Source organism: Rutilus rutilus (genome assembly GCF_951802725.1).
Source record: "Rutilus rutilus genome assembly, chromosome: 2".
Taxonomy (NCBI): Eukaryota; Metazoa; Chordata; class Actinopteri; order Cypriniformes; family Leuciscidae; genus Rutilus; species Rutilus rutilus.
In genome coordinates this window covers 54024514-54096602 of record NC_140210.1, presented here as the reverse complement: position 1 = coordinate 54096602, position 72089 = coordinate 54024514, and the positions used below count along the sequence as shown (strand labels likewise).

The 72089-nt window shown below is 38.4% G+C and overlaps 3 protein-coding genes and 1 long non-coding RNA gene across 4 annotated transcripts in view; all 4 read right to left on the bottom strand.

Annotated features, from left to right (window-relative positions):
• LOC311279732 (polymeric immunoglobulin receptor-like) overlaps positions 1–10843 on the bottom strand; it is a gene marked incomplete at its 5' end in the record, with an annotated part of 32730 nt that extends 21887 nt beyond the window's left edge. The window contains 6 exons of the mRNA XM_084391428.1: positions 6119–6394; positions 6471–6788; positions 6871–7176; positions 7252–7566; positions 9591–9684; positions 10772–10843. Of these exons, the coding sequence (XP_084247554.1) occupies positions 6119–6394; positions 6471–6788; positions 6871–7176; positions 7252–7566; positions 9591–9684; positions 10772–10843 (1381 nt within the window). The remainder of the gene's footprint in view (positions 1–6118; positions 6395–6470; positions 6789–6870; positions 7177–7251; positions 7567–9590; positions 9685–10771) is intronic.
• A 16766-nt stretch (positions 10844–27609) lies between these two features.
• Positions 27610–28323, bottom strand: LOC311286692. The gene is made up of 3 exons (XR_014626620.1): positions 28235–28323; positions 28021–28076; positions 27610–27918 (listed from the first exon to the last, which is right to left on the bottom strand). It is a non-coding gene; the product is annotated as an uncharacterized lncRNA (long non-coding RNA).
• A 629-nt stretch (positions 28324–28952) lies between these two features.
• Positions 28953–30514, bottom strand: LOC311279726 (polymeric immunoglobulin receptor-like; the record flags this gene model as incomplete). The annotated part of the gene is made up of 3 exons (XM_084391415.1): positions 30425–30514; positions 29990–30322; positions 28953–29314 (listed from the first exon to the last, which is right to left on the bottom strand). Exons 1-3 carry the CDS (start codon positions 30477–30479, stop codon positions 28953–28955), a joined length of 750 nt encoding a protein of 249 aa, XP_084247541.1. The 5' UTR covers positions 30480–30514.
• Positions 30515–39092: 8578 nt separating this feature from the next.
• LOC311286030 (B-cell receptor CD22-like) lies at positions 39093–51054 on the bottom strand. Its single transcript, XM_084402035.1, has 13 exons — positions 50722–51054; positions 50375–50623; positions 49261–49512; positions 48913–49167; positions 48562–48819; positions 48239–48475; positions 48075–48156; positions 40481–40526; positions 40248–40328; positions 40029–40088; positions 39789–39848; positions 39543–39606; positions 39093–39398 (listed from the first exon to the last, which is right to left on the bottom strand). The coding sequence occupies exons 1-13, from the start codon at positions 50984–50986 to the stop codon at positions 39394–39396; spliced, it is 1914 nt and encodes a 637-aa protein (XP_084258161.1). The 5' UTR covers positions 50987–51054; the 3' UTR covers positions 39093–39393.
• Between the last annotated feature and the right edge of the window lie 21035 nt (positions 51055–72089).

The window sequence follows — 72089 nt, the reverse complement described above, 5'->3', positions numbered from 1 at the left end:
GCAGTCACACCTTTTCCATTAAGGGACAATATTTGCCCCCTTAAATAGATTTTTGACAGTGAATTTTTTACCTTTATTAATACCTTTATAAAATAAATGATGCTTTAAGTAAAAAATGTTCAACAGAGAAATATGCAATGGTGGTAAAAACGAAGTGATCCTTTAAAATACTACATTAAAACCGCCAGTTGGTGGTCTTTATGAGTGAGTCATCGAGTCATTCGTTCATTCAGTAATGAAGCAAGTGGCTGTATTTATGAATAAGTCATTGAATCATTGATTCTCACGATTTGTTCAAAGCCACAGATGAATGCAGTCAGTTTTGATCGCGAAAGATGAGGTAATTTGATTAGATGTCATGTATTTACGGCATTTTACCAGCTAGAAATATGTACCCGGTATTAAAGTTATTTTAAGGTGGGGTTCGCCTATCCTCTGAGTCACCTCACGTACCCCCAGTGGAACACATACCCCAGTTTGAGAACCATTGCAGTAGAGCACAGGTGCCCAATCCTGCTCCTGCCGATCGACTGTCCTGCACAGTTCATCTCCAACCCTAATCAAACACACCTGCCTTTAATTTTCAAGTGATCCTGAAGACCTTAATTGGTTGCTTCAGGTGTGTTTGATTAGGGTTGGAGATGAACTGTGCAGGACAGTCGATCGGCAGGAGCAGGGTTGGGCACCCCTGCAGTAGAGTATAGTGGCAGGTGTAGATCAGAGGGGATTATGGGTAAGTGTGCAGTACAGTGGCAGGTGTAGATCAGAGGGGATTGTGGGTAAGTGTGCAGTAGAGTATAGTGGCAGGTGTAGATCAGAGGGGATTGTGGGTAAGTGTGCAGTAGAGTATAGTGGCTGGTGTAGATCAGAGGGGATTGTGGGTAAGTGTGCAGTAGAGTATAGTGGTTGGTGTAGATCAGAGGGGATTGTGGGTAAGTGTGCAGTACAGTATAGTGGTTGGTGTAGATCAGAGGGGATTGTGGGTAAGTGTGCAGTAGAGTATAGTGTCAGGTGTAGATCAGAGGGGATTATGGGTAAGTGTGCAGTAGAGTATAGTCATTTGGATCTGCTCAAGAATGTGCGATCTGAGATTAAACAAGAGAAAAACATGATGTGCAGAATTAAATTTACAGACAAAAACACAATAACTTCAGTGAATGAAGGGTCTGAATCAACTTTATTGACCAAGTATGCAAAATACACAAGGAATGAGGAGTCCCACACATATATGCAATGTATTATAAGTTGCAGATACCAAATACAGTGCTTAGCAGACAACAACTATAACTAAACTAAAATATAACAACAGTGCTCTTAATTACATTAATACAAAATAGAGAAAAATAAAGATAACATGAGAAGTCAGATAGTATTTAAAATCTTTAAAGCTTCTGGAGGAAAAAAGCTATTCTGGAATCTTGCAGTAATCGTTTTAATCATTCCCCCCGTTTTTTTATTTTTATTTTATAGAAAGATAAAGAAATACAGGAGAAATACGGGAAAATATTTTAACGGGATAGCAACCCAGCGGGCACCTTGACGTCAATATGACTTTCATTTTTGACCTATTTCGTGACGTAATTTTGACATCAATGTTGATGTCATATTGATGTTAAATTGACATCAGATGCCCACTGGGAAGGTAAAATACGGGAGAATCCCGCGAAAAATGGGAGGGTTGACAGGTATGCTGTTGGGTGGCAGAGCTGTAGCAAACAGTAAATGATGAACACAGGACAGATTCAGTCGAAGCCCTGTAGAATTTGCATAGAATTTCCCTTGACAGGTTATACTTCCTTAATTGATGGAGGAAAAACATCATCTGCTGTGCTATTTTTTTTATGATTTGGACAATGTGCACTCCCACTACAGATCCCTGCAGTGGTAGTGCAAAGGAACTTGTAGAATTCACTCCTAGCCACTATACAACCATTAATTATGAGTGGAGACAAACATGAAGGGTTTTTCTTAAAGTCAACACTCATCTCTCTTGCTGATGTGTAATTGGAGGTTATTGCGTCTACACCACAAGGAGAGCTGTTCCACCTCCTGCCTATATACGGATTCATCTCCATACTGAAAAAGGCCAATGATTTTAGTGTCTTCAGAAAATTTGAAGAACTTGACAGTAGAATCTGAGGAAGCGCTGTCGTTCGTGTATATGGAAAATAATAGCAGGGAGATCAACATCAGAAATTAACGCAAGTAGCTGCATTTGAAAAAAACATCCCTTTGAAGACATTTTAAAATGTCTCGAAGAAAATTTTCAGAAACAGTTCTTGGTTTAATCTGTAGCAATTATGAGCATCATATTAAACAATAGGGGTCGGTGGCATAAACTGCTAATGTAGAACATAAAATGTAGATTGGTCTAATTTAATAGTGAACAGTAAGACCTACCAAACTGCTAGTTGGTCATATTAACATAATGGGTATTTTTATGCAACTGGCCCCAGTAGCCTATGATATGTTCTCGTGTGACTGTGTGTGTGTGTGTGTGTGTGTGTGTGTGTGTGTGTATGCTTATGAAGGACAGCATCACCTCATCTTAATAAACACTCAGTCACAGTGAATCCTCCAATCAGCAGCAGAGTCAAACACAAAGAAATAATGTTGATCAAAGAGAAATCTGAAAATACATAAACACACACAGTGACGATTAGAGAGAAATGGGGATGTACAAATGTATAGTTAAACACATAGTAAACAAACATTCAGAATTCATAGAATTCAAATACACACAGTTGTGAATAAATGAAAAGTGTAGTATTTTTATGAAGCTGCTCTGATGTTGCTGTTCTGATTACAGCCACAACTAATAGATAAAATCATTAATATTAATCAATAATAAAAAAATTAATTCCTCAATTTTGATGACTAACTTGTAAGACTAGTCTTAACAGTTTATGCCACCGTTCCCTATTGTTTAATATTATTCTGATATTTATCTGCTGTTCCACAGGACCACTGGGAAAGCATACCTTTCGTTAGAAGGTCTACGCTGCGGAAGCCACATTCTGCCCGAAGGAGGTAACGTGGAGAAACACATATTGACTGAGCGAACTTAGCGGCAGTACAACATATGGCATGTCACTGAGGTGGCTCCAGCCAATAACTGGGTTCGGAAGAGGGAACTCAACTGGAGCAAAAAGGCGCACTTATCCAGTCCATAGGAGGGGAATGGCGCAGCAAGCCGAAACTACAAACCGCTAAGGTGAAGCTGGATTTGTGTGAAGGGAGCCCACAAAGCAACCGGCTCGACACATAGGCTAATTTCTTAGCAAATGTGCTGGTGTCGCCCAGCCCACAACTCTTAATCTGTCAGCGAGGCACTCATGTCAAGGCCCAGGAAGGAGCTACACTCTCTTTATGGATGAGTTTACTACCCAGGTGGGCACGGTGCACCTTGGGATTTCACCAAGATTATGGCCACACTAATTTATCTGTTAGTAGGCTAACCTCTGCATGGAAACCGCCTTCCCTTCTGCTGGTTTCCATAACAGACAAGAGCTGGAGAGATCCTGAGACTTTGCATTCTGTCCTATATAACCACACTCGCGGGAGGAACAGAGAAAAGTCAGGGCTGGGTCTGCCTCCTCTGGGGCAGTGCTTGCAGGCTGTTTTAAGGGAGAGGTAGGAACCTTGGGCACAAATCCAGGCCGGGGTCTCAATTAATGAGAGTTAGCCGGCCCGAAACCAGGCACAATTCGTTGACCAAAAATGTGTGCAGGTCCTCTACCTTCTCAAGAGAGCAAGTTGGAGAACTGTTTCTTTAAAAACAGATTTTTAACTCAACTACCTGTAGTACTCATGGGAGGTCTCAGAGTGCAATAGCACTGGAGATAGGTCCCTAGAAGGTATAGAGGGTGTGCAAGGAAGATTTCATCTCCTTGCACCGGTCAGGAACCTGACGATCAAGTCGTACTTCCCATATCAAATGCATCCTGATGTGCTTTAAGGGCAACATCATTTTGAGGGTTAAGCGGAACAGCCACACTCTGACCCATCTTCTGCAGGAAGGAAGTACAGAAGTGATCGAACACCCTCGGGGTAGCAGTCGCCGGACAAAGCTACATCACGACAGACCGCTCCACTGGAGGGATAGCCTTGTAATCCTCAGCTGCACCTCCATCAAGGGTAGTGAGGGAGGAGGAACTACTAAGGCAGTTTCTGGCAGAGAAGGGTGCCGTCCACAACCTAGTAAGCTCATGCACTTCAGGGAAGAAAGGGCCTGAGGCGGCGGGTCCGCCCCGAGAAACCAATCATCCAACCGAGATGGTTCGGGACACGGTGGAGAATTCCAGACGAGCCCTACCGCATCGGCGGCCCTTTTCTTTGTAGAATTGAAAATAATCCAATATATTTTAAATGAACAAAGATATTTGCTTGACTGTTTTTCTACCCCCCTCTTCCTACCACAATGACCATTTGGAGTTCCTAAGGCACAGAGGGGCTGATAGTGATCTAGGCCTGCAAGCCAAATGTTTGTACTTTGGGGATCGATGAATTGTCACACCTTTAGTACAGTGGTGGAAGTGTAATTATCTGACCGGTCAGTTTGAATGTCTCACATTTGGGTTTTAGTCACATGGTCAAGGAAAGGATAAAACAAGATTGAAACTGTTGCTCTGTCTCTTTGATGCTCTGGCTCTCTTCTTCTCTGGGTCCCTTTCTTGGGGGCTCTCTTCTTATTCTTGGGGCTCTCTCCTTTTGCCTTCTCTTTTCTCTCTCTCTCTCTCTCTCTCTCTCTCTCTCTCTCTCTCTCAGGTAACATTTTACATGCTGGGTAAGATTAATGGTATAAGTTATCATCATCTCATACATCTATTTTGTAAACTATTTTATTTTGTCATTAAACATTTTCAATTACAACTAATGTGCTAACTAGTTTTGATTTGGTATTGACTTTGAAGTATACCACAATATTAAACTATTGTAACTGCACTTATTTCCGTCGTTGGTATAAGTGGCAGTGGGTGGTATAGACAAGAAATGTGCAGTTTTCTACCATCTTGCTAATGACGTTTCTTTAGTCATTCGGCAGTTCTTGCAGATTGAATCACTGCAGGAATTCCACCCTTACATCTTCATAGCTGACATCTCAGGATCTTGCTTGGGCACCGCTGCTTTCCCAAGGGAGGCAACGGAGCCGAGTCGTCATTTCCAGAGCACAGCTCTCCCTGATGCTGCGATGGACATCCTGTCCTCTGGAGGGGCCCCGAATTAAACGGCTGGTTGGTCCACTAAAGAGGGACCAGCACCTTCCCTGGGCTGCGGGGTAAAAAAGGAGGGAGGGATCCACAGGACTTTGCCGGGCGGATTTCTCCTCACCGTAATCCTCAGATCACCCAAACCATGCGGCACTCCAGGCTTCCCCTGGGAAGTTGACCCAGAGGGCGCTCTAGAGCGGGGCATAGACGTGGGGACTCCACCTTCGCATTTTAACGAAGGCGAGTCTCGATCTTAACACAGAGATGACCATCATGGGGAACATGAGAACATGAATCATCCACGAGAGCTGCTTCAGCATGCTGTAAGCCCAAACACGTGATGCATCTATCGTGACCGTCAGAGGGGGACAGAGCCCTACCGCACCCAGAAATGAACGGATGGATGGCATCTTGAAAAAGACACAAACACACCTGTGTTGCTCTTTCAGGATATGGGACCCGTCACCAGTGCCGGAGCACACAGGTGAACAACCGCGGCAACACTTTACAATGAAGCACTCACTACTTCCTCCCTCAACCGGCCGACAACAAAACACTCTTTATAAAAATGCTGTTAAAACAACAGTTGAGAGCTTCCGTAGCCCGCGATCACCGCTGCAATTGCTGTAACCACCAGCACTGGGAGAGCCTTGCAGAAGAACACTGACACACTCGCTCGTTGTGAAACAACACTCTTCAGAGACATCAGATAACCGATCGGCTCTGAAGCGAAAGACAACTGGTGCGTGCATCCACTTCCGTATTTATACCTGCGGGGCGGGGCGTGTCATGCAATTCACGCACACCAATGTCCATTGGCTCGTTTTTACAATACTCGAAGATGACCTGGCGTGATTATGTTGAACGTGCCCGACTGAAAGGGAAAGGGATACAAAAATGTATCTTACCCTTTTTAACAGTAAGTGTGACTTTAGTGGTGATGTGAGATCCACACCAGTATATCCCAGAATCCTCTTCTCTCAGATCAGTGATGTTTACAGTAAAGACTCCAGTAGAAGCTTCATCGCTGAAAGAGAATCGATCATCTCTGATCGTCTCCAATGAAACTCCATCCTTCACACACATGGAGGGTTCATGTGCTTTGCAGAAGCATTTCTGATGTTCATCATGATGTTTGCACTGGATTGACACGTCGTCTCCTTCATACTTAGTCAAGTTCAGCTCTGGAAATATTAGAAATATAAGAACATCAATTCACAGTCATAGTTTCACATATTCAGATGTATAAACCTTCCTCACCCTCGTTCATGATGGCGATCAGATGAGTGTAAAGATAATTCACGTCTCTCTCTAATGTCACTGCACACCAGTATTTCCCAGCATCCTCTGCTGTCAGTCCAGTGATGGTCCCAGTGAAGACACTAGCAGTGACGTCATCATTCAGAGTTAATCTGTCAGTCTTGGTCTCTTTCTCTTCTCTCACAGTCTCATTGAGAGTATTTCTATCTCTAGTGGAGCACTTCCCCTTACAGAGAGACTTTGACTTTGATTTATAGATTGAATCATAAGGGCAGAAGATCTCAGCAGATTCTCCTTCACGTCTCACTACTGGAGCCACTGCAAACAAACACAGACATTTAACACACATGATTCTGAATATACTGTATTTACTACAATGAAATCATCTGAATTCACTCACTGAAGAGGTTGAGCTGAATTTTGGTGGTCAGGGAGATGAAAGTCAAATGTGTGTCTCTGGTTTCTGCTCCACACCAGTAAACTCCAGCATCTCTCATGCTCACATTACTGATGCTCACTGTAAAAACTCTCTCTTCATTTCTCTCAGATGAAGGACTCATTTCTGTCACTGCAGATGTGCTGATGTTTTGACAGATGTGATTATCATCCTCTTTGCAGAAATGAACTTTGAAATGTTCCTCTGGGATCTGACAGGTGATGTTGACTTTTTCACCAAGATGAGCAGATTCAATCACAAACGTTACATCTGTAATTAAAGACAAATTACATAAAAATCACTAATACTTCATGCATGCCAAATAGAGTATTTCTGGTTCCTCACCGTCTCTGACGTCCAGCTGAAGTTCAGTGAAGCTCTCAGTATAGTGAGACACATTCACTCCACATCTGTATGTTCCTGCATTTGCAGCTTTCAGCTCTCTAAAAAACACCATCAAGACTCCTGCTCTGGTGTCATCATATAAAGAAACATCTCCATTCTCAATCCATTCATCCTGAACTCCTGGATTCTTCCTCTCTGAACATCCATCTGATTCTTTACAGATGTATTTTGGCTTGGTTTTGTGTTGAGGATGTTCACACTTGATCAACATACGACCCCCTGAGTGACCAGTTGCTCTAGACACGCCCACTTTAACTGTCAATCACACATATCATTAAATCTCAAAGATAATTATATTATGTTTTTGCAAGATTTGATTTAGAGTTTGTCCTACTTACTAATAATATATAGATTAACAGTATTAATAATGGAGTAACTGTACGAATGGCTGTTGTTCCAAACTCCACATAAATAAACTCCTCCATCATCTGGTGTCACAGCAGTAATTCTCACACTGAAGAAATTTTTATGTCTGTCATCATAAATGCTCAATCTTTCTTTCCGATCCTGTGATTTAGTAGTGGAGATCATCTCATCAATGAAGTCGTTTCTTGTTTTGAATATGGTTTTCCCATCATACCTTTGATCCAAAGAATATTCACAGCTGAAAGCAGTTTCTGTACTGTTTTCATTCACTGTTTTTGACGCGCCGCAACACGAATCTGTCAACATTTAAAGTATTAATTTGTAAACTGGTAGAACTACATAAAAATATGAAAAAAGGAAAACATCTCGGGTTACTTGATTGTAACCCTGTTCCCTGAAAAGCGGGAATGAGATGCTGCACTTGATTTAAGCGTTATGGGAAAACCTCTTTGTTTCACTGGTTGTGAACATGTGTGTCATTTTGTCTGAAGAACGTCCTGAACATGCCCTCAGTGCGGCAATGAAGCGCAGCGTCTCGTTCCCGCTTTTTCAAGGAACAGGGTTACAGTCAAGCAACCAGAGACGTTCCATTTCAAAAGTTACTCTTAATGCTGCACTTGATTTAAGCGCTATGGGAACGAGAATACCAACGCCGCCAGACATGAACTTGGGATGTCGAGTCAAGGACATATGAGCCTGGAGTAACATGAGCCTCCAAACTATAAAATCTAATAAATGTGTGTGTAGAGGACCAGCCTGCCACATCACATACTTGCTGAAAGGGGGCACCTCTTGCTAAAGCCCTGGAGGATGCAACCCCCCAGTTGAATGAGCCCTAACGCTTAAAGGCGAAGCTTGACTGTGCGCCTCACATAGACAGTATATAAACTGGACACAGCGACCCCATTGGATTCAACGGAGGAAAGTGAAGTCAATTAGAAGCACTAACTTCCTGATGGTCGAGCGTACTGCGCAGACTCAAACTGAGTTTGACGACGTAGATGTGACGTGAGCAACCCGTCTGTCTTCTAGTAGCTGTGCCAAGAGAAATCTGAATCATTCCCTTCTGAAACTTGCAGAGACGGAGAGTGTGAGTAGGAGCTGTCCATGAGCTAGGAGCAGGAGAAACTTTTGCTAAGTATTCTGATTAATTACTTTGTCATTTTGCCTCCACGTCCCCCCGATTGCCCGCGAGCTTCTCCTCCTGTCCATACGGTAATCTCTCTAATGTGCGACAGAGAGTCGCGTGGGTATGACGCAATGGTTAGCCTATTTTTACAAAAACTGCTTCTACGGGGCCATAACGTAAGATACAAGGTAATGGAGCCTTTTATACATTTTCGTGTTTCTTTAGAAATAAATAATGGACAAATGGAGTCTTTAAACGCCTCGGATGTAAAGTTATTCGCTGTCAAAGTGACGCCAAAATGAATGGGAGTCAATGGGATGCTAACAGCAGGTGATGGTCTGCTAGCCAATGGCGGCGCCCGGGGAAGCTTCAACATAATATGAAACGCTGCCCCCCTGGCGCCTCATAGGCTATGGCAATGGCATCCCTCATCAAATGTGACATAGTCTGCTTTGTGGCCAAAAATCTTTCCCAGATCTAACTGACCACATCAGGATGGAGCTTCCAATCCCCTTGTGTGACCTCCTGTCTGGACAATAAATCTGCTCCCACATTCATGCTTCCGGGAATGTGAATTGCCCTGAGGGACAGGAACTTATCCTGAGCCCAAAACAGAAACTATTGCGCTAATTTGTCCAAACGGCGTTCGCACAGGCCGCCCTGGTGATATATACAAGTGACTACTTCAATGTTGTCCAACCGCACCAGGACAAGGTAGCATCTTAACTGGTGGAAGTTCTTCAGGGTCAGAAATACAGCCATCAATTTAAGGCAATTGATCTGCCAGTCAGGTTGACGGCCTCTCCAGATCCACTGGGCTGGACGTCAATCTCAGACAGCAACTCCAGCCCTTCAGGGAAGTGTCTGTCGTAAACAACCTGTGATGACAACACGCACCTAGAGTGGGATCCAAGGTGAGGAACCGGGGTCTAAGCCACATAGAAAGGCTAGAAGCCTTACCCTTATTTGCCTCTGTGGATTGGCCCTTGGACGAAATCCCCTGGCTTTTAGTCACAGCTGAAACTGTCTCATGTGCAGAAGGCCCGAGGACACAGCTGCCAAAAGACCTAGAACCCTTTGAAAGTGATGGAAAGTATTTTCCTGACCTGGCCTAATATCACTCAGGGTGTTTAAGATGGACTTGACATGTGCAGGGGACAGCTGTGCCCACATGGAGTCCCATACAACCCCTAAATACCTTGTCCTCAAACTTCCTGTATAGTGGCAGAATTTCTATATGAAAATATGCATCCTTGAGGTCGATTGTGATAAAGCAATCTTTGGGTTGAATGTGAGACACAATCAGCATTTGTCAACTGTCAACATTTTAAACTTGAATATTCTGAGAGAATGGTTCAGACCACGAAGGTAAATCTTGGCGCAGTTTTTTTGGGAACCACAAAATAGTGGCTGTGATAACCTGACTATCTGTCTGGGAGGGAAACATGTTCTATGGCCCCTTTGTCCAGCAGAGTTGCAGTTCTGGACTGTATCAGCAAGTTCCAGTAGTGGGGGAATGTTAAATATCCCGTGTCCTGGGGAACAGCAGGAAGCAACTGAATATTTAACATTTCGCTGGAAACCACTGCTCCCCGAAACACCAATGGTAGCGGGGATGGAACATGGGTGTCATGAGGGTGTTGGGAAGGATCTACTTAATATATTTTTAGGTGCCCCATTCCGCGGGGCTTTATTACCCCAGTAGGTCAGCCTGGTACGTCTGCCATAGTGTGAAGAGCAGCAGCAGCATGACCCGCTGACTGAAGCGCCTTCCCAACCAACGTGAATGTTGTTTAGCACAGCTTACTGGGGATTGCTCACTTTAAGATTACCATGTGCCATTGCACCCACGATAGTTGAATAAGTCAACGTCAAGGGCACAGAGACACATGAAGAAGGGAAGAGAGGCCACTGAGGCCCCTCCCCTGGTCAGTCTAGCTGTAATCTGGCCACTGCACGAGTGACCACCTCGAGTAACTCCTCATGCACTTTATCATCGCGGTAGGAGCGCTCAAAGGTGGCGTTCTCAAAGTCCATCTCCAGGTGGCTATTTTGCCATTTAATTCCTCAGAATAAAATATAGCCAAATAATAGCCAGACAAAATACTAAAACAAGCATCTAACTTTTCATTAGATGAATATTAAATCATTTCACAGAACTAAATGCAGCCAAATATCAACCAGACAAGTAAAAACGGTCTGGATGACAGGCTGAATATAGTCAGTTTGATATTAGAGCATTTTCAATGAAGAATCATAGCCTGCAAACGCACACCATTCGTTTGCACACGATCATAGGAACAGGAGAGAAAGGGAATCTCCTGTCTGCTCAGATCCCTCGCATTATATACGTATGTAGCAAACGCGTAATCTGTATTGACAAGAGAGTCTACGTGCTCAGCCCGCTCTGAAGAAGGGTGGTGCTTAGCAGAAGACAGGAGGACAATGCGATCTGAAGAGAGAACAAGAGAAAGGGTCTGCTCAGTTCCCCTGCATTTTCTACATTATATACAGACCCGTAATCTATATTGACGAGAATCTACATGCCGAGGCGCACTTCAGCAGCGTATGGGAGCACGACGCGTTCTGAAGAGAGAAAGGGGAATGATCCGTCTCCCGCTCCTTAACCAGATTGAGTCGCAATATACAAGACGAGCACCAAGCACTTAAATGTAGAGCAACTCACAATGCTTGCATTCACCATTCGACATGATTCTCTCTCAAAAAAAAAAAAAAGTGAGAAAGGCTTTATTCTTTCCTGACAAAACTAACTAAAAGAGTATAGTTTGAGAGGAAAGTGTTCCAGCACACACAGTACACAATGCGGTTCTTCAGACAAAATGACCTGATGAGCGCACCTGTCACACGCCTATTTATAGCCTCTGACCTGCACATTCCGATGACATCATCATCAGAGGTTATTTAAGCCAAATTCTTCCACGTGTTTCCGCACGTGTTCACAACCAGTCAAACAAAGAGGTTTTCCCATAGCGCTTAAATCAAGCACTTCATTGAGAGTAGCTTTTAAAAGGTAACAAAGACAAATTGATTTTATTGATAATTTTTTTCCTACTCACTCATTATGTGCAAATGAACTGTTTTAATAATGGAGTAACTGTATGACTGTCCTTTGATCCAAACTCCACATAAATAAACTCCTCCATCATCTGGAGTCACAGCAGAAATTGTCACATTGAATATATTTTTCTGTTTGTCATCAGAAACTCTGAATCTTTGTTTCTTATTCCATGTGCTATATATTGTCTCAATTGAGTCTTTTCCTTCTTTGAATATGATCTTGGGATCATTAATATGATTCTGTGAATATTCACAGCTGAAGGTTGCAGTTTCTCCAATATTCACCATCACTCTCTTTGACACTTTACAACATGAATCTGTATTTCACATAATAAAGAAATATATTACAGATATACAAAAGCTTTTAAATGATCAGTAGTTTTACTACACAAAGACTTTTGTCTTAAATTGACCAACCTTCTTCCACCTTCAAAGTCATATCAATGTACTGCTGGCCAACAACTCTAATCCAGTATCTTCCAGCATCATGTTGGTTCAGTTCTCTGATGTAGATCATGAGGTTTCCCTCATTGTTTCGAAACAGTGTGGATCGCCTTTCACTAATCCATTTATCATGTTTCTTATAATTTACTATTGTTCTCCACTCAGGTAATTTGGCCATATATTTAGCAGAGTTACTGAACCAAAGTTTCCCAGAATCAACAAGGAGACTTCCTCCAGAATATCCAGTGACACTGACGCATCTCACTGCACCTGTCAATCAGATTGATACTGTGATCAGAAACCTCATGAACAGAAAACAGCATCATTACTGCAGTGATGAAAGAGAAAAGCTCTGACCTGAGATCAGGGAGAAAGTGAAGAAGATGAGGAGGATCTTCATTGTGAGTTGAGTTCAGTCTTCTTTATGCTGAATGTTCTCTGTGTGAATCTCTCTGTCTCTACATCTGTCTGCTTTAGTTCCTTCCTCTTTCTTCAGCTCTTTATCAGTAATGATCAGCTTTACTGGCTCCTCCCACCATCAGCACTGACTGAATATTACATTAATCACACTGAAAGAGCGCCACCTAGTGGAGTTTACAGTGTCTGAGACTGAGAGCTCATACAGGCTTCATCTTCTAGGGTGACCAAACATCCTCTTTTGCCCGGACATGTCCACTTTTTACGTACTGTCCTGGGCGTTTGAAAATTGAATTTTTTTTTATATATATAAATTCATGAAAATGTCCTGTTTTCACTGTTTTTCATGGGACCATTAAGTGTGTACTTTAAATTGACTGGCGCTTGCCTTTGCACACAAAACATATGAAACCAGCTTCAGCTTCGCCCCGTCTTGTTATAATCAGCGCGTTCCTCAATCCGCTGCGGCTCCAAGCAGAGAGCACGTCAGAAAACAGAGGCCTGTGTGTGTGTTTCTGTGTGTGTTCATCTCAGCCTCATTGGTCTGTCACTGCTCGTCAATGTCAGAATATTTGAATGACCAATCAAATCAAAGTAGGCGGACTTTGTTCACAGAACTTTAGCAGCGTGACTCAAGTCGACGCTTCCGTTTACGGTCAAGTGCGAGATAAGATGTAAGTAGCTAATAGACGTGTGCCAGTATTCGGTAATGCGATAAATCGCGGTAATGAATATGCACGATATTGTTATCGCGGGCACTTCAAAATACCGTGAAAAATAATTGATCCGAATTTAGATTTTTAGAACACGCATTATAGCTTATTTTCCATCAACCGCTTAAACAAACAACGACACACGTGCGCGCCGCACTCTGATGTAAACAATCTCCACATGTATAAGCATGCAGCTGGTGCTCACTTCTAGTCTAATGTAAACAGTCCTCACATGGAGAAGCAGCATGGTGGAAGGAGGAACGCCGCTGCATACAGTCTATGGCCGCCGCCGATCTATCCGGATCCATCCCGCTTCTAAAAGCAGAGCTGCCAACTCGACGCATTCAGCGCGAGACTCTTCACACGCTCACGCCACACATCCGTTTTGTCACGCAGAGAAAAATCGCGGAGCAAAGAGGACACGAAGACCGTCAAACTAGACAGAGCAGGTTACTTTTGATATGAAACAGGAGAACAATTGTGTCACAGAACATTACATTTAAACCATTTAATGACCAGCAGCATGTTAGATGACTAAAACAAATAGATAAAGAGGAGTATTTTGCTGAATATGTGCACTGCACTTTTTTACATATTTATTATATTTTTACTTGTGTCATTACATAATTGTTATTATAATGAAAACCACATTATATTTGATTTAATTAGTTATTTGTAACCTTTAATAATACCAGCTGATAGGGCTCTATATGGTTACATAGCATTATGTGAGATATATTTTTTTCATGAGAAAAAAATAACATGTGGGCTATCTACTGTAGCCTTCCTTATATTTATCCAAAATTAGTCAATATTGAATCAAGATTTAAATCAAATCCCATATTAAGTTGAAATCGTTAAATTTGTGTTAAGCAATACAAACAGTAGCCTACCAGTCATTGTACCATGTAATCTGTTGTGTTTATGTACTTGTCAGGAGATGGCGCTGTAGTCCACATGTTGATACCTATAAAAGGTGTAGAGTAAGAATGGAGGTGTGACACCTGCTGCCTAATCATGTGAATGGCTGACTCTGTTATATTGCTTGTGGGTTTGAATAAACCTTGAAGAAATGAGAGTGAACTTTCTTGTCTTCACTATTACCTGGACCTAGACATAACAAATTGGCGACGAGGATTTTGCTGTTCTACATGAAAGATGTCTGCTGTTGCTTCTTTTCCTACGCCATTCTTACCATGTCCGGGTGAGCCGTCTATCCCTTTTGGCGTCTGGTTGAAAATGTTTGAGAATTACTTACTTGTCATAAATGCATCAGGAGATGACTGGCCAATTGCAAGAAAGCGAGCTTTGTTTCTTCATTGCCTGGGAACAGAAGGGCAGAGACTATTCTATACTTTACCAAACCCAGGAGAAACAATGGAGGATGCTATTGAGACTTTGAAATTACACTTTATTCCTCGACGTAATGTTGTGGCTGAGCGTCATGCATTCAGAAAACGAATTCAAGCACCAGGTGAAACAATCCTGCAGTATGTTGCTTCTCTTCGGGACTTAGCCACCACATGTGAGTTTGCATCTAATAATGATGAAATGCTGCGAGATCAATTAGTGGAGAATGTAAACAGTCATCGTATTAGAGAACGTCTGTTGTTAGAAATTGATTTGACGCTTAACAAGGCTATTACTATTGCTACACAAATGGAGGCTGCTGGTGAACAAGCTAAACTTTTTTCAAATCAGACTTCAGTACCTGTGCAAGCAATACAAGCAACAGGTGTGCCTGCTGTTGATCGTTATAAAAGACAATTACCTTTGAAACCTCTGCCTGTGCCTTCAAAGTCTTTTGCTACTTCCTTGGCTCGTGCATGTTATCGATGTGGATCTACAAAACATCTTGCAAATGATTCCAGATGTCCGGCAGTTTCTGTAAAGTGCAATAATTGTCAAAAGTTAGGACATTTTTCAAAGGGGGTGTCGTTCATAGCAAACACATTCTGTACATGAGATTGAACTTCCTGAGCTTCAGATTCTTTACATGCATGATTCAGTATCTAATAAGATAAAATGTACAACTACTATCATGACTGCATCAGTCTCTGTACCTGTGGAGTTGATTGTGGATTCTGGATCTTCCGTTTCCATTCTGCCTAAATCTGTGTATGAAAAACACTTTAACCAAGACTCTTTGCTGCCTCCTGCTGTTAAATTGGTGACATATTCACGAGATCCAATACCAGTGCTTGGTTGTCTACCTGTTACTGTTACCAGAGATAACATGACTTGTAATACTTCAATCTTTATAGTTGAATGTGGCACTGCTCTTCTTGGAATGGATTTAATTAATGGATTGCATCTCAAGTTTGAAGGTTCTTCCATACTTCCAGGACCGACTCAGTCTTCAGCCTCTGTAATGCGACTTTCTGTTTCTGTGCCTGTTACTAAGCTAGGATGTGCAAAATGATTTGTGCATAAGGTAAAAACTTCTTCAGTGGTGAAACCTGTACGTCAGAAACTTAGACGGTTGCCATTATCTGTTCGAAATGCTGTCAGTGATGAACTGCAACGCCTTCTTGACTTGGGTGTTATTGAACGAATGGATGCATCACCGTGGATTTCTCCAATTGTAGTTGTTCAGAAGAAGACCGGTGGTATTCGCATGTGTGTAGACCTGCGAGAACCAAATAAAGCTGTTGTTGCGGACAGTTATCCTTTGCCTCATATTGATGAGATGATGTCTATGCTGCGTGGAGCAACTGTCTTTTCTACAATTGATTTAGAGAATGCTTATTTCCAGCTTTTGTTACATGAAGAAAGTCGTGATCTGACTGCATTCATCACCCATGAAGGACTATTTAGATTCTGTCGAGTACCTTATGGTCTTGCTTCAGCTCCATCAGCATTTCAGAAAATGTTAGCAACTGTACTACAAGGATTGCCAAATGTAGCTAATTATCTGGATGATGTCATTGTCTGGGGACACACAAAAAGTGACCATGACCACATGCTTAAAGTGGTTCTTCAGCGCATACATGATGCTGGCTTACAGTTGAATGATTCAAAATGTCACTTTAATAAAAGCAGTTTGCGCTTCCTTGGTCATACTGTATCTGCACAGGGTATTCACCCAGATGAGGATCATCTTAGTGCAATGCTTCATGCTCCTGTTCCTAAAGATGCACATCAGCTCCGTTCCCTTCTTGGATTGTTGTCATGGTACAATAAATTCATTCCAAATTTCGCTACAGTTGTAGAACCATTGCGTGCTTGCATTAGACAAGGTTCTGAGTTCAGCTGGTCAGATGAGGCTCAGAAGAGTTTCAGTACTGTAAAGGAGTTGTTACTCCAAAGCCCTGCTTTAGCATTGTTTGACCCTAACTTGCCTACTGTCGTTTCAACGGATGCATCCGATTATGGACTAGGTGCTGTATTCTCTCAAATTCATGAAGACAACACAGAGCACATTGTTGCATTTGCTTCAAGAACATTGTCTACTGCGGAACGCAAATATTCAACGATTGAAAAGGAAGCTTTAGCATGTGTCTGGGGTGTTGAAAAATGGAGAACTTACCTCTGGGGCCGAAAATTTCTTCTACGTACGGATCATCAGGCCTTGACAGTGCTCCTCTCCTCTAAAGGCACAGATCGCGCTGGAATGAGGATCGCACGTTGGGCAGAGCGACTCTTGTGTTTTAACTATGAGGTGAATTTTTATCCTGGCTCTCAAAACCAAGTTGCTGATTATCTTTCACGCCTACCCTTGCCTGCTTCTGATGAGGATTTTTCCGATACTGAGCCAGAGTTTGTTGCATTTTTGTCTTCTGAAATGTGTGCTGTGTCTCCAACTGAATTTGCTCTTGCCTCTGCATCATGCTCAGAAATGACTGCATTACGTGCTCAGATTGTTCGTGGTTGGCCTTCTTCATCAGCTGCTGTGGGGGTTGTTCTACGTCCATATTTTCAAATACGTCATGAACTTGCTGTGCAAAAGGACTATGTGTTTAGAGGATCACGTCTTGTTGTTCCTGTTGCATTGCGACGTGTTTTGGTGAATCTTGCCCATGAAGGTCATCAAGGAATAGTGCGTACGAAACAGCGCATTCGTGAACTTTACTGGTGGCCTGGTATTGACTGCTTGGTTAAGGAACAGATCAAGAATTGTGAAGTTTGCTTGTCTTCTGATAAGGTTACAACTGTTCGTGCTGCACCTTTACAACCTGTACCTTTTCCAGCTATGCCATGGGAAAAAGTGGCTGTTGACATTGTTGGCCCATTTGAAACCGCTACCTGGGATTGTCGGTACATTATGACATTGATTGACTATCATAGTAAGTGGCCAGAAGTGGCATTCACTTCTTCAATCACAAGTAAAAATGTGATCAACTTCTTGACGTCAGTTTTCAGCAGATTTGGAAATCCTCATTATATTGTATCTGACAATGGATGTCAGTTCAAGTCAGTGGAGTTTGCTGCATTTCTGAAAGGTCGAGACATTCAACATATATATACGTCAGTGTATCATCCAGCTGCAAATGGAGCTATTGAGCGATTTCATAGAGTACTGAAGAGTTCTATTCAATCTGCTATTCTGTCTGGAAAGCCATGGAAATCAACAGTGACAGATTTTCTTCAAACTTACCGTGCTACTCCCCATGCTGTTACTGGACGGTCTCCTTCTGAGTTACTCTGTGGCAGAAAATTGCGTACTCGTCTAAATGTTCTCCCTCTTCCTATAACTTGTAAGGATCCTGCTGTGAGTCAGAAAGTGTCATTGTCTCAAATGAAGATGAAAACATACACAGACCTCAAACGAAGAGCTTGTACTCCTGAGTTCAAACCTGGAGACTGGGTGCGTATAAAAATTCCAGTTCATGTTCCAAAAGGACATCCTAGATTCTCAAAGCCTTTGAAAATTGTACATCAACTTGGTCCATGCACTTACCAGTTATCAGATGGGAAAAACTGGCATGCATCTCATCTTTCTCCAGCTTGTGCACCTGTGGAAAAGGCCATTGAGAGTGAACTGGTGTCCTTGCCCCTCCAGTCTGTTCCTTCCTCTACAGTGTTGCCTAAAAATGAACTTGTGAACTTGCCTAATCAAATTGCTTCTTCATCTGTTCCTGTAAGGTCTTCATCAAGAGTGAAACACCCTCCGCGTTGGTTGCATGATTATGTTACTTAGTACAAAAGACATTGATTATTTTGTGCTAAATGAGAAATTAATTCTAGTTCTAATATGTCTGGTTACAGAATGTAGAATATATTGTTAAATTAATTGAATTGGATGTACATTTTGTATAGGTTTTGCCTATTGCACCAACTATGTAATTTGGGTGGAATTTACAGTTTTGAGTAAAGGGGGAATGTTGTGTTTATGTACTTGTCAGGAGATGGCGCTGTAGTCCACATGTTGATACCTATAAAAGGTGTAGAGTAAGAATGGAGGTGTGACACCTGCTGCCTAATCATGTGAATGGCTGACTCTGTTATATTGCTTGTGGGTTTGAATAAACCTTGAAGAAATGAGAGTGAACTTTCTTGTCTTCACTATTACCTGGACCTAGACATAACATAATCATTGTAACATGTTGTCACTAAACTTAATAAAATTCAGTTTAGTTACCAAATGTTTTGACAATCACAATTACACCTTGTGATGCAAGTTTTATTTTATTTTGTCAACTAGTCAGACACCGCTAAGTCACAGCAAATTATTGCCGACTACATGCTTGTTCGTGCTGCAGAAGCTACTGAGCCTCTTTTATTTCTTTATTATTTACTTGAATGTATTTTTATTTCATTTATTTTTTTTACTTCTTTATTTAGGCCTATTTATATTTCCTTTCTTATGCTATGATGCTTGTCTGTTGTCTGATTAAAAGACATTTCGTATTTTGTAGGGATGGGCGTTTCAAGCAAAAATAATATTCGACAACCGCTGGGAATTATTTGATTATTATTCATAAAACGGTAAAATGGTGTTCGCTCAAATTCCACTCTGACATTAAATGTATCTGTACTGTAGGCCTACATGTTGTAGCCATTAAAGAAAATGTATTTAGTTTCATATTTATGTGTAAATAAAATGTTATTTTTAAATTTCATCTATGCTGATTATATGAAAGTGAACAGCATGAGTAATCATAAGATGCGCAATATATCGGGAGACATAATTTTGACCACATTAAGTTTTGTTTTGTATAAAGCCTTTCTTTAAAGTGAATTTCGTTTTGTATAAATTGTATCTTAATTTTAATAAATGTTTCATCAACCAATTGCCTGGATTTAATAAATAAGAAGCAAATATAGCAGACCATTTAATCAGGACATGGAGGCACAGGCGCGATATAACTTGCATTGCTCGTGAACTGGAGCTCGTCTCATAAATGAACCGAAACTCGGTTGTTTGTGTTACACACACACAAAAAAATATCTATAGAAAGCTTGAAATGTCTACTTTTAAACAAAACAATTCAAAACGAAAATAAACAGACAACTCTCTAATGTAATCCGTATGAAGTGTGCATTTCTCTCTATAGGCACGTTCACAATACTGCGAAGGTGGCGAGTCAGCATCGTCAACATCTTTAGCCGAGACTGACACAGAAAACACTAGTTTATTAATAAACAATTAAAATGTCTCCTTGATATATTTGACACATTCATAATCATTAGGCTACTTTTGCCGGTTCTTTGTGGCAAGCTTTATGCATCCGCTAACTATCGAATATCGTGACTCATATTTTGTACCAGGCCATTTATGGTTGTTCATATTGTTCAATAAAGTTCTTGGTAAAAAAAGAAAAAAAAGAAAAGAAAAAAAAACCTACTGTGCCTAAATATTATTGCATACAGCGCGCAAGGTTTATGCGCATAGTCCAACTCTTCTTCTCCGTTTTAGTGCATCTCTGTGGCAGAATTACAGCGCCACATACTGGTCTGGCATGTATACTACATCGTTTTGAGTCGGTTTCAGTGGTTTCGTGTGTACGCAGATATTTCTTGAGACAACGCCGTGTTTACGGAATTTTTCGGGTAGGGTAAGCTCTGGCTTCGTGTCCATGTGGCCTTAGTCTTAATGGCTGTTTACACTACACCATTTTCAACTAAAAACGTGAAACTTTTTGTGTGCTTTGGCCGTTCATTTACACGACAACAGCGTTTTGGGTGTCTGAAAACGCAAACTTATGACTGCACACCAGTCAATCTCACGAATCTCTAATGGTGGCCAAACATTTTCAACATCTAAACCTCTGTTAATTCTCAAAAAGAACTATATTTCTGTCATGATAACTCGGCATGGTATTGGATATGACAATGTTAATATGTTTGGCCTTAGCCGAATACGCCATCAACTAACATACAATAACCTACACAAAGATTATTTCACTAAAACCAAGAAATTGAACAGCTATTAACACATATTTACCACTAGATGGAGTCAGAGGATTCAACAAGGCGTTTGTGTTTACAGTCTCAGACATCAAGTTGAGCTTCTCAAGGATTTTTTTTTTCCTCACAGACTATTAGTTTACAGTCTTTGTTGTCTCTACTTAAATTATACTATACCTAAAGGAATTTTACAAAATGTACCTTTATTTTTTCTCAGAAATGTACATATAGTCTAGTTTGATATATGCCTACTTTTGGAGTAATTTTGATATTGAAGCAAATTTTAGAGTAAAATGTTAATATACTAATTTATATACTGTATGATGAGGCATTTCATAATCCATAATCAGTTGTTTGAATCTGTAAAGATATTGTGAGTTGTTTCTGAATGGATGTTTGCTATTTTGTGTTCATGTAGTTCATTACGCTGTGTGTTGAAGAGTGTTTTCTCAGGTTACTGATGCTCGAACACAGTTTTATGCACTATTGTAACACAATTTTCTTGCATGTACATTAAGGAAATTATATTTTATTTAAGAACAATTGTTTCAAAAGTTAATGCACTTTAAAAAGTGAATGTCATATCAATAGAAGATGCCATGCTTGATTTGTTTTATATTTGCTTATTGCGCTCGCTTGCGCCCTCTTGTGTTCATAGGAGACAATTATGGCACTTTTTCCCTCTAACATTAAGTATTGCCTCTGGTGTTACATCTCAAGGACTGCAAAAACACCTTAGACCCCAGAGGGTTAGTGTTGAAATTACTCTGAACAATCCCTTAAAGTTTTGCCTTTAGAATTCGAATGTAATTCGAATTTTGCCAATATTTAAGAAAGAAATTCGAATTTATCTTTTCAGCCATTTTGACAGCCCTACTGCGGTTGATTGGACTTGTTAGCAAAGAGCTTTACTTCCCAGATGACCAGACTAAATCCTTTTGAAGACAGAACTGAGATATATTATGAACAAGATGTTAATTTTTCATATAGGCTATTACACATATGTACAGCATCTGTTTTATGGAGTGGAAAGTCTGTGACCATTGTCATATTTAATATATACAGATTTTGTGGCTCAGATAAGGTCCAGTTGTGGTTTATTTCTTTGCTCTTGGCTGACATGTGGCATTGCTATGGCCTGCTTGTGGCCCAGATCTGGCAAACAGGAGCGGCCCACCCAAGTGCCGTAATTCCACGCTGAATTTGGGGGGGATCATCTTTCAACGTGTGTCAGATGTGTGCATTTAAGTTTTAAAATGTATCTAATATAATACTTGAATTGAATTAAATGTTTTGGATACCAGCATTAAATTACTGTTTTTATTATTATTTTACTGACTCGAAGTTGGCACTGTGCATGTAAAATTCCCCAGCAAGGTTTTATTTATGGGAGAAAAAAGGTATGTCTACTGGCGTCAAGTAACGTTAAGCCTATCTTTGTCTGTTTTTTAGACAATAACGAGTGAAAATAGTTAGGTTAAATACATTTGAGTAGATTTATTTTGTTAAAAATCGATAGCTGCATTAATGCTTCGATGAAGAAGGAAGCCCGTGAGCCAGAAGGTAAGTTTGCGTGCAGATTCGGCAAATTTCCGCCTTACCTCATCGTTTTTTGTTCTGCTTGACTTATAGCTCTTAAACCTTTAAAATGGAGTTTAGGAAGATGTATGTAACCACAGTCGTTAACTATTGAAGCCTTTTCTCTTGTCAAAAGGCTCAACGCGACCGCCGACTTTTTGCGTGCAGATTAATTTCCGCCTATTTTAGACAGCCTAATATTTTGGTATTGCATCACTCATATCTCTTAAACGTTTAAAATGGAGTTTAGGAAGGTGTATGTAATCACAATCATTAGATTTGAATAGTTCTTAAAGCCTTATCTCTTGTCAGAAAGCTCAACGCGACCGCAGACTTTGATGAACGTCCCGGGAAGAAGAATCTCTGATAATGTTTCTTTTATTAGAGACATCGTAAACTGTGGAAACATTTTTGACGTAGATTTTGGTATGATATAAATCGATCAAGAGAAGGCTTTCGACAGAGTTGAGCATATTTATTTATGGAACGTTTTAAAAGCCTTTGGTTTTAGTTCAGATTTTATTGCAATGATTACAATTATGCATTGTGGCGTTGAGAGTATGTTAAAGATTAATGGTGACTTATGCTCTCCGTTTAGGGTGTACAGGGGTGTCAGACAAGGCTGTGCACTGTCAGGCATGTTATACACCTTAGCCATAGAACCCCTGTTAAATAAACTAAGAACTGATGTGTGTGGATTGCGCATGCCAAATTGTGTTAATGTTTTTAAGTTATCAGCGTACGCTGATGATGTCGTTGTTATAATCAGTGAACCCAATGATGTCAATGTGATGTTGAAGGTTTTGGATGATTTTAAGACTCTTTCTTCTGCAAAGGTTAACTGGAAAAAAAGTGAAGCCATATTAGTTGGAAAATGGCAAAAAGGTGAACCAAGAGTTCCTGATGGTCTAAAATGGACAAGAGATGGTTTTAAATATCTAGGAGTATTTTAAGGAAATGAAAATGTTATAAAAAATAATTTTGAAGGCACTGTTGAAAAGGTCAAAGGGCAACTGGATAAGTGGAGGTTTTTACTCCCTAAAATTTCCTATAAAGGAATAATCTTGATCATCAACAATCTGGTTGCCTCTGCACTTCTGTAGCACCTGGCCTGTATCCCCCAGTAGATGTATTGATGAAAATCCAGTCAATGTTAATCGATTTTTTCTGGGACCGAATGCACTGGGTACCAAAAAGTGTTCTGTATTTATCAAAAGACGAAGGAGGACTTGGTTTGATACATTTGGAGAGCCGAACGGCTGCATTTCGTCTGCAATATGTGCAGAGACTCTTACAGTGCTCTTCAGAGTCGAGTTGGATGGAAGCTGCCAGTGCAATCCTTCGGAATATTGAAGGGCTTAGACTGGATCGTTCTGGTTGGACTCTCAAAGATTAAAACTATCTAATTCTCCAGTTTTTTATCGCAACTTATTTAAAGTCTGGTCTGGTCTCTAGAAAAATAGGGAAAGCAATGTTGCTTCTCTGTTTTGGTTACATCAAGAATCATTGGTCTGTGGCTCACGTTTGGACTTACCACGTGAGATTTCGTTCCTCATACCAGAAAGGACTTTGTGTAATGCCAAGTTGACAGTAGTTGATCATTTACATCAAATAGCGGGATCTGCTTTTAAGAATGTGACCGCGATTGCTGAGCATTTGGGACTCTAATCCTGCCGTATAGTAGCAAAAGCTCTTGTAAAATGGAGATCGGCTCTTACTGAGGAAGAGATAGAAATGTTGGATCAATACTCAAAGGGGTTAATAAATCCTGATTGTAAAGACCCTTTTCCGAAGTTGGGTATATCTCCCATTTTGGGAGAACACAACAGTATGTTTTTGGATTGTAAAGAAGTAATGATTGTGGGTTCACATGTTGCACTTGGAAAATAACTGTACAAGGTTTGTGTGAAAGCTTTTAATAAGAAATTTTCAGACAACAAGTGTGATACACCTTGGTGAAATATACTCAATCTAACTGTCAATGAAAAACCAGAATGGAGAGCCTTGTATAAGTCACCATTAGTCAAAAAAACTGGGGATTTACAGTTGAGAGTGTTACATGGCGCTATTGCAGTAAATGCATTTGTCTCCTTGATAAATTCTGAAGTGACTGAGGGTTGCCCTTTTAGCTTGGAAAAAGAGACTATCTTTCATGCGTTTATGCACTGTGTGAGGTTAAAACCCTTATTTGATATTTTGATATATATATTTTTTGCTTCTTTTGATGTGGTTTTCTCAATTAAAGTGTTTATTTGTGGGTTTAAACATGTGAAGAAAAATCGTAATTTGTATCAATTGTTAAATTTCTTGTTGGGTCAGTCAAAAATGTCGATTTATGCCACAAGAAAAGAAAAAAATTAGCAAAATGTTTGCAACAGTTTGGCAGCAGTTTTTGTAAAATTTGTCAAATCGATTTTGATTAATTATCATTATTATAGATTAATGCATGATCTTTTATCTTTTGAGGTAATATGGTGTTTAAATAAGATCCTTTGTGAAATTGTTGAAGAAGAGTTGTTGTTTTCTTTCTTTTAAGTCTTTTGTTTGTTTTTAATATCAGTGGTGTTGTTTGGCAGTTTGTAGTGGTTTTAGTGATGTAAATTGTAATAAAAAGGGTTTAAAAAAAAAACTCTCTCTCTCTCTCCCTCCCTCTCTCATTCTCTCTCTCCCCCTCTCTATGAAATACAGTGTTTGCAGCTACATTGGAGCTCCCTCTATTGACTTCTTCATTGAATAAACAATAAATTAAATCTTACATTTACATTTATTCATTTAGCAGACACAAATAAATTCGGTCTTGACCTTAGAAAAGATTTAGGACTTTTAAGTAGATATAAGACTGGAAATATATTTCATCACTGATCATAACTAAGATGCAACGCACCATTCAAAAATATTGTACTGTGTTTTACCGGAATATTCGACCATTTGGTGTCAGTATGATCTAATAATGACATTAGTGTGTCCATAATGAGAGGATTGCATTTTCAATATTACTTTGGTATTGTTCAATTAGCAAATTATGTCTTCATGTGGTGTTTGACTGAATGTTTTTGAAAATGCAAAAAACTGAAAATTACAAAGGCGGCAGCAAATACTAAATTGTTTTGCAGTTATTTCACATATACAGCACATGCTGCAGATTCATTTCAGTGCTGATAAAGTTGACAGAAACGCATAAATCTGAGGACGAGAACAACTCCTGGTAGAACATCACGGGTAGCCATCTCATTATTACAGTTAGGCCATGGCGAGCTGGTTGTTTTAGTTCTGGAGGAACTGTAAAGGCGGCTGGTGTTTCGTTTGTGCTGCTCTGAGACTGACGTCTGTCTACAGTGTGATGTCTGTGCGAGGTATGGAAACACATGTATTGACAGGCAGGTAGGACATCATATAGGACCAAATGCAATGATTGAAAGAAAATGTTTTGGTCCTGAGATTTCCACAGAAAATATATGTACATTTTTAAATATTAAGCCCACTTCTATTATTGATTGCTATCAGGATGTGAAGAGAGTTTAATCCAGAATAACAAATAGTGTTTATGATCAAAATTGCCGATCCTACCTTTAAACAAAATTATCCACAGCTGGAGGGTCAGGTCTTCAGGTAGAGGAATGAGTTATGAATGAAATTATTCAGTAAATATGATTACTTCACAATATGGCAAAGGAAATCAATAAAGATGCATCAGTATCGTTTTAATTTAAATAACATGGTAAAACTTCTAGTCACAGGTGTTTTTTATGTAGTCCACTGAGACAAGTTGTAGTTGAGATCCCATGTGCAGTTTATTCAAAGATCAACTAAAAGTGCCAAAAACATTGACTTGATATTAATGTGACACATAAACACTTGGGATAAATAAAAATACACTAACCAAAAAACGAGACAATGGCAACATGAGGGCTATATATACAGTACAAAAAAAAAACACTCATCACACCTGAAATCAATCAAATAATGAGCTAATGACAAACAGGACACATGACCAGAACAACCAATGAGAACATAACGCATGAGACTAGGGAAGCACATGACATGATCACATGACAAAACCAGGAACCTAAACTAAGTCATATCACGAAAAAAAAGACATGAAACATGAAAGTGTTAACACAACCCAAAACTAACTGTGACAAAGTAATTTGTTTGTATAAGCCATGATGGGTGCAGTTGTATAATAACTAATGACGAAATGACTCTTGTTTACTGGAGTAACATTTTATTAGTGTTTCTCTACTTCAGCTTAAGTACAGGGTTTGTGTACACCATCCACCACGAATAAACATTTCACAATTAAATTCTCTTGCCATTGTGGGATGTAGGCTAAAGTTGTATTTTCTGTGCATTATAGTGAAGACAACTCTGAACACATTTCCTATAATGCTTGCCTATGAAAGACGACTGAGACAATCAGAGTAAGAATGGGGCGGAGCCACACATCACATGAATCTAGGGGTGCTTCTCCTTTCTTATTTGTGCATCCTCGTTTCCTTTCCTCGCTTCCTTTTCTCTCATCTCAGCTCGACCCCTGTAGGATGCGGGGGAAGATTGCAAGGAAAGAAAAGGAGGACGGAGGAATCGAAAGAAAGCCTTTTTTATCCAGTGGAATACTTGATCACTCGAGAGTCACTTCACAGCGTCATCAGCTGCACTCAAAGGATCTGCCCTTATGTTGTATTAGTTTGGTTATTTAAGAAATTCATAATATATAATAATAAAGCAAGATACCCTGTTGATATATGTGGTTTATATAAACTGCAGAGGTAAAGTATAAATTAAGATTATTGTGAGAGATGTGAAGGGGGAGGAGAATTGATACGTGCGTCACGTTTATTCAGTAAAGCTCTTCTGTATAGGATACACCCGTGTATCCTCGCTCAAGACTCCTCAGGAAGCTCCTCACTCCTCGATCCTCGACTCCTCGCGGAGTAATTCGAGAATTGAGATGTCCTTCAAGATGGCTGAGCTCGATCGGTTTCCGGGTCATAGGACGGAGGATTGAGGAGCGAGGAGATGAGGAGGGATTTTGGGAAGCACTCTAGATCTGTTGGATGCATCACTTCAAGTATGATCAGATCTAACAGTTTTATTTACGTTACCATCTTTGATATTAATTTAGTCACTGTCACTATGGTTATAGTTGATCTGACATATAGTTTTCTTGTTCATACAGACCATGTTTTTCCATTCCACCGCGCGGTTTTTAATGTAAACACACTCGAGACAGACATCTTTAACCGATCTTGCTCGTGTCTCGCTTCATGGCACGGCATTCCAAAAACGTGGAGCTCAAATTAAAAGAAGTTGTTTTAAAAGAACTTTTTCTCTAGATCTTGCGTCTTGCGTTGTATTTATTTCCTGCCCTACTGAAGTCCTGTCTGAATGATCTGTAGTTTGAAATATGACCGTTGAATAGGTGAGAGAATCAGAGGCGTCGTGTTCACCAAACACTGGAAGGCCCAAACTGTAGCCAGCATGAGTGTTTGTGCACATGATCTCTTCATAATGACAGACAGTGTGTGTGTCCTGAAACAAGAGAAGAAAGAGATGAGCAAGGACATGGTCAACAGGAAAGATGATTAGCATCCACAAATTAACGGTTACAAACTCAAACATAATGAAACTCACTTCTTCATTAAGCAGTATTTCAGTCGAGAAATGATCGACATCTTTCATCCACACTCCTGTTTCAGGACACCAGATTGGGACAAAATGAATATAGGGACTTTAATTTGACAAGATGTGAAAGTCCAGTTATAAAAAAAATTATACATAGGGTGAAAAATAGCTATTCTATGCATGTAAAATGATGTGTTTTTGACAGAGAGAAAGACAGTTTTACCTTGTCTCTTTTGTCTCAAACCGAAATAAGCGAACAATGACAATCCAAACACCATCATTATCACCATAACCAATACCATAATGCTGACTGTTGAAAAACCATGAAAAACAGGTGAAAATAATCCCAAATGTCCTGTTTCTAAGGAAATCTGGAGAGTTGGATTGTTTTAAGTAACAGGATGTGTACCTAGTTGTAATTTTGGTGATGAAGAGTATGATGAAGGTGGTAAAGATGAAGATGAAGGTGGTAAAGATGATGCTAAAGGTGGTAAAGATGAAGATGAAGGTGGTAAAGAAGATGAGGTTGAAGATGTGACGGGTCTGATGGATTCACTATCTTCAGTCGCTGGTTTAGTCATGTGATCTGAAGCTGTTGTGGTTGGTTTACGTGACCTCCTCTCTGATGTGTCCGAAGCACAAATAAACATTGGGTTTAATTTATGAGACATAATATATAGATGAGGACATTAACAATCAAAATAACAGTCTGCAGTTTATGCAGTTATTGCAGAATAAAAACTATTTAAGATTGTTTGCTTGCATATATTGAGCATGCATTTAAGAAGAAGTCACATTGTGGCACAAAGTCATGTGACCACTTTGAACTTTCCCCTGACACAGCTGTTATTAACACTTCACTGATGTCAAGAGTGTGGTGGAAATATAGCGCTGTGTGTGTGACCAGCAAACAAATGATTTTTAGTGAACTCATTTTACAATCAGATTTTGATCTTAAAAATAATATCAAATGGCTGCATCTTACCGTTACTAATGTTCAGATGTGTCACTGAAATCCACTTGTTCTCGTACTTTTGTCCCGTCTCAACAGCTCCACACCAGTATATCCCAGAATCCTCTAGTGTCAGATCAGTGATGGTCACAGTAAAAACTCCTGCAGATTCATCATCCCTCAGAGAGAATCTGCCGGTACTGTTTGTTTCTGATGAAACTTTGATACCCGATGTCTCACATAGCGACGGGTCGCTTCCTTTGCACATGAACTTGATCTTGTTCTTCAAATCACTGTTATAATGGCAGGTGATGTTCAGATGCTCTCCAGTCACAGCAGACACGACAGACACTAAATCAGGGCATAAATGAGAGATTTAAGGATCTCCAAGTCTCTTTATGGCACAGCAGTACTGATGTCCTTCATTGAGTCTCAGATCTGTTATAGTAACAGTATGGGCTGTTTGATCAGATACTAGTGTAAATAATCTCAGCTGTTCTTTCACACTGTTTATCACGAGCTGCACCACTTACATACTTATATATATATTTTTTTTTTTCATTATTTGCACCTCTCTATATATATATATATATTTTTTTTTTTTTTCTACACAACTCAAATATAAAAAAAACCACAGTATGCCTTGAAAAAGCTTAAAGAAACAGTTTAAGATCTAATAATCTGAGTTGCACAGTTATACTTTGTGTTTTGATTGAGCGATTTCTCCATAACTGAGACAGTGATGTGTGTGAGGAAGTGATGTGTGTGAGGAAGTGTTGTGTGTGAGGAAGTGATGTGAGTCAGTGTATGTGGTGTGAACACTTGCTCATCATCATCATCATCTACAGAGGATACTGTGGTTTCTGCTATCTCGCCTCTTTATATCTTTACAACATGTGATACAGCGCTCTCTCAGACACACACAGATCTCTCTGATGTTACTGATATATTAGTTATGATTATATGTGTTTTACACCATATCTGTGTGCACTGTCCACTTCACTCATGCAGAATATTCTGACTTACCAGGTTTAATTTCCAGGTTAATCTCTGTGTAGACATCAGGTTTTCCCAGTCCTGTCCTGACAGAACACCAGTATTTGCCTTTATCCTCTGTTCTCAGATCAGTGATGGTGACGGTGAAGATGCGGGTCGTTCTGTCATCGGTCAGAGAGAATCTCCTGTCTTTAGCTGGAGATCCAGATTCAACAGGAATGTCTTTTTTGAGTTGTGGACACTCTCCTCTGCAGAGATACTTATTCTGATCTTTATATCCAGACTCATAGGGACAGCGTATTTCAACTTTTCCTCCTTCATAACCAGTGAAAGTCAAGATCTCCGTCGTCTCACACGCCAAGACTAAAAACATAAGAGAGAGAAACTCAGCTCAGAGCGAACATGGACCTGATTGAGAACAGGTTCTGTTTTAGAAAGACCCAGAAACACAGAATAAACTCTTACCTGACATGATGAGCAGGAGAAATATGAGAAGTTTATGATCACAGATCTGGATCATTTTCTGCTTTATCTGTGAGCTGCTGGTGGCCTGTGTTATGAGCTCTCTCTCTCTCACTCTTTCTCTCACTCACATGCATGAATGATGCATTTATATAGCGCTTTCATATGTCTACTGTAGGTTAAAAGCGCTTTACAATCATTTCAGGGAATCTTTCCTCAACCACCAGTGGTTATTATATTTGAGGAAATCACGGGATCCGGCCAAATGATTGGATACAGAAAATGTATCCAGAACGTACGGTGTCTATTATAGACGGCAGTTCGACTTCACAAGCGCATGTCTTTACACACACACACACACACACACACACACACACACACACACACACACACACACGCACGCACACGCATGAATGCCTGTGCGGCAATGTGAAATAACGGCAAGCACACACACGCAACTTCTACGGAAGACTTTATTCTCGAAACATTTCGACTTTAATCTCGAAATGATACCATTTTTTATATATAAATTTTTTTTTTACATTTTTTATTTTTTTTCCGTTGCGGTTCAGGGCTTCCGTAGCCTACAAAGTATATAAAAAAAAAAAAAAACATCTTTCCACTGGATTCGAACGCGCGCAGAAAAGATTTCGCTCCGTGAGAACTCCATGATAAACATGTTGAGCTATCTCACTATATTACCTGTTTTTCGCAGAATGTTGAAGTCAATTCACGATTTTATTCTCGGCGGGACTTTATGCAGCTGTCCGAATCAAAACAATGTGCCCGTTTTAACTTGTGACCTTTGTGTGTTTCCTATAACAACTCACCATGGCGTTATTTTAGAAAATGTATTACATGGTTTATGATTTCAAAGCACATTACATGGACTATGTAGTCAGACAATGGTACATAATTGCGGCTACAACAGTTGTATAACAACTGCTATGGTTAAACTGGTTATTAATGAAAACATGGGTCTGTGTCGTACTACTAGTCTCAGGTGATGAATATAATAACGTTATTTACATGTTGCTTTCGACGTTATTTTATCCTAAAATTAATTTAGAAACATATGTGACTTAATTTACTTTGTTGTTGTAATACTGAAATGTAAACGTCACATTGTAGATGCTTAAGGGGTTATTCAATGAAAATGTCAATTTTTCTGTCCCTACCCTGCTGGAAAAACCAGCATAGACCAGCATAATTCCCATGCTGGTCTATGCTGGTCTATGCTGGTTTAAGTTTAAAAAACAGTCAGTTAACAAGCAATGTACACCAATATAAGAGATTACATTAACATGTTCCTACAAGCATCCGGTGTCAATGTATTGTGGAGGATGTTTAATCAAAAATTAAACACTTACATTTAAAACAATAAAAACACTTTGAAATAAAATAAAAATTAAACACTGGGGGGTGTTTGATAGTAATGATAAGCCCTGTCTGTTTTTTCTTTACTGTTTTTTTTTTCAGGTCAAGGTCAAGGTCAAGGTCACTTTATTTATATAGCATGTTTACAACAGCCACTTGGCTGACCAAAGTGCTTTACAGTGCTTTGGTTGAACAACCAGATTAAAGATTAAAATAAAAATAAATAAATAGTAGCTACATAGCAACACATAAAACACAATAGAAACAGCAAAGCTGAGAACAATCATTAAAACAGGAGTAGCAAGGCAGTATCAGACTCAAATATAATATAGTCGAACAGAAATGTCGAAGCAGTATCAGACTCAAATATAAAATAGTCGAACAGAAGTGTTGAAGCAGTATCAGACTCAAATATAATATAGTCGAACAGAAGTGTTGAAGCAGTATCAGACTCAAATATAATATAGCTTAGTCGAACAGAAATGTCGAAGCAGTATCAGACTCAAAGATAATATAGTCGAACAGAAATGTCGAAGCAGTATCAGACTCAAAGATAATATAGTCGAACAGAAATGTCGAAGCAGTATCAGACTCAAATATAATATAGTCGAACAGAAATGTCGAAGCAGTATCAGACTCAAATATAATATAGTCGAACAGAAATGTCGAAGCAGTATCAGACTCAAATATAAAATAGTCGAACAGAAGTGTTGAAGCAGTATCAGACTCAAATATAATATAGCTTAGTCGAACAGAAATGTCGAAGCAGTATCAGACTCAAATATAATATAGCTTAGTCGAACAGAAATGTCGAAGCAGTATCAGACTCAAATATAATATAGTTGAACAGAAATGTCGAAGCAGTATCAGACTCAAAGATAATATAGTCGAACAGAAATGTCGAAGCAGTATCAGACTCAAATATAATATAGTCGAACAGAAATGTCGAAGCAGTATCAGACTCAAATATAATATAGCTTAGTCGAACAGAAATGTCGAAGCAGTATCAGACTCAAATATAATATAGTCGAACAGAAATGTCGAAGCAGTATCAGACTCAAATATAATATAGCTTAGTCGAACAGAAATGTCGAAGCAGTATCAGACTCAAATATAATATAGTCGAACAGAAATGTCGAAGTAGTATCAGACTCAAATATAATATAGTCGAACAGAAATGTCGAAGCAGTATCAGACTCAAATATAATATAGTTTAGTCGAACAGAAATGTCGAAGCAGTATCAGACTCAAATATAATATAGTCGAACAGAAATGTCGAAGCAGTATCAGACTCAAATATAATATAGCTTAGTCGAACAGAAATGTCGAAGCAGTATCAGACTCAAATATAATATAGCTTAGTCGAACAGAAATGTCGAAGCAGTATCAGACTCAAATATAATATAGTCGAACAGAAATGTCGAAGTAGTATCAGACTCAAATATAATATAGCTTAGTCGAACAGAAATGTCGAAGCAGTATCAGACTCAAAGATAATATAGTCGAACAGAAATGTCGAAGCAGTATCAGACTCAAATATAATATAGCTTAGTCGAACAGAAATGTCGAAGCAGTATCAGACTCAAAGATAATATAGTCGAACAGAAATGTCGAAGCAGTATCAGACTCAAATATAATATAGTCGAACAGAAATGTCGAAGCAGTATCAGACTCAAATATAATATAGTTGAACAGAAATGTCGAAGCAGTATCAGACTCAAAGATAATATAGTCGAACAGAAATGTCGAAGTAGTATCAGACTCAAATATAATATAGTCGAACAGAAATGTCGAAGCAGTATCAGACTCAAATATAATATAGCTTAGTCGAATAGAAATGTCGAAGCAGTATCAGACTCAAAGATAATATAGTCGAACAGAAATGTCGAAGCAGTATCAGACTCAAAGATAATATAGTCGAACAGAAATGTCGAAGCAGTATCAGACTCAAATATAATATAGTCGAACAGAAATGTCGAAGCAGTATCAGACTCAAATATAATATAGTCGAACAGAAATGTCGAAGTAGTATCAGACTCAAATATAATATAGTCGAACAGAAATGTCGAAGCAGTATCAGACTCAAATATAATATAGCTTAGTCGAACAGAAATGTCGAAGCAGTATCAGACTCAAATATAATATAGTCGAACAGAAATGTCGAAGCAGTATCAGACTCAAATATAATATAGTTGAACAGAAATGTCGAAGCAGTATCAGACTCAAATATAATATAGTCGAACAGAAATGTCGAAGCAGTATCAGACTCAAATATAATATAGTCGAACAGAAATGTCGAAGCAGTATCAGACTCAAATATAATATAGTCGAACAGAAATGTTGAAGCAGTATCAGACTCAAAGATGTAGGGGTGGTGTGGCGCAATGGATAAGACACATGCCTTTGGTGTGAGAGACCCGGGTTCGAATCCACTGTGAGACACCAATGTGTCCCTGAGCAAGACACTTAACCCCTAGTTGCTCCAGAGGCGTGCGACCTCTGACATATATAGCAATTGTAAGTCGCTTTGGATAAAAGCGTCAGCTAAATGAATAAATGTAAATGTAAAGATAATATAGTTAAACAGAAATGTCGAAGCAGTATCAGACTCAAAGATAATATAGTCGAACAGAAATGTCGAAGCAGTATCAGACTCAAAGATAATATAGTCGAACAGAAATGTCGAAGCAGTATCAGACTCAAATATAATATAGTCGAACAGAAATGTCGAAGCAGTATCAGACTCAAAGATAATATAGTCGAACAGAAATGTCGAAGCAGTATCAGACTCAAATATAATATAGTTGAACAGAAATGTTGAAGCAGTATCAGACTCAAAGATAATATAGTTGAACAGAAATGTCGAAGCAGTATCAGACTCAAATATAATAGTCGAACAGAAATGTCGAAGCAGTATCAGACTCAAATATAATATAGTTGAACAGAAATGTCGAAGCAGTATCAGACTCAAAGATAATATAGTCGAACAGAAATGTCGAAGTAGTATCAGACTCAAATATAATATAGTCGAACAGAAATGTCGAAGCAGTATCAGACTCAAATATAATATAGCTTAGTCGAATAGAAATGTCGAAGCAGTATCAGACTCAAAGATAATATAGTCGAACAGAAATGTCGAAGCAGTATCAGACTCAAAGATAATATAGTCGAACAGAAATGTCGAAGTAGTATCAGACTCAAATATAATATAGTCGAACAGAAATGTCGAAGCAGTATCAGACTCAAATATAATATAGTCGAACAGAAATGTCGAAGCAGTATCAGACTCAAAGATAATATAGTCGAACAGAAATGTCGAAGCAGTATCAGACTCAAAGATAATATAGTCGAACAGAAATGTCGAAGCAGTATCAGACTCAAAGATAATATAGTCGAACAGAAATGTCGAAGCAGTATCAGACTCAAATATAATATAGTCGAACAGAAATGTCGAAGCAGTATCAGACTCAAAGATAATATAGTCGAACAGAAATGTCGAAGCAGTATCAGACTCAAAGATAATATAGTCGAACAGAAATGTCGAAGCAGTATCAGACTCAAATATAATATAGCTTATGCCTAGTTCACACTACATGATTTTAAGCCCGATTTGCAAGTTAACGAGCTCGCCGACAGGTCAGGCTGTAATCGCGTGCAAATCTGCGGGTGATCCGCGCTCGCCAATCTTTGAGTGTGAAATACTTAACGACGCATCAAAACCCCTCGCTGACACATCGCCGACGCGTCGCCGACGCCAGAAAAATATCTAGCATGCCAAATATCTGGAATTGTCGGCCGACTCGATAGCCTGTGGTGTCACGTGTCGCGACGAGCAACAGCCAATGATCATCTTGTTATGATATTACAAAAGCCCTTTATATTTGTAACCATCGTTGCCAAACCACAACAGGCAGCTGCTTTTTCATTATAATGTTTTACTCACTTCCAAATCTCTATCTGACAGACAATCCCTGCTGCCCGCGTGTGCTTATCCATCCGTTCACCCATATTCTTTTTTTTTTTCTTTTTTTTTTTTCGGGGTTCTAAACAGATCATTGCACAAACAATATAGGCCTATATATATATATATATATATATATATATATATAGCCTATATATATATATATATGGGGTGTGCGTGTGCCGGTTTCAGAATTGGTGTGACGGTTATGACGTGAGTCAAATGACATAACTCATCGGTTATTATATTGCCTATTTCCTTTTTATTTTATAAATAGGCCTACATGCAATTGGTTGATGAAACATTTATTAAAATGAAGATACAATTTGTACAAAACGAAATTCGTTTTAAATAAATTATTTCTACAAAGCAAAGTGGTAAAAATCATGTCTCACGATTTACAAAACAAAACTTCATTAAGTGGTAAAAACCCAATATAGCATCTTATGATCCTATCTTTTATTACAATTGTTTTTGAGCTAAAATGTAATACACATCATATATACACACTGTATATGTTTCTTTTATCAAACATGTTTGGGGCCAGTCAAGGGGTAATTAAACTGCACGATCAGTTATCGGTAATGATATTGTTTATTATTGCAAATGTTTATTGCTAATGTTTATTATTGGAAATGTTTTTCATTTGTTTAATAAATCTCATAATGATGGCACATCACTATATCATAGTCATAGCTTTTATTTCTATCTCAAATGATTGAAAGAATCAATTACAGTTGGAAACGTATAGACCAATAATAACACAGACTGTCAACAATTGTTTTTAATTAGTATTTAAACATTCTCTATAATAGAAAAGATAGAAATTTAAAAATATTTTAATAACACGTTTTTTTGCGGTTATAGAGTTCTAATGACGGTGCTCAACTATATATATATATATATATATATATATATCAACAATTTTGTCCCGCCGTCCATTTGCCATTGGAATGCGCCAAGACTCTTTGTCAGCTCCTGTAGTGTGTAAGCCCCTGTTGCAGAAGATTTACGTAGTGTCACATAGTCTGAACACCACAACGACTTCAAGACTCCAGAGCAAGTCATGTAGTCTGAACAGCACAGCGATCTGCCGACGTTTAAAGTTGTGTAGTGTGAACTAGGCATTAGTCGAACAGAAATGTCGAAGCAGTATCAGACTCAAATATAATATAGTCGAACAGAAATGTCGAAGCAGTATCAGACTCAAATATAATATAGTCGAACAGAAATGTCGAAGCAGTATCAGACTCAAATATAATATAGCTTAGTCGAACAGAAATGTCGAAGCAGTATCAGACTCAAATATAATATAGTCGAACAGAAATGTCGAAGCAGTATCAGACTCAAATATAATATAGCTTAGTCGAACAGAAATGTCGAAGCAGTATCAGACTCAAATATAATATAGTCGAACAGAAATGTCGAAGCAGTATCAGACTCAAAGATAATATAGTCGAACAGAAATGTCGAAGCAGTATCAGACTCAAATATAATATAGTCGAACAGAAATGTCGAAGCAGTATCAGACTCAAATATAATATAGTCGAACAGAAATGTCGAAGCAGTATCAGACTCAAATATAATATAGTCGAACAGAAATGTCGAAGTAGTATCAGACTCAAATATAATATAGCTTAGTCGAACAGAAATGTCGAAGCAGTATCAGACTCAAATATAATATAGCTTAGTCGAACAGAAATGTCGAAGCAGTATCAGACTCAAATATAATATAGTCGAACAGAAATGTCGAAGCAGTATCAGACTCAAAGATAATATAGTCGAACAGAAATGTCGAAGCAGTATCAGACTCAAATATAATATAGTCGAACAGAAATGTCGAAGCAGTATCAGACTCAAATATAATATAGTCGAACAGAAATGTCGAAGCAGTATCAGACTCAAATATAATATAGTCGAACAGAAATGTCGAAGCAGTATCAGACTCAAATATAATATAGTCGAACAGAAATGTCGAAGCAGTATCAGACTCAAATATAATATAGCTTAGTCGAACAGAAATGTCGAAGCAGTATCAGACTCAAATATAATATAGTCGAACAGAAATGTCGAAGTAGTATCAGACTCAAATATAATATAGTCGAACAGAAATGTCGAAGCAGTATCAGACTCAAATATAATATAGTCGAACAGAAATGTCGAAGTAGTATCAGACTCAAATATAATATAGTCGAACAGAAATGTCGAAGCAGTATCAGACTCAAATATAATATAGCTTAGTCGAACAGAAATGTCGAAGCAGTATCAGACTCAAAGATAATATAGTCGAACAGAAATGTCGAAGCAGTATCAGACTCAAATATAATATAGCTTAGTCGAACAGAAATGTCGAAGCAGTATCAGACTCAAAGATAATATAGTCGAACAGAAATGTCGAAGCAGTATCAGACTCAAAGATAATATAGTCGAACAGAGGTGTCAATAAAGTATCAGACTCAAATAAAGAATGCAAAAAAGGAGTGGCAAAACAGTATCAGACAGATATGAAATAGTAAGTCACCCAGAGAAGGGAGATCAATAAGCTAGAGAAAAAGAGGCTTGAGTGTGAATGTCCTCCTAGATATTTCTTCGGACTTTAGATATTATTTCTCCCACCCCCTCCTGTTATCACATGACCCAAGACAGTTTTTTGGCCTGAAAATAGGTCTAATAGGTTAGACAAACTTAGTCCCGGTCACGTTGGAAGAAGTTACCGAGCTGGGGACTATTTTCAGGCGCTGCGTCATATCATTACGCCTGCTGCACTCATGGTACCGCCGCACAGTTCCTTGATTATTACGCCGGAATGAGAGTAGTTCCTAGCCATATAAGCTTAGAAAATCACAACTTTTCATTTTCCGTCGATCTTAGTACACGGTTTAACTACAGAAGAGTCAAGTTTTAAATAGGAAAAATATTGAAACTCTTTGGTCATTTTGAAAGAAATGCTACTGGACTCATCAGAATCAATGATCTGTGCTAAGCTATGCTAAAAGTGGTACCGTCAGACCCGGAGTTCGGCTGAATGGATTCTAAAACGGTAAAACTCATCTGTTTAACTCTGGGGGAGTTGTAAAATGAGCATATTTCCGAAAAAAGTGGAGTATCCCTTTAAGGACTTTTTTATAGGAATGTTGTTCCAAACAACAGCAAGTTTGCGCAATTTTGTGCAGTAATCCTTGTATTAATAATCTTATCTAGTTCAATCTATTTTTTCTCTCTCTAGCAATCTCTAAGTGTAATGGCCTTTAATATCTGTTATGCTGTTATTCTAATTTATTGAATGTCAGAAAAGTGTGGAATTTTACAACTAGAGCCTTATTGTTTTCTAACTTTTATTGGAAACATGAACAATATGGATACTCAAGTTTTTAAACATTAATAATCTCAATGAAGTAAGCTTCATACATCATACAAAAGCATAAAGAAAAACACACTATAGTGATTACACACTTTTACATAATTCATAAACCTTTTACTTTCATTATCACACATCCATCTATAAAATGATCGCCTGATTACTTCAGTCACACGTCATCATGACACTCCTGTCAATCATTCAGGGCTCCTCCCACAAAGAGATGCATAAAGGCTGTAATATTTACTGTGTCCAAAACACTACAGCCTCTTCTTGTTAGGCTGAAAAAAAAAGAAAGAGAAAGAAAGAAAGAAAGAAAAAGCAAACATTAATATTCAAATATTTAAATAAAAGCATCAACAACATGTGTCATTAAGGAAAGGCTAATAGATTGGGTTTTGTCTCTATCTAGTGGGTATTCTTACTTGCTCGAAGATTTTCATACAGACACGAGTCCAGTTCAGGTTTACAATCATCAAATTGAGCAGCCTTTATGAATGAAGACAAAGTAAAAACAGGAGTGTGTTATTTAAATCTCCATATACTTAGTCAATATAGATATGTTCACACTGTTCACACACTGCTTTTAAATAAAAGCATCAACAACATGTGTCAAGAGGAAAGGCTAATAGATTGGGTTTTGTCTCTATCTAGTGGGTATTCTTACTTACTGGAAGATTTTCATACAGACACGAGTCCAGTTCGGGTTTACAATCATCAAGTTGAGCAGCCTTTATGAATGAAGACAAAGTAAAAACAGGAGTGTGTTATTTAAATCTCCATACTTAGTCAATATAGATATGTTCACACTGTTCACACACTGCTTTTAAATAAAAGCATCAACAACATGTGTCATAAGGAAAGGCTAATAGATTGGGTTTTGTCTCTATCTAGTGGGTATTCTTACTTACTGGAAGATTTTCATACAGAGACGAGTCCAGTTCGGGTTTACAATCATCAAGTTGAGCAGCCTTTATGAATGAAGACAAAGTAAAAACAGGAGTGTGTTATTTAAATTCTCATATACTTTATCAATATAGATATTTTCACACTGACATGGAGCGTTTAATTCCTTTTGGCTAAAGGTGAAGAGAATTTAGTCTTCTGTAGGAAACACTTACAACACTTACCGTTACATTCTCATACACAAGATCACTCAATTCAACTTCATAAGCGTTGTGTCTGTCATGATCAGGTCTGGAATGATTCATCTTTGCCATTAAAGAAAAAAAACAGAATAAAGAGAAAATAAATAACGTCTATAAACAGCTCACTAGAATAAGTCTCTGCTACATTCAGACTTTCAATCATTTAGATACCAAATCATTTCCCTGATCAGTAAACTTCTGATAATTATTCTCACCTGAGACTCCTGTGTGTCATTTCTCTTTTTCATCCTCCTGGTTCCCCTTTAAAGACAGTGATTTGACACAATTACACCCAATCAGATTCAGAAATTATTTGATGTTTAATACACAGATATGATTTTGACTAAAGGTATTTCTCTATAGGACTTGGCACTGCCACTTTGAATGTGATGAAATCTGGTCTATCTTCAGGATTTACGGAGTAATGATGTGAGCATCAGATTTCATTATTCAATAACTAACTGAGTAGCTGTCAGTGTGGATAGAAAGAATGGGAAATTTTGCCTTAAGTTCATTTTCATCACGACCAGAAACGAACCTACATTAGAGGGGACCTATTATGTATTGACGTTTCACATGCTTTTTTATAATATCCAACAAAGCAGGAAAAACAACGAAGAAGAATGAATAACAGAACTGTAGTGATACACCAGATGGCAATACAACAGTGAGACCTATTGGCAAATTACTATATAACAACACTCCCACTTAATTTTACAATAGGACTAAGCCATGTCTTAGTAAATTATTTTAACACACACACACACACAGAAAAACATTTCTTAGTCCTTTTTTCCATGTTAATCGTTTTACACCCATAACATATTTAACACTAAACACAGTTTAGCCACTTAAGATCAGACTAAAGAGAATTAAATGAAACAGAGTCCAATCTCACTCCTAAGATACTCAAACTTCTGTCTCACCAATGGCTTGGTCAAGATATCTGCCTTCATGTCATCTGTGGGACAATACTGCAGTTGTATTTGTCCATTCTGCACACATACACGCATGTAATGGTAGTGAATGTCAATGAGCTTGGTTCTAGAATGATCAACTGGATTCTTTGCAATTGCAATAGCTCCTTGGATGTCCTCCAGGATCACCACAGGAGTAGCATCCATTCCAAGATCACTTAGTAGTCGTCTTAGCCAGACACATTCCTGAGCTGCTTGGCTAAGTGCAACATACTCAGCCTCTGCTGTTGAAAGAGCAACAGTTGACTGTTTCTTGCTGAGCCAACTCACTGCTCCTCCACCCAATAAGAACACATTACTGGTTGTGGAGCGACGATTGTCCTGGTCTCCAGCCCAGTCAGCATCTGAGAAACCGACCAAAGTTCCAGACTCTGACCGCTCATACTTGAGAGTGAGTTTCAGTGTTCCCTTCAAGTACCGTAGAATTCTCTTCACCGCAGTCAGATGTGCAACACTTGGATTTGCATTGAACTTTGACACAACGCTCACTGCTTGTGCTATGTCGGGTCGTGTGGCCATCACAGCATACAGTAGGCTACCTACCATAGACTGGTAAGTACTTGGTTCACAGGCTTGCTGACACCATCGTTCTTTTTTAGCTTTACATTTACATCAGCTGGAGTTGCAACGGGATATGCCTCATGCATACCATACTTTTGAAGAATGGCTTCAATGTAATGCTGCTGATGAAGGAACACACAGTTTTTTTTTTCTTTGTCTTGGATGACAGAGATCCCCAAGATATAGGACAGTTCTCTCATGTCCTTCATCTTGTAGCGCTTCTTAAGAGCGAGTTTCAGCTCTTCCATGGACTCTGTGATCAGAATAAGATCATCAACATACACAGCTAATATCTCCAGCTCCTGTCAAGATCTCACGAACACACACGGGTCTGATGTACTCTGTTTGAAGCCAATGTTCTTCATGAACTCAGCGAGGGGACTGCTTCAGTCCATATATTGACTTCTTCAGCTTGCACACCAAACTTTCCTCCCCTGGTCTTATGTATCCCTCTGGTTGCTCCATATACTGTATATTTCCTCATCCAGGTGTCCATTTAGAAATGCGGTTACCACGTCCATCTGATGCAAATGCATGTTATTCTGGACAGCGAAGGACAGCAACGTACGAATTGAGCTAAAACGTACCACAGGTGAAAAAGTTTCATCGTAGTCGGCACCATACTTCTGTGAGTAACTCTTAGCAACAAGTCTGCACTTGTATCTCTCCACTCGTCCGTCACTATGATGCTTGACTTTAAACACCCATCTCGATCCTATGGCCTTCCGATCCTTTGGCAATTTCACTAAATCCCACGTCTTATTTTCCAGCAGTGATTCATATTCCAAGTCAGCCGCCTCCTGCCATTCTTTTGCATTAGGACTTATCAATGCCTCTTTCAGTGTGCTTGATTATGCAACACAACAAACACTTGCATAATGATCCACAGTAACCAGGTCGGCAAACTCATCATAACCATATCTCTTAGGTGGTTTTCTGACTCTGCCACCTTCTCTAGCAGTTTCATCGACAGTAGCATCGACTGGTGTTCTCTCGTCAGTTTTCACAATAACTTCGTTCTCCGAACAAGAAATGTCAACTTCTTGTTTCAAGTCAAAGTCTGACTCGTTGAAGATCACATCCCAACGAATTAGAATCCTCTTTTTTTCTTCATCGAACAAGCGATAGCCCTTGGCATTGTTGACATATCCCACGAAATGAAGCTTCACAGCCTTCTTGTCCAGTTTTCTTCTTTCAGTGTCTGGGACATGTGCATAAGCTACGCAACCAAACACTTTCATGTGACTCACATTTGGCTGTTTGCCGCACCATCTCTGGTAGGGCATCACTTGTTTTAGTACAGATGTGGGGAGTCTGTTCTGTATGTAAGCTGCGGTCGCTAGTACAGCCTCTGCCCAGTACGACTTTGGTAATTTAGCGTGAGAAAGCATGGTTCTCGCTGCTTTAATTAATGTCCTATTTTTTCTTTCTGCAACACCATTTTGCTGAGGTGTGTGAGGTACAGTTGTCTCATGGTGGATACCTTGAGCCTTCAAGTATTCTTGAAATTCTTTGGATGTGTATTCCCCACCATCATCCGTTCTGAGTCTTGCCATTTTCAGTCCGCACTCATTGGATAATATTTTCTCAAATTCCTTGAATTTGCAAAGAACTTCACTCTTCTGTTTCATAAAGTATACCTTACAACATCTAGAATAGTCATCAATAAAAGTCACAAAGTACTTTGATCCACCTACAGATGCAGTCTGCATGGGACCACAGACGTCACTATGAACCAACTGTAGTTTATGTTTGGAACGGATCTCTCCCACTGGCTTATGTGGCTTCCTAGACAGCTTTCCTTCCACACATGCTTCACAGAAGGGAACTTCTTTCTCAGCAGGAAGGTCCACTCTATTCACCAGTTTTTTAAGTTCCTTCAACTTAGTGGTGTGACCCAGTCGCTGGTGCCACAAACTGGCTGCCATTAATGCACTTGACACACGGTGACAGATGGGCGAACTTCCCTCGTCATCCAGCTGATACAATCCATCAGATCTTTGTGTTCCCATTCCTCTGAGATTTCCATTTTTATCACGGATGTAACAGCGAGACTTCTTGAACTGCACCGTATTTCCATTTTTTTCAGCAGCTCCCACTGAGAAAAGATTCCCGGATAACTTGGGAACATACAGCACATCAAACATTGTGACATTTTTTACATCACTGATTTTTTGAAGTCCTAGAGCGTCAACCACTCTGCCATCACCGAGTTTCACAGACTGTGCTTTTGGAAATTGCTGGTAGTCTTGAAGAGTTTCTTCATGACATGTCATGTGCTTTGAGGCTCCAGAGTCGATTAACCACTCGACCTGTTGCGTCATCTTATCCTTATCCATCTTATCCTCTCTGGTGACGAAGGCACTTTCAGATGAGTTTTCATCATGTTCACATGTTACATTTTTGCGTGTTTTAGTCTGTTTTTTCTTATTTGGACAGTCACACTTGATATGTCCTTCTTTCCCACACTTGTAACATCTCCATGATCTGTCTGCTCTCACTGCCTTGCTGTTAGCCTGCATATCACTACGAACTTGTGTTGACATCGCTGACGCGCCACCGGACGCAGCACCACTGGACATAGCACCGCCATAGTTACCATCAGCAGACACTCGCTTTTGTTCTTCATTTATCAATGCTTGCTGAACAAACTGCAGCGTTAAACTGTCCAACTTATTTTCCAGTGCAGTGACAATTGTAGCATAGCTTGGTGGCAAGCTACCCAGTAGTGTTACAATCTGGTCCTCCGCTTCAATCACCGCACCTATTGCCCCTAGCTGGTCAGTTAACTCCTTCATTCGTTTCAAATGTTCAGTTATGTTTTCTCCTTCCTTCATTTCACATCTGAAGTATTTTTTCTTCAGAAACAGTTTGTTTGCAAGAGTGTCTCTCTCAAAATGTCCTTTTAGCGTGTCCCACGCTTCCTTAGGGGTCTTACAGCTTTTTATCAGGTACAACTGGGGCATACTCACATTCAGCACCAACACAGACAACGCCTTTTCTTTCTGTTTTTCAAATTCTGCTCTTGCCTGTGCATTTGCTCCTCCTGCCGCATTGTCAGTCTCCATCACCATGCCCCATAGTCCTTTAGCTTTCATCAAATGTTCCATTTGAAATTTCCACGTTGCCCAGTTCTCTGGCCCACTCAGCTTTTCAATAAACAGTTTATCCTCCATTGTGAGTTCCACAACACTGTCTATTTCACACACACACACAAAAATAACCAATGTAAAAGTACCTCTTCTTTGCTTTAGCGAAAATCTGGGCCCATAACGTATTGAAGTTTCACATGCTTTTTTATTATATCCAACAAAGCAGGAAAAACAACGAAGAAGAATGAATAACAGAACTGTAGTGACACACTAGATGGCAATACAACAGTGACACCTTTTGGCAAATTACTATAAAACAACATTATGCTCCTTTTCACAAGATGTAAAATAAGTCTCTGATGTCCCCAGAATCTGTATGTGAAGTTTTAGCTCAAAATACCCAACAGATTATTTTTTACAGCATGTTTAAATTGTCACTTTTTGGTGCTCAGAAAAATGCGCTGTTTTAGTGTGTGCCCTTTAAATGCAAATAAACTGCTGCTGCTGCATGACACAGGGGGGCGGAGCTTCATGCGCTCAGTCTCTCAGGACAATTTCATCTCACGGAATGATGATAATATCAGAAACTCTCAGTAACGGTGTTCATTTTGACCCAGAGTCGGAGAATAACGCCTACAGAGTCAGAGTGCTGTATGGAGATGGAACAGGTATAGTTTAGTCTAATTACGGTTAACATATTTGTCATCTGCTTGTATGTATCCACTATTGATAGCCTACAAAAGTCTGCTGTTTCGGACCACTTCGACTTGGCGCAGTAATATCTTCCATGTGAAAAATCCTCTCACCGGCCCCCGCTCCCTCTAGTGAAGATATTACTGCGCCAAGCCGAAGTGCTCACAAGCACTTGCTATGGTATTCCGCCATACAATATAGTTATTCATTTTACACGCTTAGAAAAGCGCAACGTTTTGTTTTGTGTCACCGTCCTAGGTCGAGTTACACTACGCGAGTAACTGTATTTAAATAGGGAAAACGTGGAGGTGTTTGGTAGCTTCTCTGCTTGGCCCATATTGAATGAACTGGGCTAAGCTAAGTGCTAACAAAGTTTCGCCGCAAGACAGAGCGATGTAGTGCACAGAAACCAGGGACACAAGTCGGCAGCACAACTTTCGAGCAAAATGAGAAAGAAGCGTTTTTTTTTCAAAAGTGGTGATTTTCATTTTTTTGCAGAATCTGTTAGTTGAGATCACGAAGAAGCCTCTCCATGTTTGAGATAGCAGTATTGGTATATTTAAAAGCGTACATTTTGAGGTTTAAATCGGCTTGTTTTTCGGAGATTCTAGCATGCAGTAGGGGCGTGTCATTGTCGGTGTGTATTTCCATACTGAATAAGCCGGCTTTTGTTTCTTTTGTTATTGCCCCCGCCCTCCAAGGGAACAGCGTGGCTACTTAGGCTATTATGCAGCGCTCTGGCCGGCTCTGTCTGATTTCAAAATTCAATGAAGATGGACGCCAATAACATTACGATGTACAGCAATCGATTTAAAAAGTAGGTTACATGGGGTTTAATTTGTCGTTTAATGAGATGTAAGCTAATACATGTTGTCAGTGCCAATACATAGATCCGCCTATTTAACCAATGTGTATCTTAATGGTCCAGTGGTAGAGCTTTCGCCAACTGTGTCAGAGGTTCTTGGTTCTAACCTGTCCTCGTATAGGTTTTTTTTTTCTCGTATAGTTTTTTTCTCTCATCAAAACGATAATGTTCATCAGTGGTTGTATATCAAGCAGGGACACGCAAACATTTGCATTATGTTTTGTGGTTTCACCAGAACGAATAGAGAGTATCCGCAACGCAACAGATTGAAGTGCGCGTCCGAGTGAAGACCGTCCGAGTGCGGTGTGTGCGCGAGCCACACGAGAAAACACTGCATCTGCGCCACTGATCGCAGCAGCAACGAGCACTTTGATCACTTGATTTAAAAAACACATTTCAGCGCTAGTCTCTTATTTAAAAAACGAACGAAATGAATGCTCTGCCAGTTAACTGGAGATGTTTTATTTATTTGTAGAATTGGTACATTCGTGCCGCGAGATGTTTTAAAAAGTGGTGGGGACAAAATCGACCCTGGCAAAAAGTGGTGGGAACATGTCCCATCCGCAAATTACACCTATGCCTATTTCCATAGTTTATTGCTTATTATTTATCATTAGCAAAAGTTTTTTTCATGTTGCACGAGTACACCGAAGAAAATTCCTTGTCTGTGAAACCTTTCATTGACAATGGCAATAAAATCTATTCTGATTCATACTTAGATTCATACTCATACTGTATATATATATAGCCTATATCACATAGCACATCCTGTTTTTGATTTGAACATTGTCTAGAGTTTATCTTATTTTATATTCAGTGTACATATAGAGTTGCCTATACAGTTTTATCGGTAGATGCAAAGAGACATTTATTTATATATTACCTGTTTGCAAACTTTTTTTTTTCTTTTTTTTTATGGCACATTTTCCTGACCTTTTTGCTCCCCCTGTGCTTTACAGCTTTACAGGGGGAGCTTTACTGGGGGTATGGCTTATCTAAATGATATGTAAATGAGCCCTATTGTCACTCCCAGCAGGAGAGAGAGGTGAGAACTGCACAATCTTTAGAGGCCGTTTTCTCCCCTTTGAGCTTTTTTGAGTGCCTACCTTCAAATGGCCACAACTTCTCCAAATATTATCAGATTTCCATGTGTTACACATCGTTGGAAAGCTTGGAGACTACACTTTCAGAATCTGTGAATAACTCAAAATGCCCCAGAACCGACTTGTGTCCCTACTTTCCGTGATCGGTCACATTTATGTTCAAACAGCATGCAAAAGTGAATTTTGCACAATAGGTCCCCTTTAAGTGTGTGGGTCCCAGGGAAAATGTGTTAATGAGGCCCTTCTAAAAGATGTTTTTCACATAAACATAAAGTGCTTATTTTTTTAATTAACAAAATGTCAATCTTCATCTTTATAGAAGAAGATACAATACATCTGCTAATCTTCATATTTATGATGGACTGTCACCATAAAAACTGTGCTTTGTGTGGTGGTGACAGGAACAAGCTGTTTAATCTCTATTTTATTATTGTCCATGACGTCTCACTGAATTCACAACTTTCTTATTCAGTCATTCATTCACACACACTGCAGAGTACCACAGACACACATCTTACCACATCACTAACATCGTAATGATCACTGCAGCTCCACAAACCCCTCCAATGGATATGTATAATATCACCAGACGTCCTGCAACTGAGACAAAAGAGTAAAACGTCTGAATAGATTAATTTGCTTCACTTTAGAAAGAGTAATGTAAGTATATGAGCCGCTCTACCTGTGACAGTTACAGCGTCTGATCTCTGAGATCCATGTTGATTGTGAGCCTGACAGTAGAAGCGTCCACTCTGTAGTGCACTGAAACTCTGTCCAGATCCAACAGCTGAGGTTTCATTCTCCTTAAACCAGCTGAAGTTCAGAGCAGGAGGGTTTGAGTCACTGCTGCAGTTCAGAGTCACTGAATCTCCCTCCACTATTACACCAGAGACAGACACTAAGACATTCTTTGGCGGGTCTAAAGCAGAAAACATAACAAATTTCACATCACAGAAAATGTTTAGAGGATTTAATGTCACAGTTACTGAACCATCATTAACTCACACATGACAATTAAAGGCACAGCAGCATCAGAGTATTTCTCTCCATGTTCATTGATGGACTTGCACTTGTATTCTCCACTGTCATCAGAGCTGATCTTTGAGATGCTGAAGATTCTTCCAGATCCTACAATCGTTCCTCCTTTAATCCAGCTGATTTCTGCAGGAGGGTTTGAGTCACTGATGCAGTTCAGAGTCACTGAATCTCCCTCCACTATTACACCAGATGGACTGATGGACACTGAGACGCTCCTGGGAGGGACTAAAAAGGACAAAAAAATAAAATTCATAATAAATATTACAAAATTATACATTTTGAAATTTTGAAAAAATATACTGGTGATCATTAACTCACACATGACGTTTAAAGTCACAGTATCAGAGTATTTCTCTCCATGTTCATTGATGGACTTGCACTTGTATTCTCCACTGTCATCAGAGCTGATCTTTGAGATTCTGTAGATTCTTCCAGATCCTATAATTGTTCTCCTTTTAATCCAGCTGATTTCTGCAGGAGGGTTTGAGTCACTGATGCAGTTCAGAGTCACTGAATCTCCCTCCACTATTACACCAGATCCACTCATCAACACTGAGACGCTCCTGGGAGGGACTAAAAAGGACAAAAAAATAAAATTCATAATAAATATTGCAAAATTGTACATTTTGAAATTTTGAAAAAATATACTGGTGATCATTAACTCACACATGACGTTTAAAGTCACAGCAGAGTATTTCTCTCCATGTTCATTGATGGACTTGCACTTGTATTCTCCACTGTCATCAGAGCTGATCTTTGAGATGCCGTAGATTCTTCCAGATCCTACAAACGTTCTTCCTTTAAACCAGCTGATTTCTGCAGGAGGGTTTGAGTCACTGATGCAGTTCAGAGTCACTGAATCTCCCTCCACTATTACACCAGATGGACTGATGGACACTGAGACACTCTTTGGAGGGTCTAAAAAGGATACAAATTAAAACCCTAAATCATCCAATTCAAACACAATCTCCTAGTTTTAAAAAGAACAAAAAGTCAATCTGTACTTGTCTCAGACTGGGTTGGTGAAAGGAGCAAGGACTCAAGTGCAGAAAACAAATGGGTATTTATTAACAAAAGAAATAAAACAACACTACAAACAAAAACTCCCCATGGGAGAAAACAGGCATCAGCAGGAACAGGAAACACAAGGGAACTGACCCCGGATTTCCACCAACTGCGGAACGGCTGCATGTCGGCTCCGTGCTCCGCTGTCCTTCAATACCCACCAGGTCCTGATTTGTTGCGGAACGGCTGCGGCCATGACTAACAGCTGAAGTCACGAGGACCCACGAGGTCTCGTGAATTCACGTATAATCGCGCGATATAATTGCTGAATTACTGCGGAGCTCTCCGACATCCGGAAAAAAATAGAAGCTCTGCGTATCTGCTCTGAACGCAGCCATTCCGCAGTCAGATTGGCTTTAATGGAAACCTATTGACTCCGCCGCCGTTCCGGAGCGGATCCGCAGCCGTTCCGCAGTTGGTGGAAATCAGGGGTTAGACAACAAACCAACACAGGACTGCAAACACAGGGAGACTAACTAGGAAGCAAACACAAGAGTGTAACGATAAAGGCAGGAGGGGCAAATGAATCAATAATCAGGTAACAAGATTGGAGGGGATAGACAATTGACAGGAGACACAAGGAAATACATGACAAGCCATGTGCTCACAACAAACCAGACTATACCCAACGCACGACAGACCGGGAATGCCAGAGCTCTGTCACCAATGCAAGATGTAACCCAAACAGAAGTGACAGAACTCTGACAGTACTCACACATGACATTGAGCTGAACAGCAGGAGAGATGTGAGTGTGTCTGTCTACAGCACAGCTATATCTGCCTGAATCCTCTCTTCTGACTGACTGCAGCAGGAGTTCATTGTTTCTGTCTCTTCTCTCAGTTAATGGCTGTGAGTTTCTGTACCAGATGAATGTTGCTCTGTCAGTCAGAGCGCAGCTGCTTTTACATCTCAGAGTGACTGAATCTCCCTCTGTCACTCTCTCAGGAGACTCCACCTGAAGATCTGAACACAACACACACATTATATCTAGTGCTGCTGTCATACACTGATTATTATTCAACATAATGCACAGAAGAAGAAATGAACCTAATCAAAGTCACCTGTGACAGTAAGAGTCACTCCTGGAATACCAATATATTTTCCACCAGGTTTATCAGTGATGAATCTGAAATAGTACATGCGTGAATCCTTCAGTGTCACATGATGTAGTCTGATGTTGCAGTACTTCTGTGTATCTCCCAGATACTGAAGCCTCTGACTGTATTCAGGGTCCTTAGACAGATCTGGAGGCTCTACACTATTTTTATTAGTCCAGAACACTTTCTTGATCTGACGTCCAGTAGGGTATGTATAAGTGCATCTCATTATCACTGTTGAGTCCTTTAGTGCACAGATGTGTGAAGGACTGTATCTCACACCCCAATCAGCACTAGAAACCCCTGAAACACAGAATTGATCCTGAACAATTTAGCTGCAGCTTGTGCATATAAAATTGCAGTATCAAATTTATCTTGAGTGTTTCTGAAGTGTTGCATTGACTAACCATGAATCATGAGAAGAACGATCAGAGGAAGAGGAGGAGCCATTCTGAGTGATGTCACTATCAACACCTACAACAAATGTACAGTGGCTTATTTTTCAACTTAATGTCTTGTCGTTTTGGTCTCACTGTTACACATTTAGTTTTTTCATATACTCACTGCATTAAAAGTTTTATCAGATATATGATATATGTGTCAGGGGGCCATGGTTCAGTGAAGTCTACAGTGGGAGAGATCTGCCTTGTCCAAATACCCACACTTGCGCTCTTTGCACTTGACCACTTGTCTACATGTCTGTTCAGCAGTCGCTATGTAACTAACAGAAGACACAAATTTAAAATTGTCGTGCTTCTACACTCTAAATAATAGTAAAGTACCGTACCATAATATTACAGTAATATTTAACTTTATTAACTTAATAAAAATCTCTGAATATCGTTTACTTGATTGTTTGAATTAAACATACTAAAATAACTGACTTAAAATCCAACCGTTAAGATAAGTTTACAGTTAAGTTTTTTTACTAAAAGAATTTAGTATTTGATTAACAAATTATTTATTTATAATACACTTAATATATTTGTGAAATTTATATCAAAAATATTTGAGGATGGAGAATTAAACTGATCTGTTTCAAGAAACAAAAATATTACTTAATTCAAATTAATATTATTAGTATATTTAACACACTTTTAATAAATTGAGTAAGTTTACTCAATTAAAACAATGCACCCCTCCCCCACCCTTGGTGCATTTCCTCTGAGAAATTCAGGTTTTATTTTATCTATAAAATCATTACTGTGCTTTAAATCATTTTATTTAATGCAAAACAACATAGAGGCGTAATGTGACACCTAAACGAGAGTCATGCCTGTCTTTACGCGTGATTGAAATGCCTTGCATAAAACACACAACTTTATTCCTAATGATAATGAATATAATTAATTTGGATGCTAAAATGTCCTCAGAACTGTGCACTGTTTGTTTATTGGCAGGTTATGGAGTCAGTCGCTTGCAGTCGCTTGGACTCGCCGAGCACGAGTCCGTCTCCGGCACGAGAACCAGCGCTGATCCGGTGGAGATTGGATAACAGACCGGTTGATTACACTTGAATTAGGCTACCTGAATGTTTAAATGTTTCATTTTTACTTCAAAAATGTTAGTTTGAGCTTAAATGTAGGCAATATTGTAAACATGTTAAAACACTGTAAAATGTGCTGTATTGCTGTATACTGGTTGTTGTATGGAATTCTATTTACAAAGGTTTAGAGGAAATAAAAAGTTAATATTACTTATAAATAAATTACTCATTGTTTTTTAAATGTTTAAATGTTAAATTATTTTTAATCAGTTTTATTTGTTAATATACCAGATGCAGTTACTCAGATTTACTTTTTTTTTTTTTTTACTTGCATTTATTCAATTCATACAGTATATTTCTTTGATTTCACAGCTTTAAAATTTACTCAATTTTTTTGAGTGTAAAAATGTTTCACCAAATTTTTTTTGTAAATCATAGTTAAACCTAGCCTGGGTTTCCCCCTGCTGCCTTGAGCTGCTAGGCAGCCTGGACACCATGGACCAGATTTTCCCCTCAAATAGGGAACCAATCACAGAACGGGGAGGGAGCAGCAAGACGATGACGACGTCTATGCGACACACCGAAGCAGTCTGTTTATATCTATGGATGCCAACATGGCATCAGACGCAAAGTTACCTTTCGATGCAGCCTTAGATAGTGTTCTAAGTAGTTTAGAACGCAAGTTTATTTCGTCTTCTTCCTCGTCAAATTTCTGTTGCTCTAAATATGTCATCTGGTATAATTGAAACGATTGGCTATGAGCTACGTACATGCGCATTTGATAGACATTCGTACACAGCAAAATCCCCAGTGTTAAATTAACACTCCTCAGTGTTTATGTGTCCACACTAGGGCTGGGCGATTTAAATCGCGATATTGTTATGCGCATCTCATCAGTAATGCCGGTTCCTTGATTAGTAGTAAATCGCCATCACCTGCTTTCAGATGAAGCGGCATTTACTACAAAGAGCCGTAGTTAACTGACAAGCTGAGCCAAATCACATCAATATCGCGGACGTATCGCCAGCGATATTTAATGCGATATGGCTCAGCTTGTCAGTTAACTACGGCTCTTTGTATACAGCAAAACCTCCAGTGTTAAATTAACACCCCTGGGAGAGTATGAGTCCACACTCAAGAGTGTTTACGTTAATGAGATAACTAAGTGATTAATTTAGTGATGATTGAGCATTATTGAAGACACCTGATGTTAACAAGTAGAATCGCTGAAGGAGAAAATCACAAATTGTAAGTTACCATTATTGTGATGGGTAGTTGCTTTAGTTGGGCTCTGACCCTTTCATGTGTACTTTAGATTTTGTTTGGCGGTTGTATCTGAGTTAAAACTGCCAGTTGAACAATGAAAAAAAAGTGATCTTTGTTGGTTATATTATGACAATCATCATTTGAACTTGATCACTGAACTCATAAAGATCCTTCTTTCTGACTTCGATTTATGTTGTTGGTTACAGCATAACTGTGAATCTGAATAAATGGCCAGAATTTTTGATATAAAGGATTTCTTAAAACTTGTTTAAGCAAAAAAATCATTCTTTTAGGCACACACAGATGTCAAGATTCAGTCTATGCATCTCAACAATGGTGAGGAGCAGAATATTCAATGAGGAAAAGTAAATTACATAGACAATTCAGATCATAATTTATTCATACCGCAATGCATGATGGGAGCCATTAATGAGTTGTGATTGGTGGCAGCCACTGCAACATGCTTTATTATTGTCACCACCATTGTTGAGATTCACAGGCTGATTATTGATGTCTGAACGTCTTTTTGATTAGAGCAATGTTTATTAAATATTTTGAATTATAAGTAAAGTACTGATAATCATAGGCTGAAGAATCACAAAACTGCTGCTAACAAGTTAAACCAAAGTATCTTAATACGTTTCACTTCTCAGATCACAGTATGATTATGTCAAAACATAACCAACACTATAAGATAACATTTTACTTTGTTCATTTAACTGTTATAAATCAATAACAGCAGACAAACAACAGTAAATATTAAAGTAAACGTATAATGGTTTAGAGCCCTACTAAAGCAAACACCCATCACCTTAATGGTAACTTACAATTTGTGCTTTTCTCCTTCAGTGATTCTGCTTGTTAACATCAGGTGTCTTCAATAATGCTCAATCATCACTAAATGAATCACTTAATTATCTTCTCAGCCCTAAATGCCGCTCCATCTGAAAGCAGGTGATGGTGATTTACTACTAAATCAAGGAACCGGCTTTACTGACGAGATGCGCATAACAATATCGCGATTTAAATCGCCCAGCCCTAAGTCCACACTACAGGGTGTTAAAAATTAACACCGAAGCAGTGACACCTGATGATAACAAGCAGACTCACTGAAGGAAAGAGAAAAAACAATAACAGAAAAAAGAGAAACACAAGAACTACTGACTTCGAGTCATTACACATTGTTGCACTTATTACCAGTTTGACTTTATTTCTGTCATACATCGACAAAAGTTATTGAGAGTCAACAGAAGTTTAGACGGTAATGTTTTATGGAATTTTTCTTTTCAAGTTACCATTATGGTGATCAGTGTTTGCTTTAGTTGAGCTCTTGACTCTTTTCATTTTTTATTATATGTTTTTCTTTGGATGCTACAACTCTGTGTTTATAAAGCACATTTGTTACTGCAAGAGAAAACATGACCTGCTCACAATATGTTTTGATGATAATGACATTATCATCATGTAATGTCCTGATTCACTGATGTCATTCAGAGTCTAAATTTTTGACTATATGCTTGATGTCTCGTTTTAGTATTGGTGATTATAGCTCTGAGATTCTATAGTTTGAGATCCAACAGCAATATCAAAAATTTTGAAAATACTTTGATCAAAGAAGTTATTGTGTTTAAACACACAGACATCAAGAATCAGCATATGAATCTCAACAATGGTGACAATAAACAAACTAGTGACAAACAGATCAACTCTGAACATCACAAAACAAGATACTAAAGTCAGAACAAAACAATAGCAAAATAAAAGCAAACAGAAAAAAACAATGAAAATTACAGGACAATTCAGCTGCATAATTTATTCATGCTGCAATGCATGATGTCAGCCATTGATGCGTTCTGATTGGTGGCTCCCATCATGCACTGCAACATTAAGCATTTGTTTGATTGTCACCATTGTTGAGATTCATATGTAGATTCTTGATGTATGTGTGTGATTTTAAATCCTTCAGATCTTTAAAACATTGCTGGAAGTAACTACTGTAGTGAAAAATTAATAAAACAATTAGATAATCAGTTTATAATGCTGGATGACATCATTGAATCAGGTCACTAGTAATTTCATCATTGAAACATAACCAGGGCTGAATTTCCAAAAGCATCTTAAACTTAACTTGATCGCAGACCAACTGCAACAAATGGTCTATACAACTGCAACAAATGGTCTGACCAACTGTGCTACAGTGTGGTATGGGAGCTGTTCTGTTGCAGAGCGCAAGGCACTGCAGCGGGTGGTGAAAACCGCCCAGCGCATCACTGGGACTCCACTACCTGCCATCGAGCACATCCAGAGGAAACGCTGTCTGCATCGAGCTCGCAGCATCCTTAAGGACTCCTCTCACCCAGCCCACAGACTGTTTTCTCTCCTGCCTTCCGGCAGGCGTTTCAGGTGCCTCCGGACCAGGACCAGCAGACTAAAGAACAGTTTTTTCCCCAGAGCTGTCTCTTTATTAAACTCTAACCCTCATTGATCCCACTCCCCTTATATACTGATTGACTCTCCTCTCCCTCCTCACACCTGCCTCCATTTTGTTATTTGCAATACTATAATGTTCATTTGCACTGCTGACTGTTATTACAGTAACAACTGTTTACATATGCATCTTGCACTACTACCTTGACTGGAATATGCTCATTTGCACTGCCAACTGTTTATTTACAGTACCGACTGTTATATATACATTGCAATATCGTACCTTAACTGTAATATGCAATTACTTTCCACTGCACTCACTCGGATAGCTTCTGTCCAAACTTTATTTGCACTACTTTAAATCCATTGTTATACTGCTCATTAGCCTAACTTATACATATATCTATTTGTAAAATTCTGTTTATAGTAATATCCATCTGTATATTATGCTCACATTCTGTTTATAGTAACAGCCATCTGTATATATATATTCATAGTACATATCTATCTGTAAAATTATGTTTATAGTAACAGCCATCTGTATATTATATTCAGTACATATCTATCTGTAAACATTCTGTTTATAGTAATAGCCATCTGTATATTATTATATTCAGTACATATCTAGCTGTAAATTCTGTTCACAGTAATAGTTATCTGTATATTATATTCATAGGACAATCTATCTGTAAATTTTTGTTTATAATAGTATTCAACTCTATATTTATTCAGTACATATCCATGTTCTGCACTTATGAACCACTGTATATCCTGCACTTGCTGCTATTGCACTTCTGGTTAGACCTAAACTGCATTTCGTTGCCTTGTACCTGTACTTGTGTAATGACAATAAAGTTGAATCTAATCTAATCTAATCTAATACGATCAAATTAGGCTTGCGATGTTTTCAGGAAACACAGCCCAAATCATAGTTTCTCTTGCCACAACACATATGCTTTATAAACACAGAGTTGGAGCAGCCAGATAAATCTTAATGTTAAATAATAAAGTGTCAAGAGCCCAACTAAAGCAAACACTGGTCACCATAATGGTGACATGAAACGAAACATTCCATAAAACATTACCATCTAAACTTCTGTTAAATCTGAATAAGACCGTGTGTAGATGTATGATAGAAATAAAGTCAAACTGGTAAAATAATAAGTGCAATAATGGCTCGAAGTCAGTAGTTCTTGTGTTTCTCTTTTCTGTTCTTGTTTCTCTTTCCTTCAGTGAGTCTGCTTGTTATCATCAGGTGTCACCACTAATGGCCAATCATCACTTAATTAATCACTTAATTATCGCATTAACTTCAACACTGCTTCAGTGTTAACTTAATTATCTCATTAACTTCAACACTGCTTCAGTGTTAATTTTTAACACCCTGTAGTGTGGACACATATAAATAGGGCTGGGCGATTTAAATCGCGATATTGTTATGCGCATCTCATCAGTAATGCCGGTTCCTTGATTAGTAGTAAATCGCCATCACCTGCTTTCAGATGAAGCGGCATTTACTACAAAGAGCCGTAGTTAACTGACAAGCTGAGCCAAATCACATCAATATCGCGGACGTATCGCCAGCGATATTTAATGCGATATGGCTCAGCTTGTCAGTTAACTACGGCTCTTTGTATACAGCAAAACCTCCAGTGTTAAATTAACACCCCTGGGAGAGTATGAGTCCACACTCAAGAGTGTTTACGTTAATGAGATAACTAAGTGATTAATTTAGTGATGATTGAGCATTATTGAAGACACCTGATGTTAACAAGTAGAATCGCTGAAGGAGAAAATCACAAATTGTAAGTTACCATTATTGTGATGGGTAGTTGCTTTAGTTGGGCTCTGACCCTTTCATGTGTACTTTAGATTTTGTTTGGCGGTTGTATCTGAGTTAAAACTGCCAGTTGAACAATGAAAAAAAAGTGATCTTTGTTGGTTATATTATGACAATCATCATTTGAACTTGATCACTGAACTCATAAAGATCCTTCTTTCTGACTTCGATTTATGTTGTTGGTTACAGCATAACTGTGAATCTGAATAAATGGCCAGAATTTTTGATATAAAGGATTTCTTAAAACTTGTTTAAGCAAAAAAATCATTCTTTTAGGCACACACAGATGTCAAGATTCAGTCTATGCATCTCAACAATGGTGAGGAGCAGAATATTCAATGAGGAAAAGTAAATTACATAGACAATTCAGATCATAATTTATTCATACCGCAATGCATGATGGGAGCCATTAATGAGTTGTGATTGGTGGCAGCCACTGCAACATGCTTTATTATTGTCACCACCATTGTTGAGATTCACAGGCTGATTATTGATGTCTGAACGTCTTTTTGATTAGAGCAATGTTTATTAAATATTTTGAATTATAAGTAAAGTACTGATAATCATAGGCTGAAGAATCACAAAACTGCTGCTAACAAGTTAAACCAAAGTATCTTAATACGTTTCACTTCTCAGATCACAGTATGATTATGTCAAAACATAACCAACACTATAAGATAACATTTTACTTTGTTCATTTAACTGTTATAAATCAATAACAGCAGACAAACAACAGTAAATATTAAAGTAAACGTATAATGGTTTAGAGCCCTACTAAAGCAAACACCCATCACCTTAATGGTAACTTACAATTTGTGCTTTTCTCCTTCAGTGATTCTGCTTGTTAACATCAGGTGTCTTCAATAATGCTCAATCATCACTAAATGAATCACTTAATTATCTTCTCAGCCCTAAATGCCGCTCCATCTGAAAGCAGGTGATGGTGATTTACTACTAAATCAAGGAACCGGCTTTACTGACGAGATGCGCATAACAATATCGCGATTTAAATCGCCCAGCCCTACATATAAACACTGAGGAGTGTTAATTTAACACTGGGGATTTTGCTGTGTAGCGCCCAATAAACGGCTCTGGGCATTCGTAAACCACGCCTCAAATACGAGAAAATGAACATGTGGTTCCCAGACCACGTCTCAATGAGAAGAGGTCTGACGTTAGCCAGGCTAAGTTAAACCTTTAATTAAGTGATAAAAACAGTTGCAAATGTTGTACAAAATAGGCCTACACATACCATACTCATCTTTAGACCAATAAAATGTGCAACACTTTATGTTTTTACTACCAAATTATATGTATCTAATTAATTTAAATTACAGTGGAAGGTTTTCCTCGACATCTCACGATTTCGGGGCACATGAGTTCCCGAACATAATGCATGATGGGATACACTTAGCCTTGAATACTCCAAAGTGGTATTCGAGATAGTGTGGGTTTAGTGTGCATTAAGGGCACTGCACTTTGGCATTCTTAAGTCATGGGACAGTATTACGTACTTACTTTCTGTCGCGTGCACGCGCTCTCAAGTGGCCAAGACCACAAGTGTGGGTATTTGGACAAGGCAAGAGACTGGAGACGAGCGGTGAGTAAGTAAGTGCATAATGATAAACATCTGTGTCTTGTTGCAGTAATTGGCATGAAGAGACCGGATAAAAGCCACTGTGAAACTGATTATGAGAGAGATTATGAGAGAGACTGGGCTGAGGACTCGTGCGCTATGTCTGTTCCAGAGCAGACTTTATGCTACTTTGATCTACTGAGAAATGTCAGTAAGCTCAGAGAACATGTGTTTGTTTTTGGTTTATTTTAAACTAATAATAGCACTAGCCTCCGTCAGCCCTGTGCTCTTCCTTCCTTATCAACAAACTTTGCTAAAGTGTCATACTATTCTTGGACCTACAGATGAAGACACTAGCTCAACATAAACCCCCTGTATCTTGACTATAGCTGTGCATGCACATGCACAAGTGTGTGGGTTACCTAATGTAGCATTAGTGACCTCATCTTCCTTTTCTTCAATTGAGCACCATCTATTTTGAGATTGAACAGAGAACTAAAAGAGAAATACACTCTAGTTCTTAGCTTAAAGTCAAACAGAAATCAATGAAATACTTTTATTTATGCAAGAAAATGACAGCAACCATCATTTTTGCACTGCTTGAGTACGTAACTGTCTAAAGCCTTTCCCTGTCTCCTTTTGATTGACAGCAGCTTTCATTATATAGTCAGCCTGTATTATACAGTTACTTGTTGTTAAAATATTAAAGTTTTAAGGTGTTTGTCACTAACATACAAAACACTGCTAGAGAAAACATTGTGCTATTGGACTTTTGATTTTAAACCATATAGTTACTGAGACACAGCCCTGTGACAACTAGCCCCAACCAATCTCCCATAAATCCCCCACACTTAAGATATTTGACAGAACAGTTATAAAATCATGCTCTTACCCGTTTCACCAACACCCGTGACCAGTGACAGCACTACAAATGATCAGGATAAAGCCTGTATAGGTATTTTTACACTCTGAGTGACACGTGATTAACACCTTATACTTTCACATGAGCTTATGACACCTCACCTAGTGCAGATCGAGCAGAGGAAGAGTTTTAACAGACAACATTAGACTAAAGGCATAAACATTAAACTGAGAGCAACTTTACATCAGTCTATAAAGATGCTCATGTAACAATGTTTTCAAACTTTGGAATATCTATATTTAATCTGTTGCATATAGACAGTAATGACAAGGAACATGTTCTTAGGAAACAGGGAAAATATTTGCTTGAATAACTTTTATTTAATTTGCATATGCAGACCAACTATCCTAGCATGTAAAACACTGGAAGGTATTGCAGTAGCAGTGACGTCAAAACACACATTTCATCTCCAGCATCGCCAGCTGTGCATTTGATAAACCTCCAGTTTACTGATTTATTAATACCAATCTGGAAGTTGAATAAACAAAGAACTTAAAACAGAAACAGAATTGATTAATCTGAATGTTTTTATCATGAGAACTTCAAAGCATTATTGTTTGTCAGCGGCCTTGTTCTTCTTGAATGCATCACGTCTCTAAAAATACCATTTCCTCTTCAGTAAGTGAGACTTCAGCATCACAGTGTTGATCACGTGACCCTCATAAGCGATGGAGAGACGCTGAGGGACTTCACACCCAAGAGGAAGAGGAAATCAGTCCTGTCAGAGTAACACTTGAGGCCTTTTTCACATACGGCGGCTCTAGTCATGGAAGTCCTGCCTTTTGTTGTTTAACATGTCTTTATTGAGTTTTCACATTTTTAGGACAAAAACATTTCAATCCCCAACCAAACCCCAGGCAGGCATATAGAAATACAAAATAGTAAGTTACAAAATTTGCTAGATTCTTCCTACATATAAAACTTCACACATCTAATGCATCTTCAATATTTCCACTTTTAAGAAAATTCTGAAACACCTCCCAGATGTTCGCAAATTCAGATGATTTCTTCTTTGTTATATATGTAAGCTTTTCAAGAGCCAAACAAGATGACAGGTTTCTTAGCCATAGTCCAAGAGAGGGGCAATCAGCCTTTTTCCAATATAAAGCAATAGACCGTCTGGCTTGCAGTAAACACAAATCCACCATTTTTCTCTCTTTTACAGACAAGGAACAATTTTCTGCATATAAATTCAATACACATAACATAGGACATGTCGTGACTTGAGAAGAAGTAAATTGAGAAATGCATTGGGTCACCTCATCCCAAAGTTTCTGAATCTCCTCACATTCCCAAACACAGTGAAAAAATGTACCAGCTAGGGAATTTATTGCATTTAAAACAAAGATCTGGGATATTTGGGTTAAATTTGTTTAATCTTACAGGGGTTATATAGGTCCTCATTATCCAATTATATTGTAAAAGTCTAAGACGAGTATTTATGGTTTGTGTTTGCGACTTTAAGCAAATTGTACTCCACTCTTCTAATGAGATATCGTTTTTTACATCCTGAATCCAAGCTTGTCTTTTATTTTCACAGCTTTCTTTATTATTTTCTCTTAATATTTCATATAACTGAGTAATCCATCCTTTATTGTTGCAGTTTTGTAATGTCAGCTGTTCTAATGTTGACATTGGGGGTATTTTACCCAAATTCTTTGAATAGGAGAAAATAAAACTTCTAAGTTGCAAATATTTAAAAAAATGTTTCTGGGGTATGTGAAATTTTGCTACAAGTTTATCAAATGACATCAGGATATCATCTTCATATAAATCTGACAATCTAGAGACACCCTTATTCATCCATAATTTAAACCCCAAATCTTTTTTACCAGGGCAAAACTGGTCATTACCCCACAGAGGAGAGAAGCGGGAGAGAACTGGAAGATCCCCCAAAAATGTATGGGCTTCATACCAGATAGCAATAGTATTTTTAACAAATGGATTGTCTGTTCCTTTTATAAGTACTTTGAGTGGTGCTGAATATAAAAACACTATCGAGTGACAAGCCTTTTGTAGCTAACTTTTCCACCTGTAACCATGATAAGTTTGATTGTTTAGAAAACCAAAACACCGCAGCTCTCAACTGAGCTGCCCAGTAATACCATAGAAAATTAGGCAACTGTAGCCCTCCTCTTTCATATGGCAAGTAAAGTAAAGAGAGTCTCAGTCTTGGCTTCCTATTACTCCAAATAAACCTAGAGAGAAGTCTTCTTAAATTTAGAAAAAACAAAGGAGGCGGAGGGAGGGGTATTGATTGGAAAACGTATAAGAATTTTGGCAAAATATTCATCTTGATCACATTTATTCTACACTCGATGGTGGTTAGCGTTTGCTTTAGTTGGACTCTTGACTTTTTAATATAGAATTTTCTCTGGCTGAAATAATTGTGTGTTTATGAAACACATTTGTTACAGCAAAAAAGCCAAGAGAAAATGAGATCAGTTGATGTTGGCTGTTTATTGATGAAGGTGTAATCATCATATTGTGGCCTGAATCACTTATCTTTTTCAGTGTCTAATGCTTTGATTATTGGGGTTATGTGTTTTTTTTTTATTTTGTTTTATCTATTATAGTAGCTGTGTGACCTGACAGCATTAGATCCAACAGTTAATCAAATAATATAAAGAATTTTAAAAATATTTAGTGCATTAAACTTTCTCTTCTACATTATTACTTGACATCAAGAATCAGTGTATGACTCTCAACAATGGTGACAATCAATGAAATGCTTCATACTGCAGTGCATGCTGGGTACCACCAATCAAAACTCACCCATATCTCCCAGCATGCGTTGCAGCATTAATAAATTATGCATATGGATTTTTTGTATCTTTTGTCACCATTGTTGAGATTCATATGCTGTTTCTTGATGTCTGTGTGAGTCTAAGTAATGCCATAGATGAAATGTCTTTGTGCACTAAAAAAAAAAAAAAAACTTGCTAGATGTCATGCTGTAAAATCTAATGGCTTCTGTTATGAATAAATCAATATTAAAAAACACAAATCCTATATAATCAAAGCATTAGACACTGAACAAGATCAGCGAATCAGGCAATTACATGATGATGACTTTGTCATCATCATTAAACAGCCAACATCACCTGATCTCATGGCTTTTTTGCTACAACAGTTGTGCTTTATGAACACACAGTTATAGCAGCCAGAGTAATTTTACATTTAAGAGTCAATGGTCAAGAGCCCAACTAAAGCAAACGCTAACCACCATCATGGTGACTTTAAAATACACCTATTGTTTTCATTCAAACGGAAATGAAATAAAGTCAGTCTGGTTAGTAATAAGTGAAGCTGGTAATGCTGTTTGTGGAGTTGTTTAATCCTCCTCTGCTGAGATCTTCACAGATTTAATGTCTTCTTTTCTCTTCAGTTGATTTCATCTAAGGCTGTGTCTGAAGTCAGTTGTAGTTCTTGTGTTTCTCTTTCCTTCAGTGATTCTGCTTGTTAACAGCAGGTGTCATTTATGTATGACTTAAAAATATGAATCACATTCAGATTATTGATTGGTTTATGTTAAAACTATGTAAACCAAATGCATGGGAATTTGTTATGTAATTCAAATACATAAATCTTATGTTTAGACACAAATTTTATTTTGAGTGAAGGTTCAGTTTAGGAGTTATTTTAATTCCAAGATACTTAAATCCATTTACTGCATTTACAAATGGATGAGACAGCTTTGGATTTAATCTATCTTGTTCATTAAGAAACATAATTGACGATTTATCTTTATTTATTTTAAATCCAGCAAAACTTCCAAATTGACCTATATATATATATATATATATATATATATATATGACCTATGTATATATACCCCGAATTGTAGGGTGTGACCTTATTGCTACTGCTAGGGGCTCCATAGCCATTACAAAAAGAAGAGGAGAAAGCGGCGAGCCCTGTCTGGATCCACGAGTAATTTTAAATGGGGGTGAGATTAGATTATTAGTAAGTACCATTGCAGATGAATCAATTAAAAGGATTTCCACCCAACGGCGGAAAGAGTCACCGAATCCAAATCGAGCTAATACCTCCATTAAATATGGCCATTCCAGTCTATCAAATGCCTTTTCGGCATCGAGAGACAGAATAGCCAAATCTGGATCATCATTGCCCGCATGTACTAGGTTAAGTACTCTCCTAACATTAAGGAACCCCTGACGGTTTTTAATAAACCCATTTTGATCTGGATGTATCAATCGGGGTAACACCTCTTCAAGTCTCATTGCCAGTACCTTAGCAATGATTTTAGCATCTGAATTCAATAATGAAATTGGCCTAAATGAGCCACAATTTATGGGTGGCTTTTCTGGTTTTAGAATAAGAGTGATCAGAGCACTTCTTAATGAAAGTGGCAGACAACCTTGTTGAAAGGCTTCCATAAACATATCTAATAATGGTGAAATTAAATTTCTCTTTAAATTCCTTATAAATGTCAATTGGAATTCCATCAGGGCCCGCCGCTTTATTACTATTCATACTGCACTGTTAACCCTTGCTGTAAAAAAAAGCGTAATTCAGACAGTATCATACCATTTTCCATTAAAACAGTAATATACCGTAGAAAACAAAAATAGCCTACAGGAATATACTGTAAATGAACAGTGCTCAAAATCGACACTCAGAGGCTGTTTTTCCAATCACACCCTATACCAGGGATAGGCAACTCCGGTCCTGGAGGGCCACTGTCCTGCAGAGTTTAGCTCCAACCCTAATTAAACACACCTGAACAAGGCAATCAGTGTTTTCAGGATTACTAGATAGATACAGGCAGGTGAGTTTTTATCAGGGCTGAAGCTAAACTCTGCAGGACAGTGGCCCTCCAGGACTGGAGTTGCCTATCCCTGCCCTATACCCTCATTCACTATTCCCTACATTAGTTCACTGATATAGTCCACTTGACAGAGTGAATGAAAAGAAGTGAGTGAATTGAGACACTGATGAACACCTGATAAGCAGAATCACTGAAGGACAGAGAAACAAGAACAGAAAAAAGAGAAACACAAAAACTACAACTGACTTCCAGCAACACTGAGTGTGAAACCAGTTTACAAACCAGTTTACGATTATTTCTTTCATACATGTACAAAAGTTCTTGTTGAGAATTAACAAAGATTTAGTTAATAATAAAATGTGTTGTCACCATGATGGAGATCAGTATTTGCTTTAGTTGGTCTCTTGTCCCTTGACTTTTTACCTTTCATCTCTCTCTGGCTGCTGTAACAGTGAGTTTATAAAACACATTTGTTATGGCAAGAAAAAGTCAAGAGGTAGTTTATAAGGTGTTTTTTTTTTTTTTTGTGATTTAGCTCTGTTTTTTTTTTTTTGGTTTATGCATGATGTGTTAAAAAAAGAAGAGTCATAGTAATTTGTTGCTTTAATTTCACAGTGTTTCAAAAACTAGTTTCAAAACTCTGAATGAATAAGAATGAATTCCTTAGTGAATGAACAGGCAATATGATGATTTTGTCACCATAAGCATTACAACCACAATCATTCATAAACTGTGTGTGCACAAGTGTGACTTGCAAAAACAGCTCAAGCAGCAAAAGAAAAATGAATGTTTTAGCATCAACATCCCAACTAAAGCAAGCACTGATCTCTATAATGGTAACTTCAAATAAACATTTTCAATAACAACTTCTGTACATGTATGACAGAAATAAAGTCATACTGGTTAATAATAAGTGTAATAATGTGTAATGGCTGGAAGTCAGTCGTAGTTATTGTGTTTCTCTATTTTCTGTTCTTGTGTTCCTCTTTCCTTCAGTGATTCTGCTTGTTAACAGCAGGTGTTCATCACTAATGCTCAACAATCACTTACTGTACATATTCTCTTAATTATCTCACTGCAACACTGTCTCAATGTTACTTTTTACTCATTGTAGTGTGGATTTCCTGTGGGGTTGAAAGGGTTAACAGTGTAAGATAAAAAGACACACCCACAAAATGTATTTTAACAGTAATAAACTGTAAGTTATAAAACAGGTTTATACTGGCAACACTGTTGCCAGTAGTTTACTGTAAAAAAACCCGGTAAGGTCTAACAGTGTGTTTATAGCATTAACAATTTCTTCAAATTCTAACTCCCTATCAAGGTCCAGTCTAGTCTCTTCCGAAATAGTGGGAATGTTCAATCCATCTAAAAAGATATTTTGATTAAAGGGGCTTGCGGGAAATTCTGATTGATATAGAGTTTCATAAAATGACACAAAGATGTTATTAATTTCTCCTGGATCTGAAGTTATTTTCCCTTCACTATTCTTGATTTCATTAATGGTTCTTTCTGAAGCTAATTTCTTAAGCTGCCAGGCTAATAATTTACTAGGTTTCTCCCCCTGATCATAAAAAGTTTGTCTTAATTTTAATATACTATTTTCGGCTTTTAATGAAGAGAGTTCCTCATATTCCGCTTTAAGGGCTAATAGTTTTTGTTTACGTTTTTTAGAATTATCTATTTTTATCACTTTCTCTAAATCTCTTATTTCAGCATCCATATTAATCATTTTTTTGTTTAAATTTATTAAATTTAGAGCTGGTATAGCTAATCATTTGGCCCCTGATAAATGCCTTAAAGGCTTCCCACCTAATAATTGCAGAAGTCTGATCAATATTTGTCGCGAAGTATAAATCAATTTGTGCACCAATAAATTTTATAAAGTCAGAATTTTGCAACCATCTATGACTTAGGCGCCAGTTAGGGGAGCCTTTATGTAATTTTGAATCTATATATAATAGTGACGTGGGGGAGTGATCTGACAAAACCGCGCTGTCATAAACACAACTGTCTATATTAGAAAATAAGGAGAGCGAAATTAAGAAGTCCTGCCTTTTAAATAGAAGTTCCACATTGGTAATCATGTCACTGTAAGCTCCGATTTCCATAGAAACAGTTCTGAGATGCGCGTTCAGGACTGCACAGGTGAATTGGCTGGACAAACATGTTATTAAATCAGAGCACAGAAGTGAAACAGGGCGGCAGTTCTTTATTTCTTTTAAATTGTGTGAAGTGATCCTGGTGTGTTTCAGAGTCAGGGTCGCCAGATCTGAGTAACAAAACATAACATTGTTTGCTATTTCTGCATATGAACAAATGTTGTGTTTTCTGTTCGTATCTGTCATGATTCCTGTCTTGTGTTCCCCTTGTCTTGTGTGGACTTGTTATTTCCTGTTCTGTGCCATGTTTTGTAGTCCTTTGTAGTTTTTCTTGTTTATTAGTCTTCCCAGGTGTTTCTAATTAGCCACACCCCCTTGTTATCTTGTTTAGCTTGTTTGCCCCTGTGTATTTATAGCCCTTGTGTTTCACTTGTTACTTTGTCAGTTGTTGTACGTGTAATTGTTGCCTCTGTGCAGTGGTGGAGGAAGTACTGAATCTCAGTACTTAAGTAAAAGTACAAATAAACAGAGACATATTTACTTTAGTAAAAGTAAAAGTACCACAATGAAAACCCTACTTAAGTAAAAAGTAAAAAGTACCTGATTTTAAATGTACTTTAAGTACTAAAAGTAAAAGTACTTTCATAACAATTTATTCTCTTAATGTCTATATTCTAATAATTAGGGCTGTAACAATATGCAATATGAAACTGAAATCGCGACACTCGGATCCACGAACCTGTGTGGCGGTGTGAGTGTGAGAAGGCAGAATCGCGACACACCCCTTATTTGAAGTTACGTAACATTATACAATACGTAGACCTGGATAAATTCTTTAAGATTGGGCAATCCCAGCGTTATGGATATGACAATTGCAGTAAAAACTTGAAATGTAAATCTTGAAATGTAAATTCTCAAATAGCCTACCAATTGAAACTGTTTATATATCCTCCTTACTCCCTTAATAAAGAAGTCCAGACATTAGAAAAATACTAGTCTACAGACACATGCGTTTTATATTTAATATGAGGGAAATATAAATCCGTAACGGACATGACACAAAAAAAATCTTTAACTTTTAGGTGGCAAAATATTTTTTACTTTTTAGTAATTCTGTGAATTTCACTGCGCAAACCAAAAATAATATACCCACCGGATGAAGAAGGGCTGTGAACTGTGAAACTCATGAACCGAAACTCAGGTCTGTACTTGCCTCACAAACCTGAGACGTATATAGAAAGCTTGAAATGTGTACTTTTAAACAGAACAATTCAAAACGAAAGAAAACAGACTGTATTTCTCTCTGGCGCGTTCACTGCAAAGATCGCGCGTCAGCATCAATTAAAATGTCTCCTTGTTATATTTTACATAGGTTATTCATAATCATTACTTTTGCTGGTTCTTTGTGACAGCTTTTAGGTGCTTTATTGGCAGCGCCACAGTTACATGTTACATGAACGCGTCAGCACCGAAAACATGGAGATTTTTTTCAATCCCTGTTTTGGCAAGGGGAAAAACTGATCAGAAAATGTAACGAAACGTTGTAGAAATGTAGTGGAGTAGAAAGTATAATAATTGCTGCAAAAAGTAACGAAGTAAAAGTCAAAAGTATGCACTATTGATTGTACTTAAGTAAAGTACAGACACGTGAAAAATGTACTTAAGTAAAGTAACGAAGTATTTTTACTTCGTTACATTCCACCACTGCCTCTGTGATTCCCCTGGTTTTGTTCCTTCGATCTTTGAGTTCTGTGTTGCCTGTTTCTTTTTACTTTAAATAACCCTGCGTTTAGATCCTCGTCTTCGCCTGTCTTCCTCAGCAACATTACAGAACAACGCTTCTGCCGATCCAGAGACTGTTCACGTCACGTCTGCCGATCCAGTAGGTCCCGCGATGGGACCATGGAGGCCGTGCCGCCATGGTCTCCTGAACTGCCGTCTCCGCCGTGACCGCCCGAAGGGTCTTCTTCGCCAGGGCCACTCGAAGGATCTTCTCCGACCTGGCCGCCTGAACCTCCGTCTCCGCCCTGGCCGCCTGAAGGGTCGTCTCCGCCCTGGTCACCTGCACTGCCTGCTTTGCCCTGGCCTCCCGTCTTGCCGCTTTAAGGAGCGGATTCCAGACGCTCCACACAACAACAAAAAAATAAAGGTCAAGGAGGGTGGTGGAGCAGAGGTGGAACGGGGGAGGGATGGAGGGCCAGGTCCGTGGAATGGAAGAGGACCTGGAGACTGGGGGCTCTGTCATGATTCCTGTCTTGTGTTCCCCTTGTCTTGTGTGGACTTATTTCCTGTTCTGTGCCATGTTTTGTAGTCCTTTGTAGTTTTTCTTGTTTATTACTCTTCCCAGGTGTTTCTAATTAGCCACACCCCCTTGTTATCTAATGGTGTACTTGAGGAATTCTGTGGTAAATTGGTTTAAAAAAAAGACTTCATGTCTTCCAAAACATAGACATAGAAGAAGAAAAGAAAAGAAATGTCATGTTTCTTACAATCACTCTATAAATGTTTGCGGTCGTACTGACCCTTGTAAGTTTACAACCTTGCATATAAAATATAATATTTTTATGAAAAAAAAAATCAGTTTAATGATGATCTAAATTAAATATGAGTGGCTTCTGGATATTGATCTAGGTGTTAGAAACTGATTTCTGCTGGTTAGAAAAAGGCCTGTATGATTTAGTTATAGAAATAGTGTTGTGACCATATATATCCAGCAGAGGGCCATAGAGATCCATCTTTTTCTTTTCTGGATGTGACCAACTGCTTCTATCACAACGTTTTTGATATACACTAAAACACACAAAAAATAAACTTTAGAGAGGTTGTATTCACAAAATATTTTATTAAATTAACCAAATGTAAAAAGTGATTAACTTTAGAATAATAGATTATTTTTAAAAATATGTAAATAAAACCAATAGCAATAAGCAGAACTGTGTGTTTGTGCGTGTGTGCGTCAGTGCATGTGTGTTTTTGTGTGTTTGTTAAATTATAGAAAAAACATATAGTTCAAAATATACCACAAAACATAATTAACACATCAGGAAATGTTGAGATACAAAGGCTGATCAACTCAGAGAACATCTTGAGTGAATTCATGTCTTTATTACATAGCGTTATCTTCCTGTCTCTCTGGGAAATCGAAAATGCATCTGATACTTTTGTTTTGACATTTATACTTTGAGGTTTTGACATCTCTATCAGCTGTAAGAAACAGACATGACCTGCAGGATAAATACATTATGCCTATAAAAATAATATCATACATTTACATTTTTCTAAATACAACTGTTGTCATATGAACTTCCATTAGTTGTGTAACTTGTTTTGCTCTAAGAAGTCTTCAGATGTCTACAGATCTGAACATCTCATTCAGAGGATCATCAGCTGAAGTCTGAGTCTGATTGATGCTTCTGTCACTTTAACAGGCAGTTCTGGATTCAGCACCACGGACAGCAGCTGTCAATCAGTAACACACCATAATGAACCTCATTGGCTCTCGCACGTCAAGCAAACTTGCTTGAGCTTCCATTTACCACAGCTGATGTGTGAGTTTATAAATGTTTATGTGAATAAAAGCCTAAATTTAATCTATTCATCATATAAAGTGATCCAGTCTTTTACGATCTCTTTATTAACTTTTTGAAGCATCAAAGTGTTAGTGGCATATGTCAATAGAGAGACAGAAATCGCTCAGATTTTAGTACAAATATTTTCATTTGTGTTCCGAAAATGAACGAAAGTCTTACCGGTCTGGAACGACATGAGGGCGAGTAATTAATGACAGAATTTTCCTTTTTGGGTGAAATAACCCTTTTAAACACACAAACTGGACAAACATTGAAATGCTGAGACTTGTTTTCATCTACTTCCATTGCTTCATCAAATCTTCCCCTAGAGGGCGAAAGTATAATCTTCATGTAAGTTCACTCCCTAGAGCCTGTATAAAAAACGTTGAAATGCAAAAAATAAGAAAAAAACCTTCCATCTGGTACTTTGGGTTCTTCACATTTTTATCACTTGTAAGAAACATTAACATATTTTTAGGAGGACACAGACCACATCTGGATTTGTTTGGATACGTTATGCATAAAGACAATAATAATATCAAGGTTTGATGTGGATTCAGCACCTCGGACAGCAGCGGTCAGAGGAACATCAGCATCACTGATGACAGGTGAACTTGAGTTTTTCTGCTTCCTTCCTTTCATCTCTGATTTAGTCATCGAAAACTGCAATCTGCATGGACAAAGGCTCTATGTACTCATTAAATTAGGTCAAAGTTTCATTCCTCCAATGATTCACTCTTTCTTTTTTAACATGCAGGAGGCGAGTAAATCTGTATTTTTTTCTGCATATGCAAATTAAAGAAAAGTTATTCAAGCAATTATTTTCTCTGTTTCCTAAGAACAGGTTCCTTGTCATTACTATCTATATGCAACAGATTAAATATAGATATTCCCAAGTTTGAAAACATTGTTACATGAGCATCTTTATGGACTGATGTAAAGTTGCTCTCAGTTTAATGTTTATGCCTTTAGTCTAATGTTGTCTGTTAAAACTCTTCCTCTGCTCGATCTGCACTAGGTGATGTGTCATAAGCTCATGTGAAAGTATAAGGTGTTAATCACGTGTCACTCAGAGTGTAAAAATACCTATACAGGTTTTATCCTGATCATTTGTAGTGCTGTCACTGGTCACGGGTGTTGGTGAAACGGGTAAGAGCATGATTTTATAACTGTTCTGTTAAATATCTTAAGTGTGGGGGTATTTACATTTACATTTCATGATTTCAGAACACAAAGAAAATTATGTTCTGTGTCAACTACCATACATCACAACTACATAAAACCAAGAAATGTCATGTTTAGTCATTGGAATTATAATATCAATAGAACATGAACTTCTATCTGCCACTAGA

Coding starts and splice junctions, on each gene's coding strand:
- LOC311286030 (XM_084402035.1), bottom strand. CDS start 50,986: ATGAGATGCACTTATACATACCCTACTGGACGTCAGATCAAGAAAGTG. Junction 49,168..49,260: donor TGTGACTTTAAACGTCATGT/GTGAGTTAATGA, acceptor TGTCCTTTTTAG/TCCCTCCCAGGAGCGTCTCA. Junction 39,607..39,788: donor GTCTGTATGAAAATCTTCCA/GTAAGTAAGAAT, acceptor TCATTCATAAAG/GCTGCTCAATTTGATGATTG.